The sequence below is a fragment of the Lactuca virosa genome, chromosome 8 (assembly GCF_052849685.1).
Source record: "Lactuca virosa cultivar CGN04683 chromosome 8, Lactuca_virosa_CGN04683_v6, whole genome shotgun sequence".
Lineage (NCBI taxonomy): Eukaryota > Viridiplantae > Streptophyta > Magnoliopsida > Asterales > Asteraceae > Lactuca > Lactuca virosa.
In genome coordinates, this window is record NC_136433.1 from 56306171 (window position 1) to 56378259 (window position 72089).

The 72089-nt window shown below is 38.6% G+C and overlaps 1 long non-coding RNA gene across 2 annotated transcripts; it reads right to left on the reverse strand.

Annotated features, from left to right (window-relative positions):
• Positions 1 to 11964: 11964 nt before the first annotated feature.
• On the reverse strand, positions 11965 to 15357 carry LOC145129225 (uncharacterized). 2 transcript variants are annotated; one of them, XR_013717389.1, is made up of 4 exons: positions 14747 to 15357; positions 14622 to 14672; positions 14246 to 14406; positions 11965 to 13591 (listed from the first exon to the last, which is right to left on the reverse strand). It is a non-coding gene; the product is annotated as an uncharacterized LOC145129225 (long non-coding RNA). The 2 variants fall into 2 exon arrangements; XR_013717388.1 differs by lacking the exon at positions 11965 to 13591 and having other exon boundaries at positions 14113 to 14406.
• Positions 15358 to 72089: the final 56732 nt, after the last annotated feature.

The following is a 72089-nucleotide window of genomic DNA, read 5'->3' on the forward strand; positions in this document are numbered from 1 at the left end:
AACCCTGATTATCTACGGCGATAAACACGGTGCAAACCTCCGTCTCATCTCGTGCATCAAGGCACAAAAGTGCTTGCACAAAAAGAACCATGTCTTCCTAGCCCATGTGGTGTATAAAAAGAAGGAAGAGAAGAGCATCAAATACATCCCGAAGGTGTGCGATTTTCCAGACGTGTTTCCTGAAGACCTCCCGGGAATACCCCCTGAACAACAGGTCGAGTTTCGGATTGACCTGGTACCTGGAGCCACGCCAATTGCCAAATCACTGTACAGATTAGCCCCTACAGAAATGCAAGAGTTATCCAGCAATTGAGCGAGTTGCTAGACAAAGGGTTCGTAAGACCGAGTTTCTCACCCTGGGGAGCTCCAATTTTGTTTGTCAAAAAGAAGGACGGGTCTTTTCGAATGTGCATCGATTATCGGTAATTAAACAAGCTTACCGTCAAGAACCGATACCCTCTTCCCCCGATTGATGATCTATTTGACCAGCTGCAAGGAGCAAGTTACTTCTCGAATCGAGAGACTTTTTGGTAGTGATGAACTTTAGTTGATGTAAGGATGAGATGGTGGTGTGATAGACATCATCAATGTTCTCCCCCCCCCCCCCGGTAATAGACACTCCCCCGTGCGAAGATCCTTCACAATAAAATGAGAGGAAAAAAATTCAACAAAAACCATGTTAGTTTTACACAGTTTAGCAACAGAAATAAGGTTTCTTTTTAAGTTTGGAACACAAAAAATATCAGGTAAAGATAAAGGTGTAAGTGGTGTATTGATGTGTGTTGAGCCAATGTGTGAAATTGGTAGTGTTGTATCGTTTCCTAGTTGAATTTCATCAGGTCCCCCGTATTCTGAGATAGAGTGGAGATTGGAGCGGTCAAAAGTGACATGGTTGGAGGCTCCTGTGTCAAACAACCAGGTAGGTTGCGATGGGGTGGGTCCAGCGGTGGTCACGTTTGCAACAGGGAATGAGGTTGAGTTGGCAGTGATGGAGATGTTGTTTTCACGAAGGAACCTGGATAGCTTGCGACATTCTTTTGTTGGATGGCCCGGAATATTGCAATAATGGCAATAAGTGGAGTTGCGATTTGGGGGTTGGCGATTGTTGTTGGATTAAGAGTTAGCCCATGGAGGACGATTTGGGCCTCGTTGCTGGGTATTGGAGTTAAATTTTTGGTTACGTTGAGGGAGGCCGGTGTGGATTGGCAACTTGGTTGTCGAGAAGTATAGTTGGTGGTGATCAGGGAGGGTATCGGATTTTGTGAGGTTTCTCTAAGTCCTCTTTCAAAATCTATTAACTTCTCAAACAATTCAGAATAGGATAGAGCGGTTTCTCTTACTTTGATGGATGCGAAAATAGTGGCATATTCATCGCCTAATTGGGACATAATATGCACCATGAGATCTTCCTCAGAAATTGGGTTTTGGGCTAGGGCTAGGTCATCAACAATTGACCGCATATCTTGAAGAAAATCAGTGATTAATCGATTTCCTTTGGGGTTCTTCACCAATTTAGATTTTAAGGAAATAATACGTGACCTCGAGGCGCTAGCATAGCTTGAATGTAGTCTTACCCAGGCTTCTCGAACAGTGCTGGCAGAAGAAATGAGTGGTTGAATTGATTCAGAGCAACTTCCAAGGAGTGCACTGATCAGAATTTGGTCTTGTCGAAACCAAGGTATGTATTCTGGATTTGTCTTCTTTCCATCTTTGTCTTCAATTTGTTTCTTTGGTGGTTCTTGACTGTCATCTATGAATGCTTCGAGTTGTAGTCCGATGAGGGTAGATTCCACTTGTTTGCGCCAAACAGGAAAATTAACAAATGTGAGTTTGATAGGAAAGTGGGTGGCGGAAGTCAATTGAATTGTTGTAGCCATTGTTGATTTATGAGTGATTTAGGGTTTAGAAGAGGGAACAAGAGTTGCTCAGGGGAGCTTTAGTTGGCTCCGATACCATATAAAGGTATTGATGATACTGAAGATGCATACATATTATTGATCTTTACAGTGGCTTTTATAGCCAATAATACATACATGGAATGGAGCTAATTGAGGAGCTATTACAGGAAAGTATTAATACTAATATGACAGCATATATACAGTGAGATGACATCTAATGACTATACATATATAAGCTTTATTTTGTGATCTTGGAGACAGCTGATGACTATATGAGTTATAATTCACAAGTCGGTTATACATTGTTATTACAAAAACGCATCAGTAACTTGATGTCATAAAACATAGTGTCATGCATGATTTGGTGAGTAAAAGATACAAGCATATAAGTCGAAGTTTATTCGTTCCTTTTGCCCTAACGGGAAAAGCAATATCTTTAGGCCCATCGATGATTTGTTGTTGACACCTGAAGTGCTTAGCCAAGCCCGGACCAAATTGATGTGTTCAATTAGTAGTCTGAATTTAGTCATCAGAAATCAGGAAATCGAGAAACGGAATCTTAGACTATGAGATTCATTTTGATCCATGTCTTATGTAAACACGATATCATGTAGAAAAAATGAATATTTGATCATTTATCTTAGGGTCAATTTCTGATTAAATAAGAGTTTGACAGTGGCTTTGGAAAGCACTCTTTGCTTTTGGTTATAATTTCAATTGTAGTTATAGACTTATCCAAGTCGGTGACTGTTGGATTAGGTGTCTAAGCTCATAACTAAATCGGTATAAACTTGAGAATAGAAGCAAAGTCCTTTTTTGGTTGCCCTCATAACCAGAAATAGCTAGAAATGATGTTGAGAGAGAGAGAGAGGGAGAGAGAGAGAGAGAGAGAGAGAGAGAAATGATTTGTTAATATATTATGTAATTAATATATTAATTAGAAATAGATAATTGATTTGTTAATTTGTTATGTGATTAATAAATTAACATGAGATCAATGTTAAAAAAATGATTTGTTAATTTATATGGTTAATAAATTAATAAGAAAACAATTAGAATTAACTAATTATTAATTAGAATTAATCAGAATTTAATTTGGGATTAATTGGAATTAATTAAAGGTGGAAGAGGTGAATTGTAATTGTTCAATAGTTGAACAAAAGAAGACAATTCTAGAACCATCCAAGGGTAGACGGTTTTGGAGGCTCTTCAAGGATTTCTAGAAGCCTCCTGGATGCATGCAGATAAGGAAAGAATTTGAAATGGGACTAAATATATTATTTAATCAATTCAAATCTTGCTTTGCCTGCAAGTTACCTAAACTATAAGACCAACAAATTTCGTTCATACCTTTATCATAAGTCTTAGGAACGGAATTTTCTTCTCCTCCCTCCCTCTCCTCATCATTCTAGGGTTTCTATGGTTTTGGGTACAAACCATTAGAGATACTAAGGGTGTGTTTAGTTGCGGAAAAATGTGCCGTTTTCCGGAAATTTTTTCCAAGAAAAATGAGAATTTTGAAAATGTGTTTAGTTCGTCTATTTTTCTAAATTTTTCACCGAAAATGAAAATTTTCTGATTTCTAAAATTACAAAGAAGTTGGAAATTTTGGGAAAACCAATAATCATTGTTTTCCACATTTTTCTAATTCCAAAATTTTTCTAAAATATAACCACACTCACTCCCACCTCTACCAAACCCCACCTTAACACCCCCGACCCACCACAGCCCTACCTACCCACACCCACCCACTCCCAAGCCCACCCCCACAAAAACACACACACCCACCCACCCCCACAAACATACACCTACCCCCACCACCGCCCCACCCCCACCCCCACTCACACACCCACCCATACACACACAACCACAAACATACACCCACACCCAACCCACCCCCTACACACACACACACCCATAAACAGACACCCACACCAACCCCTACCCACACCCCCACACACATCCACACTCACCCCCACACCCACCCCTACAAACACACACATACACACCTACCCACCCAACACCACTACCACAATCACCGACCTACCATCACCATCACCACCACCACTACCCCATCACCAGCATCACCACCTCCGCCACAATTTCCGTCGCTTCCACCGCCGCCGCCACCACCACAACCAACGTCGCCATCATTGACACCACCACTGCCCCCACCCCAGCCTACCACTTTACCGTTTTCTAAAAATGAAAACCGATAGAAATATACGCATCTAAACGCGTTTTCTAATTTTCTAAAACTGAAAACGAAAAATGAATAAGTTTTAACTAAACGCGTTTTCTAAATTTTCCAATGAAAACTGAAAACGAAAAACGAAAACTGAAAAGGGAAAACGAAAAACGAAAAATGAAAATTGTTTTTCTGTAACTAAACGCAACCTAAACTTTTGGTGATTGCTTTCCAAAGTTTTCAAGAAGGAATTTTGTTTTGTTATTTACTATATTAATCAAAAGGTATGTAAACCCTAACTCTATGTTTATTTCGATTATTATAGAGTTCCTTTAGGGTTCTTGATATTCATAGGTTATTGCTATCAATAAAGAAAACATAGATCCAAATAGGTTGCATGTGAACTTAAGAGTTAAGTAATTTTCCGCCTCATGCATAGTTTTATAACCTCTAAAACCCATCACAAAAAATCCAACAAATATGTTTACTAAGGTGGCGACTACATATGATTTGAAGGTGTGTACGGCTTCAATTGGCCTTCCACGTACTTGAAGAGAAGATACAAAAATAGAGAGATAGATGGGGAGTTACAAAGTTCTAGATTGGATACAAAAAGTTTAGTTGATTAGCCTCCAAGTGAGAGACTTTTAAGTTGTGGATTTTGATTCTCCTTATGACCTTAATGTAGTAAGCTATTCATCAGTAATCAATAAAATCTCTCTCTCTCTCTCTCTCTCTATATATATATATATATATATATATATATATATATATATATATATATATATATATATATATATATATATATATATATATATATATATATATATATATATATATATATATATATAGGGAAATGATCAAATGAGAACACCTAAAAGGTTGAGAACGCGAGAACAAGTATATTCATTTGTGATTCCATGTATTCATTTATGGAGAAATGATAAATTTTTACGCACAATCAACATGAATATGCCTTTTCTCTTCAATTGAAATTAAAGGCGTAAAAATTTATCATTTCTCCACAAATGAATAAATGGAATCGCAAATGAATATACTTTGTTCTCGCGTTCTCAACCTTTTTGGTGTTCTCATTTGATCCTGCGAGAACAAGTATATTCATTTGTGATTCCATGTATTCATTTGTGGAGAAATGATAAATTTTTACGCACTATCAACATGAATATGCCTTTTCTCTTCAATTGAAATTAAAGGCGTAAAAATTTATCATTTCTCCACAAATGAATAAATGGAATCGCAAATGAATATACTTTGTTCTCGCGTTCTCAACCTTTTTGGTGTTCTCATTTGATCCTACTCCTATATATATATATATATATATATATATATATATATATATATATATATATATATATATATATATATATATATATATATATATATTACTCTCTGTGAAAACATTGTTGAAGTGCTTAAACCCTAACAAAATTAATGCACAATAAAGTCATGGGAAGACAAAAAAAAAAATGAAATTACAGGAAATTACTCGACTTATATTATACAAACATTCACCACATAAACTTAAATCAATAAATTTTATTATATATCCCTCAAACTGGACTTTGTGGTTGGAGTAGACACAAGGAAATGGAAATGGTAATTATGAACCTAATATAAAATAGGAAAATGACATGTGTAGAGGATGCCATCATAAGATATTGGATATTTAACGGCGTTGCCTCGTAGAGTAGAAAAGGGAACGATGGTTAGAGTTATTGATATAAGAAGCAAGACCAATTCAAAAGAAAGCTATCACAAAAGATATGCTTTTCGATACCATAAACCCATTGGACAAGACATATGCAGAAAACATAGGCTTGATTTGCTCGTATCCTAAAGATAAGGAGGCTATAAGAACTACAACCACCACAATTTCACTACATGTGTTTTTAATCCATTAAGCAACATCGGTAGTTAACTATGTATGGTTCAAGTTAAATATCTCTTTTGGTGTCAGGTTGTCCCCATTCATCTCATCTCCGAGTGAAAGAGGGTGTGTCTCATCAAGTACGTGTGAACACATTATTATATCAGCTACAACAAAAGAAAAATAACATGTAACATGTGTATTAACAATCACATGCAGAAAGGTATAAAAAGAAATAAAGAAGAAGACATACTTGGAATAAACATTTTTCAGCTCGTATCTATAGAACTAGTAGTTGGATAACGGCTAGATGCAAAAATTGTTTCTATCTAAGTCTTGACGATGATGTATTAAATCGTTTTTGTTCAAAATATTGTAGAGTTTGTTATTACGGTGTGATCAAATTGTGAAAAAACGTTTTTTTTTTATGTCATCTCAGCTCAAGTACTAGTATCAACGGTCATTCATTAAGCTTAACCACAAAGGTAGTGTTTCCCATTATTGATTCCATAAACAGGACCTTTGAAGGGTGTTTTTCCATTCATATCAATATGCGCTCTTAGTTTGCAAGCAAGTCTAGCCTTGGGCAATTCTACAATTATTTTCCAGATCTTTCTAAGAAACTTCATGGCTTGATTATCTACATTTTTCATGAAATGATTTAGAAAATACAACAAGAAAAAGGACAAGCTATAAAACAAACAGACCAATTAACAATCTGTTTCCAATTAAATTTATTGAGTATGGAAAAGTGGTAAGATATAACTCAAGATTCAACTTCTATGAAACCTTTGTTGCTGAAATGCACAAGGTTTCCCAGCAAAAACTGAAAGCATACGCTCTTCCATCCGAGTAAGTTTTGGATATTCATTAAGTACTTATAACGCAACATCTACAAAATATTTTGAACTTGGTTACCAAATTGGAACGATGAGGCAAATGCAAAGAAAAACGCAAAAGATGCAAGGAATCTAGTAGATTTTGATATAAGAGAGAAATACTCTTACATAAATAGCTCAACCTTTATAGTTGATGTATTCGAATAGAACGCTAGTTCGGGTCTTGTTTATCCAAAGAGGGTCAGACATCTTTTTAGAATTTTCAAAGCGATAATCTACCATGTGACGCTTGCGGGATACATCTGCCATTTAGAGAAACGTCTTTTAGTGACTGTCTCTTGTGTCCAGCAACGCAATGTACTTTGTAAGGAGAGTCTTATCCATGATAACATGTTCTGCAACGACTACTAGACAAAGATAAGTGTTAGATTAGTTGTTATGAAGCTTCATGTGCTCGTTTTTCATTAGTTATAGAAGATTATCCTCAAACATTGTTGACGTTTCTCCATACACTACAATGTGTAGTGGTGTTTCAAGTGGTGTTTCATTGTTCTTGTTTTGTCTTGAATCTTACTAGTTCTTTGTCTCGATCTAAAATGTCTTTTGTCGCTTCCCAATCTCCATTTATTGTTGCTATCTTCAAATTTGTCGACTTTCAAATTTTATTTTTCCCATTTAAACAGTAAAAAGAAAAGATGATTATCTGCGAAAATGCCTTCTCCTCAAAATAGCAACAACAAATGTCAACTCAAAAGTCGCAAAAACATGTTTAGATCAGGACAGTGAACTAGTAAGTTGCAACATAAACGAGAACAATGAAACATCACTACACGTTGTAGTGTATGGAAGAATTTCAACACTGGTTGTGAAGAATCTGCTAAAACTGATGGAAACCGAGGATGTGGAGCTTCGAAATAACAATTCCAATACTTCTCTGTGTTTAGGATTCGTTTCCGGACATGTTAGCATGGCGAAGACTCTCCTTACAAGGCACAACGCCTTGTTGGACATGAGAGGCAGTCACCAAAAGATGTCGCTCAACATGACAATTGTATCCCGCAAGCGTCACATGGTGGATTATCTCTATGAAAAGTCTGAAAAGATGTTTGACCCTCATTAGACAGACGAGACCCGAACCAGCATTCTCTTCGAATGTATTAACTATCAAGTAAGAAGTATTTGGTAAAAGTATTTCTATACCATAATCTGTTATATTCCTTTCATCTTGTGTTTTTTTCTTTTTCTTTTGTCATACAGTTCCAATTTACTATCCAAGTTCCAAATACTTTGTAGATGTTGTGGTAAAAATAATTAAATGTCTACAACTTTCTCGGATGGAAGACCGTATACTTGGAATGTTAGCCGGGAATCATCGTGCATTTAGGAAAGAAGTGTTTCATACCAGTAATATCTCGATTCTTTCTTACCGTATTTTCACACTCAATAAATTTAATTGGTAACAGATCGTTAGTATGTTAGCTTTAGAGATTGTCCTTTTTCTTGTGTTATCTAAATCATATCATCAAAAAACTAGGAAATCAAGTCATGGAATTGCTTAGAAAGTCCTGGGAAATAATTGTATAATTGCCTAATTCTAGACTTGCTTACATACTAAGAGGGCCTACAAACATGTATGGAAAACATTCGTCAAGGGTCATAGCTGTGGCAACAAGAATGGGCAACATTTCCTTTGTGGTTGAGCTTATTTAACAAATGTCGACACTTTTACTTGAGCTAGATGACCTAAAGCAAATTGTTTTCCATGTTTCTTGACTACTCCATAGTCACAAAATCTACGGTGTGTTAATAATCTTCAAGACTTAGATTGGAACAACATGTGGCATCTAGCCGATGTCCCGAGGAAGACATCGATCGATGATCATTATAAGGAAAATATTATTCAACGACCATAGCTAGAGATGCGGGAGGAACAGTATTAGTTCCATGTACATCTTCTTCTTTATGTAAGTATGAAACATTTTTGCATGTGATTGTTAAAACACATGTTTTTTTGTGACTGTTATAATGATGTGTTCCCAAATACTTGAGGAGACACTTCCTCTGTTACTCGAAGATAAGAAGAATATGGATGGCCTAGAGCCAAAAGAGATATTCAAGTTGAACCATAAGGAGTTAACTATAAAAGGTGCTCACCGTATTAAAAACAATATAGTGATTTGGTGATGGTTGTAGGACTTGTAGCCTCTCTATCATTAGGATACAAGCAAACCAAGCATATGTTCCCTACATACGCATTGCCCAATGGGTTCATGGTATTGAAAATCATGTCTTTTGTATTGTCTTACTTTTGAATAGGTCTTGCTTCTTATCTGAGTAGCTCTAACCATAGTTCCCTCTTTCTAATTTACGAGATCACGCATCAAACATCCCATATCTTATGATGGTGTCTTGTATGGGCTCATTTTCCTATTTTATATTGTGTTCGTAAGTACCATTTATCAGTGTCAACTTCAACCATAAGGTCCCGTTTGAGGGATATATAATAAAATTCAGTGATTTGAGTTTATGTGAATGTTCCTATAATATGAGTCGAGTGATTTCATGTTATTTCATTTTGTCTCTGTCTTCCCATGACTTTTGTGGGTTAATTTTGTCAGGGTTTCAAGATTTCAACAAACGATTTCAAAATTATCGGGCTATATCCACGAGCGAACACGAGAGATAGATTGTATTAATTAGTGTCGAAAGGATTACGACTAGGTGAATCGGTCTCCACCACTTAATAGTCTCCTACTTGGAGGCTGCTCAACCGAAGTGTTGCCATCCAATATAGAACTATGTAACTCCCCATCTCTATCTGGTATGCGCCTTCTCTATAAGTAAAGAACCTGGAAGGCCAAGTTGAAGCCATACATAACTTCAACTTCTATATAGCTTCATTTATAGCTTCCTTATCCTTAACATATATTATCACATTTATAGGTTGATAAAAGCAACAGGGGCAAGCATATGTTCTTTAGATATGCGTTCATCGAGTTTATCTTATCGAAGGCCATACCTTTGCTAATGGCTTTCTTATCGATAGATCTTGCTTATTATGCAATTGGCTATGACTATGTAGAACATGGTTACCACCCCTTATTACACTACAAGATCCTGTTAATTAGCTAAGCCATTTCAAGCACTTTGTGATGTTCATGGTATTATCTTTTATTCTACCATCTTTCTACTCTATGAAGACATGTTGTCAAGGATCTCGTACAAGGATGGCATCCTTTATGCAGTTAGTTTTGCTATTTTTATCGGGTTCATCACTATTATTGCTCAATATAAAATTATGATTCAAGTTTATGTAAATGTTCCTATATAATGATTTGAGTATTTCATATTATTTTCTTTCGACTCTTGAAAGAAAGTAGGATCTAAAAGAAATCAAAATTTGACTAGAAAGTGAGACATGGAGATCCAAATAAAAATCACTTTAAAAAAGACCATGTAATGACCATGCACCATGAGAGATGTGACAAAAGTTAAAAAAAAAAAAAAAAAAAAAAAAAAAAAAAAAAAAGTGAAGTATCTTGTCTTCTCTATACTTTATACTTTAAACCTAGAATTTGGAAAACAATGTGATGATAAGACTAGCCGGTTTGATCAAGTTTATCGATCGCCTAGTTAGTAATTATCTTTTTATTGTTTATTTAGGTTCATACTCCTATTTCATAAATTAGTAGTTATTTTTTATCGTTAATTAAGATTAGTATTTCCTTAGTAATTATCCCTTTATTTTGTTATGTTTTTGTTTATGGTAAGTAGGGTATGACAAAACATTATAAGTAGGATCGTGGGATTGTTTTTATGATTATGAATAACTAATTTGATTCATTTAATCCTTGGACATTTTCCATGTTTCTCGAACTACTTTCCTCGTCATGGCAAACAAAAAGTGTGCTTGTTTGGGAGGAGAGTAATGATATGATTCGCCGATTTGATCAAGTTTATCGGCTAATTAGTATCTATCTTTAGCTCTTTTATTAAGGGTCGTGTTTATTTAAATTAATAGTTATCTTTTATCGTTCCTTAGTAGTTTTCCCTTTATTTTGGTAAATAGGGTTTGACAGAAGATATAAGGAGTACGTTGGAAACAGTTTTTATCATCAACATTTAATATGTTTAAGTGGGTACCAAGTTAAGGAGGTATACAAGGGATTATGATGTTTACATGGGGTTTAGTAATTAACAAAATTACCATGTATAGAAGGTTTTCGTTATCAGTATTTAATATGGTTAAGTAAATGGTGAGAATATATAATGAAGTAGGAGGTTATACTGCTCTAGATTGGATGAGTTGGTGGTTGTTAATGAGAGATGATAATAATTTGTTTTGTTTTGATGAATCATGTTTAAAATAAAGAGAAGGTGAATGATATTTTTGTTTTTTTTAATAAACATAAGAAATGAATCTAAACTTTTTTCTCTTAGCAAAGAATGACAAATTCATTTGACCACGAAATTTAATGGTATTTAAAGAATTCTATTTTCTTTGTCAACCAAACATAATTTTTAGTGGATTTCATATTCAAATTTCATCCAAATTTCTTTGAAATCTACGAACCAAATAAGTTTGTGTCTGAGAGAGAGGGAGAGAGAGAACTTGCTTGGTAATTGGCCCATTGGTTATCCCAAATTTTTTTGTTGCTATAAATAGTATTGGAACCAAAACCTGCGATTTACAAAATTCCAATACTATGTACAAGTTTCAATTGAGGATGTACAACTATAACAACGTTCAAAAGTATTCATTAAAGATTGAAATAAAGGGCCCTTGGTCAGTTGGTCTAAATCTTTTGGTTTTATGGTCCGGATTTTAGCAGAAAATTTTCAGACATTTGATTAGCAGAAATTTCAGAATTGTTTAATAACGTATTTTTAATAACAAAACTATGAATATTTTCTGGTTACAAGTGAAAATTTAAAATTAATAGAACGTTTTCCAATATCCTCAATTCTAATAAAACACCTTAAGTTAGCTTCTCTTAAATTACTATATTAAACTAACGATGAATTAATACAAATAAGTTAATTTATTAAAAGTTTAATATCAAAAAACATCAGGAAAGTACCCAAAAAAATTTGATATAATATCAACTTTATAATAACAAATATAAAAAATTCTTATATGCTATATGTCTACTATTAATAAAAATTGTGAAAATATGCTTTTACTTTTGACCATATGTTTTTTACTTTAATTAACCCATTTAGCTACCTCACCGAAACTTATATTGATGATTCGTGTGGAGTTTTCTAGTGAGAATTATTTGAATTCGAGCTTTAGACCAAAAAAATGATCTAAAATAATTACATGAATAACCAAGAAAAAACAAAAAATTGCTATGTTGATTTTTTTTTTTTTTAAAAAGAATCCAAACTTAGATCTAATGGAAACATCCTACAAACTTAGATTCATATATACTATATTATAGAGAACAACAATACCTTAGAATTCTAACAAAGAACATGCCTCACATAAAGTTCTACCAAAAACGTTGAAAAACTATTTAAAAAAACTTTTAACTCACGGACGTGGGATCTAATACCAATTTGATATAAGTTCCATGAAGAAATCAGCTTTGTTAAAAATGATGTCATTAATTTTTCTTGCATTTCCTTAGTATATTTTTAGCAAATCTGAAAAAAGAAACTAATTGCAAAGACCTCTGAAAACAAACCAAAAATCAAATCTAATAGACTTAATTTGAGAAGTGCATAATTGTCAAATCAAATCAAAACCCAACAGAGAAATATAAAGAAAGCAGGGATAGATAAAGAGATCTGAAAAGAATATGGAAGGAGATATGACCTTAAGAAAACAAAGGTGGAAATGGTAAAAACCCTAAAAGCTACCACTATCATGTGTCGCGGGCACCACCATCAGCCACCCCCTCCGCCATCACCTCATCACCGAGACCACAGTTAATTTAATGTGTATCGTCGTTTCCAAAAAAAAAAAATTTGCTAATCGATCAGGAGGTGCACCGATTCCCGAACTAAGAAATTGGTATTAAAAACCAAACTAGAAATCATACAGGAATTGAGCTCTAGATTTGAAAACCAAATAACAAATTCATGTGTATCATCGACTCCAGAAAATAAAAATTCATATGGTTACCGAACCAGAAAGAGAAAATGGGATTTACCGGGTGATTGGAGAAGGAGACTGCAACCGGATTCCGGTAGGGAGAGAGAAAAAAGAGGCTAGAGGATTTCAAAAAATCAGTAGTTTCCCGACGAGACGCTGGATTCAGATCGAAGATTGTAGTAGGAGGAGGGCAAAGGTCCCAGATAGAGTGGGGTGTGTGGTGGGCGGTAGAGGGGCGAGAGTTTTGGTGGACTCCGAAGAGAGGTTTTGGTGAAGCAACTTCAGCGAGTGTGAAGAAACAAAGAAAGAGCCATAGATAGAGGGACGTCTGACGTCTGACGTCTGACGACACTCCTATAGGATGGACCCTTTTTTATATTTGTTTTTACGATTTATTTTGTTAACCTTAAATTAGTTGGTATTGTTGGTTTAGGGTTTATTTTACTTATCGGACCTTTTGGTCCTAGCAATTTTAAAATCCGAATTAAGCACAAAAAAAAATTTCCCATACGCTGCAAAAAAATTCTCACACGCTGAAAGAAGATATCATATTTAATGCAGGAATCGACTTACCTCACACATACACAATCTAATGTGAAATTCAACAACCCCCTCCATTTCTGATCCCCAAAAGGATTTCATGAAGTGAAAACCCTAGTTAACAGATCGACTTAGAAACTACAAAATCAATACAAACATAAAGGGAAATTTATAAATTGTTAGAAATTCAGGGTAATAAAGACACTTGAATATTCTGAGAATTGTGATTCCACTTTCAAGTCAAATAATTTGGGTGGTACCCCTAATCTTTGATTGGATAAGACTCAGAAAAGAAAAGAACAGAGAATGAAAATGTGTGAAATTCGTGAGTACCAGAAAACTGACCAAAAAATTGGTTAAAAACCTTCTTTGTCTGAAAACTGTCAAAACTGTCATAAAACAGTTTTCTCAACAGTCAAAACGGTCATAAATCCGGGTTTTCTATAAGAATTAATGCAAAGTCAAAAACGGGTCAAATATTCAAAATTTCGATTTTCTGATGCATTTTTAATACAGCAATACAACCCAAATATTCAAAACTTGGACCCCGCCAGGGGCTGCCACCCCTTGGACCCCACTCGCAGGAGCGTTGCCCCCGGACCCCGTTCGTTCAAGGGCTTCGCCCCTAAATGACAGTTTATTTTTAATTTTGAATAAACTTAAACAAGTGTGCACTCCGCATCTTCCTTACTTGATTAATATTTATCAAAATTGATTTTTGTTCAACAAGTCGACCCATTACACTTAAATACAATAAGTGAAACAAATCACCAACATAAATCGAGTGGTTACCTGACCAAGGTCTGTTGAAAACCAACAAATAAAGTAAAGCCAAAAATCAAAATCGATGATTGGTTTGGGGTTTGAGAGTGTCAAATCAATGAATCATGTTCTTGAGAGAAAGATAACTTGGAATGTTGTTATTGTTGCCGATATATGCAAGGACATAATTTCTGTCATAAAAATTAAAATTAAAAAAAAATTATAATTATAATTCTGATCTTTGAAAATGGATTAAAGCAAATTAATAATCAAAAGTACAAACAATCGTAAATCAAAGATTATATGATAAAATTCTAACTTTTTTAGCTTAAAGTATATGATATGGATCACAACTCAAACTTCACTAACACTAAACTGCAATAGACAGGGATAACCAAACACTCACCAAAAGTTAAGCCCTCAAAATTCAGTTTTGTAGTCTGATTCCAAAATTGAGCTGGAAAAAACCATTAAATATTCCCTTAAATATATTGAACTAACGAAATTATGTCTATCATAAAAAAAGTGTACCATTTGAGGAAGTCATTTCAACTAGAATGGGTGTAGTGTAGAACAGAAGTTGATCTGCCCCCTTGCTAAAACCCATCGGGGTGATGATGGTCCCTGGAAACTCATTGGACGCGAAAACAATGTCTTGGTCGGAATCATCGGTACTTTGAACCACCGCCCTGATAGTGCGCTGATAAGATTGCGCATACAACCTCCGATCTGATCTCTCTAGATCAAGACTCGTCTCTCATTTTCTTTCCGAATCTCTCCCGCTTAGGTTTTTATACACATACACACACAAATACACTCTCTCTCGCTGGATGTTTCATAGGAAAAGAAGGGTACAAATCTGCCTTAATTACTGCCGGAAAACAAAAGAGAACACACTCGCCGGTGATGCCACCGGAGAAGATGACCGGTGGTATCAACCTCCCGAAACTTTCACTCATCTCTTTCCATGCGGCGCACCCCCTTATTAAACCCTAATCAAACATGCGTTTAAATATGAGTGGAAAAGTTCTACTTTCGACTGTGGTTAATGCTGTTGGTCCAAATGAGGGAAGAAACAGCTTGCGCCCGCCTGTAGGCTGTAGCTGCTAAGGAAGAAGAAAAGTTGTTTTATGATTTATGAAAATGACGAAACTGGAACTGGTCCTAAAGTTTGGCAAGCTAACGTCATATAAATTCCTCTTTGCAATTATTATTTCCGAAAAAAGCAAATTAGACCCTCGACATTTATATTCAAAATTAAAGCATTTCGTTTATCTTTTTAAAAAATCAACTTTTTAATTAATTTTATCAATAAACCTTTATAAAGTAATCTTCATAAAGACAAAGAAAGGTTATCATTGGTAACAGTCTAGAGCTAGCTAGAAAAGAATGCTTCAATTTTAAGTTTGTGTTATGATTTACAATAAAGAACGGAAAAAGGTAGCAAAGGTGTATCCAACTCTTTTTTTTCACCAATAAAATCTTTGCATGTTGTCATGGCCTAATGCCAATCAGGTACTTATTTCAATGATATTGATGGCATCTGATAGTTTATGATGTGGAACTAATTTAATGGTTATTGAGTAAATGTAAAAAATTATGTATAAATCAGTGTACTTCTATATATTTGTGTTCTAAGAAAAATCATATTTACATGATGTGAAACTAAAATAGCCGGTGGATTACATAGCCACAACAATAAATATCAGCACTCAAAGTGGTAAATAAATCGATGGCAATAGCATCATGGTCATTTTTTTTCTATTAAGCCCTGAAACAAGTAAAAACTATGAATCATTCTTGAGAAATATACGATTAAACGAAATAATTCATTCTTCTAAGCAAAGTTAATACTAGGAATTTGCTTTCATTTCTCTTTGTTTTATGTGAACCTAGTCCATAAAGATCATTGTAAGTGTACATAAGGAAGGAACTTGACACCAAAGGCTATAATAAACAAATAAATAGAATTTTGTGCTATTTATTGCATTTAACTGTTTCGTTTAATATAACTTGTAACTTCATTAATATGTTTATTACAACGTTGTACTTTCGTTTCTCCCTATTACAACAATTTACTTTAAAATCTACCTTATTACACCAATGTCATCCAAATAATTATTAATGTTATAACTAAGTTTTTTCAAAATATAATATGCTAATAAAAAAAACAAAAGTAAGATTCCATAATTAGAGAGATTTTTCGAAGTACGTCTTAATGAGAAATAAAATTAGAAGTATACTCTCGTAATAGATGAAAATGAAAGTAGGATAGTACGTTGCTATTTCAAACATTTAGATATTCTAAAAACGATCTTAAAAATGAGTAACCTTCAGAAATGACATTTAACAATTTATATATATATATATATATATATATATATATATATATATATATATATATATATATATATATATATATATATATATATAAAGAGTTCAAGCATTCTTAGAGCGGAAATGGTATTCACCCACCATCTTGTAACAAAGAAGCCCTCTAGGAGTGGATGATTCTTGAAGTCAGGTGGAGACATAAATGCCATGTTAAGTGTAATAATTCCATCGATTTTCTATGAGTAGTGAAAGACAAATGAGTAGGCAACCATTGCTCCAATATGTATTGTTGTTGTTTTGCTTGTAGCTCCTTTTCATTTCATTTCCAACCAACAATAGATATAAGGGAAGGAGATGGAGATGACCGTCAGTTTGGCCAGTTGGAAATATATTTATTTATTTATGCGAAAAGTGAAAACATACTAGAAATAAACTCGTGACAGTTGGTTTGGGTGCTTGTATGTATATGTTATGAGAAAAAGGTTTTGGGATATACATTTACCTTAGTGGTCATCCTACAGCACGACAAACTTCCTTTGTGAGAAATCTTTGAAGTAGAATAGCACATCTAATGAAAAGAAACATATTAAATATCTCTTAATGATTGCATAAAATCAAAACATGAATTAAAATACATAAGAGTGACATCTACCTTTCAAGAGACAGTCTTCTCCACACATATAAAGATATATTGGTAGAGGTATATTAATGTTAGGGGACATAAAAAGTTACGATGTCCCTTTCCATTATTTTCTACATTTGCATACAAATAAGAGGCATTCAAATCGACCAAGTGATTTAATATATACATGAAAATTATGCGACTTATATCAATGATAAAACCCATAGGAAAAACAGAAGAAAAGTTTGAGATTTTACCTACATTTCCAAGTGTTTTATAATTCATTCAATTAAAATAATCATAAAAAGGAAATTGATTCTAAGTTCAAATCCACCTTTGGTGCTCTTCACGGAGTCAAGATCGGAAGATGGGAACTTTAGGACACTATGGATTGATAGAGTCGTACCGATTACAAATCCACCTTATCACCACCTCTTGCTTACTTTTTGTGGGTCAGATGTTCGCCTCCTTTTCCCTTTATCTCTATCATATGTCCTTCTTAATGAAAATTTCTCCCTAGAAGGTCATCTATATGAAGGCGATTAGCCAATCATCACATCTTAGTTGGAAGCAAACGTCTAAAATTTTAAACACCCAAACGCAATTCAACCTGTGAAACTAAAACAAAACCTTTATTAAATTGAAAAAAGAATGCGAAATTGAAGATGAATGGCTTCCCATATAAACTTAGTATGATTCTTGTGTTCAATATATCAGCGAAATGGCAATTTATTGCATTCAATGTATCAACAAAATTAGCAAAAAGCAAGATATTAGCAAAAAAAGGGAAAAAAAACATATATATGTAGTGTAGACGATCGAAGATGGAGATGGGGACAGTAGCGATGGCCGGAGATGGCGATATGGTGGAGTGTCAACTGTTCTCCGGCTGTACCTAGTGAAGATGGAGAGCATGATAGATCGATGCTTGAAAGATAAAAACTGAATGCGTTTTAGGGCTAGGCATGGGATGTTGATAAAAAGGACCTCAATTGTGTTGTTGCTTCTTTCTACACCTTCAAATGCTTCTTTGACACTCTGTGTATCGGTGTAAAATCAACTCGCATCGGAACAAAATCAATCGACCTATCCTACAAAATTTAAAGAAGACAGTAGTGATGGGTTTTAAGCATATCTACATTCCTATGTGATTATGCAACCCTAATCGCTTTGGATCTAAGTTTTTCTCTAGTTATACAGTAACACCCCGTTTATTAAATAAATAAATAGATAACATTAATATGAATAGTACCCCTAAATGCGGAATAATTTAGCAAGGTGTTGGTTTTGGAGAGCCAAATGTTATAATTTGGATTATTCGGGGGCTAAAGTGTAATTTCGGGATTTATTTTGTAAAGATTTTTAGAAGACAGGGGGTGTTTGGTAAGTATTGGACTTATTATGAAAATATTTTGAGAACTGAGGGTTGTTGAGTAAATTACGGATTGGATTTGAAAGGCATTTCCGAAGTCAGGGTAGAAAGGGTAAATTATGGACTTAGTTTGAAAGAAAAAGAGAAAGGAAGGACTGATCTTGTCATTATGGAAGGAAGTTCTATGGGGCTCGGGGTATATAACCCATCACCCCGGTAACCCTAACCCTAGAAGATGCAGCCGCCAACCTTATGTCTCCCTTCACCTCCGGCGCCGCCACTTTATACCCCCATCCTTCCTCCGCCACCGCTCTATCGCCACCATCAACTGCCATTTCAGTCGACGACGAAGCCGGGAGACACCAAGTTGGAGACCGTCATTGTTGCTCCAATGTTGTTGAGGACGTGGACCGACGACGGGCGTCGTGGTCGCTGTTGTGACGGATACGACCACCTCTTTGCCACCAACAACGTTCTCCCTTCACCGTTTCCATTCAGGTCGCAGCTAGTGGTCGCTGTCGCCAGCAAGCAACCTTTCTGTTGCTTCGGTCATCACCCATCACCGCCTTCTGCTGCAAGGAAGCTGAGTCGTGTATGTGTTCAGCTCGTGTTTATGAGTGTGTGCATGAGTTGGCTCGGTTGGGAATCAAGAGAAACCACCGCCACCACCGAGAGGTGGTGGCTGTCATCGCAAACCGCCGTTGCTGCCCTCCATCTCGTGCCATCGTCGTACGCCACCAGGTGGGTTGCTGGATTCATGTTGTGAATAGGAAGCGTGTGTGTGCTTTGTTTGGCCGGAATTCACGGAAAAGCCACCACCACCACCATGAGGTCGTGGCCACCACCTCCAACCACCGTTGGCCATCACAAGGGTGGCTGTGTGTGTATATCTTATTATGTGTGTGTTTATTTTGGGATATTGTGTGTATAATTGTAATTTGGCCAAAATAATTAAGGAAATCCGTCACCACCACTGTGACAACCCGAAAGATTTGGATTAAGCAAGGTCTAAACTGTAACCATATGCAAATGAATTCATATTTTAACCTTGTTGCAATAAACTCTTGAAAGCTAAAAGGGGGCATTATCTGTATAAGTATATACATATATGTATTGCAAACCATGTACGAAATTAACACATGACAAGTTATAACAAGCCAAAATAGATGGAAACAAATCATAGGCCACATATTGCTTTATAATTTTTGGCCTAGAATCCCACTAAGGCCGACATCTCAAACTAGAACACCCTAGGGCCGAAATCCCCCTTTAATGAGTAAAGCCTAGACCGAAAACACCCTTAGTGAATGATACAAAAACCGAAAACACATCCATGCGCACACTACAAGACCGAAATCTCTAGCTATGGCCCATTAAGGCCGAAAACCCCTCAATATAGGACCGAAATCACTTGCTTATAACATTATAGGACCGAAATTATCATAAAGGAATATGTACCAAGGGATCTTGGTCATGCCTAGACCGAAAACCGTTGTAACCTATTTTGAAGTAATAAAGATCAATTATTTGAGTATTATGTGAATTATGTGAATTTATGTGTTTTATACTTATTTATAAAGGTGTAATAAATAAAGAATAAAAATAAGCGTCAAAATTAAAGTGTTAGATAAACCCAATATCTATACATAAAGTGGTAGTGGTCGTGACAAGGATTCCGGACATATAAAGAACGCCGAAATCCGAGTTATAACAAAGAAGTTATGGTCTGTCGAAGTTTCGCGACAGAAACGGCACGACATTGCGCGACGTAAATAGTGAATTTACGATAGAGCGATTTTTAGCCTTAGTGATTTAAACAAAATTCGTAGTGTTCGTTAAACCGAGAACGTACATAAAAGGAACGCCCAAATCTGACTTCGTATGAGGAAGTTATGATTTTTCAAAGTTTCGGCTTAGCGGTATGCAGCCCGGAGTTCGAATATTAGATCGAGTGATTTTTAGCCGACAACCTAAACGATAATCGAATATCTCGTTAATGGTAGCGTAACGGTAAAAAGACAGACGAAAACGGACGTCAAATGGAGAAGTTATGAATTTTTAACGAACTATTCCTGTCCCGGCCTGTTAAAAATATAACTTTAAAAATAAAGTCAAAATTATCCGATAGTCTAAACGAAAGTTGTAGAATATGGTCCCGCCTACGCGTGGATATAAAGAACGTCGAAAACAGAGCTCGTATGTAAAAGTTATGAATTTTTTAAGTCTGAAAGGAAAATCACGATGCTGGGTGCGAGGCTACGCCCAGCATACGAGTCTTATACGCCCAGCGTAATCCAAAGACTGCCTTGCATCCGAGTACGCCCCGCGTCCGAAGCTCGTACGCCCAGCGGTCTCCCTTACGCGGTCCGAAATCGCCCACAACGCCCCACCGAAGCTCCGACGTGTGTCTTCGTACGAAAGTGCAGCGTAATCCGAAGACCGCCTTGAGCACCTGACTAAGCCGAGTGTACTTCCGAATTACGCCCAGTGTAATCTGAGGTCTCGTCCTATAAAAGAAGGCTGAGGGCTGACATATTTCTTCACCAATTCACATACTCTTTCTCTCTCTAACCCCTAACCCCCCCCCCTAAAGCCTAGGAAAACCCCCTAGCACCCGAAGGAAGCCCTGGAGCTCCTGAAGGCTCCAAGAAATTAGCTTTTTGGCTCGGAAACGTTGCTCCAGCGAAACCCGGTTTTTAATAAAAAACCGTTGTAAATGAGCTACGCCTACACCATTTTAAATATAGCTTTTATTTAATTATAGTAATGTTATTAGGACCATATAATAATTATTTGAGCTTTTATTATGGGTTATATAAGTGTCGTTATAATATTATTTTTAATCACTCGTGGTACGGGGAATCCGGTTTGAAGGGCCGCTTGGGTTGTTGGATTTCAGAAGTGCAATATGCCAAAATGGTCCTACCCTCCAGTGTTTCATGTTTGGCCCTTGTCTCTACATAGTATGTGAAGAGTATTGTTTAACACTTATATAATAGTAATAATAGCTAGACTATTAATTAGTCTCGATGAATATTAGACTAAACTCTAGTGGTAATGATACTAGGTTTTGTCCAAGGAAATTGTTTTAAGTTAACGAAGTGTTGTCCTAGTACAGAGTGAGGATAACGGGAACGGGTAATTGGGTTTGTTGGGTTTGATGAAAATGATAAACTTATTTATTGTGGGTTGAAAACCCTATGTGCTCACCAGGCTCCCAAGTCTGACCCACTTAGTTTCTTGTATTACAGGTAGTGGCGCATGATCCTAGTAGATGATGTTTGGATGAGAGATAAGGAATTATAGGCCTGTAAATATGAATAAATGTTGTAAGGCTTATATTGTACTGTTTATGCATTTGATCTATATCGAACATGACATCCCGAGGTTTTTAATGAAATACATTTCTTCGGAAATGCTTTGATAAATCTCTATCATATTTTATTTTGGGAACAAATTCTGCAACACTTCTTTTTAAAATGTTACTCTGATTTTCAAACAAAGCATAAACAAAATCGGTATTTTCTGGCCATGAAAATGGGGATGTCACAATTGGTATCAAAGCATTAGTTTAAGCAAACTAGGAATTTGTAGGATTTATAGACTTAAACTTAGAATGCTAAGCGATGATTGTGAGGTGAGTGTCTACTATATTTTAGACACAAGCACTAGTTTATTTTAGAAATTATGCCTACAATGCTTCTATGTGCTAAATGTTTTATGCCTGATATGCTGTTATTTGTTCTGATCTATGGTATGTTGCCGACCGGATATGGAAACCTTATGTGTTTAGGATTCTAAACGTACGACTACGATATTAGAACTAACATGTAAACATTTTGGAGTGATAAGGACAATTTAAACGTCTATCCTAAATAAAGATCTAAATTCACCTTATTCGGTGTATAGATCAAAATGGCAAGAACCCGAAGTGGAGTCGGGAACGCAAATGGAAACAGGAATCAACCGCCTCAACCACCAGTAATTGAGCAAATACCTGTCGTGGTATCCGCTACTGAGCCAATCACGATGGCCGAAGTGCAAGCGATGATCCAGATGATGTTGGATCGTCAAATGGAGGAAACAAGGCGTTTACTTCAACGCAATCAAGATGAACTTACGGTGCCGATTAAACACTCCGAGCTGAATGATGGGCAGTCAGAAGGAGGGAACTACAGTGGGACCGTTAGTCAAGTCTGTTGGATTAGTGTCTAAGCCCGTAACTATATTTGGTAAGTACTTGACCCGGTTATGCATGGTCCTTTTGGGTTGCCTTCACCATAGTAACTTGACAGGGTGATTTATGAAGAGAGAAGAGATATTATTGTATTAATATATTATGAGAATAATATATTAAAAGAATAATAATATTATTTAATTAATATTAGTCATAGATTAATTAGGAATTAATTTGGTGACTAAAAGAGGTTAATTAAATGAAGGGGACTGTAACTGTCAATTGTGTGATAGTTGGTTTTTGGGTTATGGATCCTTATGAGTTGTAGGGTGGCTGAAATTAAGGAGTATGGGCTCCTTGAATTCGTCCAAGCCTTACTCTAGAAGGATCCTTGGATTGCTTAGGGATTAAGTTATTCAATTAGGGTTAAGGATGTAACCCTAGAAGCTCACAGTATAAATAAACCCTATGGGTTGGAGAAATCGACCACCTTGCTTCCTTAGGAACCCTAGAGCCGATTTCTACTTCTCTCTCCTCTCTCCAAATCATCCTCTTGCTAGTTGGTGTTTGTAAGCCACTAGAGGAGTGACAATTGTGACTCTAAGCTCCAAGAACAAAAAGATTCAAGCAAGCAACTAAAGGTAATCATCTAGATCTGAATTATTGTATCAATTTGAATTGTTTACACTAGATCTAAGGTTTGCAAGTCTTGGATACATTGCATGTTCAATTAGAGAAACCTAGATCCAAGCATTAGGGTTTGCATGTGCACATAGGAAAATTCTTATGGCTCAAACCCATCAGTGGTATCAGAGCTTTGATTGATTTCTATTGAATTGATGCATTGTTTGATTGTTCTAGCTTTGAAAAAAATCATTTTTCTGCCTTCTGACTGACAGACTCGGCGAGTCCCATTGTGGACTCGACGAGTAGGATGAACTCGACGAGTCCATATGGGGACTAGGCGAGTCGGAGCGTCTGTCAGAGTGATTTTCGGGATTTCTTGCTGTTTTGCTTGAGGATACTTACCTAAATCGTTTTGGTTCATTAAAATCCGAATTTTATCATCCTTTTGTCAATATCCTCATCAAAACAAAAGATAATTACCAATTGTTTAAATAATAATTTCCTTATTTGATAATAGTTGATTATTTGAATTAATTGTTGAATTGTCTTGCAAGTAATATTGACTAGGTCAAATTTAGATAATCATTAAATTAATTGTTTAATTTATAGTATTTGCTATTTGATCCTTCATGCTTTGAAAAGTTCAAAACTTGTCCTCAAGTTTTGAAATTTAGGTTTTGTGATTAAAAGTTTTAATTTAAACCATTTAAATTTCAAACCTTAGAATTTTACAAGTTTTAAAATTCAACCTTATACTTATAATATTATAAGATTAATATATATATATATATATGTGTGTGTGTGTGTGTGTATAACTTAAATGCTAGTCTTACCGTTAGTATGCCTCATTCACGAAGCCGGTCTATAAGGGGGGTATAAGGTTATGGCCTATAAAATGACTGTTTAATGGGTGTCCATTCTCACCCACCGCTTCCTTTGTTGGTGGAGGGTCGTTAGCCGAACGGGTAGGATAGGGCAAACCTTTCCTCATTAAAGGTATAATGAATCTATATAAAGTTACTAAATGTTTTTACAAAATTCTCAATCTTAGTTACTTTAGGCAAAAGTGAATTTGATGCAATTCCATGAAATTACACTTCGTACCCTTGCTAAGACGTTAATGGAGCGTGTGTGGTTAACCGGCACAATAATTGGGTTCTAAGCATAGGTGGCAAAGGGTGACTCATTGTTTGTCATAGTTCGATGGAGCGTGTGTGGTTAACCGACACATCGAATAGGTGACTGTAACAATAAGGGCACCATGTACATTTGCATGGTTATTCACACCCACTTTGTGATCCTCGGCGTCCCAGTCACAAACTAGAGGGGCATATCGAGATTTAAACATTCCATTGAAAAGTTCAATGAATCTCAAAGTATCTAGGAGTTTTCAATACATTTAAAACCTAATTTCCTTTTCGTTTTTCATGGTGGAGAATTAGTGAATCGACATTCACTTGCCTTCAAATTATTTACTTGTTAGATTACGGCATCCCTTTTCTAATTTGTGAATAATGTTGTTGGTTCCTAGCCCTAATTTCTCATTTGAGTGATTAATTGGGGAAATTCATTTCTAATCAACTTTGTTCTTTTTCCTTTTCAGATGTCGAACACAAACAACAACGCTTCTGGGTCAAACTCCTCTAGTTCATTCTCACTCATGAACTTGTGTGGGAAAGTGATCTTTGATGGGACCAATTTCAGTAATTGGATCCGCAACATTCGCATGGTCACTCGCTACGAGGACAAAGAATATGTCCTCGATGAGAAGCTAAAGGAGATTGACATCGACACTGCTACCGCCGAAGAGATCGTGGCCTATGAGGCCCACGAGCGTGATGCCACGAAAGTCCATTGCATCATGCTAGCGACTATGACTGCTGAACTCCAGAAGTCCTATGAGCACAAGTACCCCTATGAGATGCATCAGGATCTGCTGGAACACTACCACCAGAGCGCTAGGCAAGAGAGGTACGAGATCATCACTTCGATGATCACTACCAAAATGGGTAATGGAGAGTCCCTTACCGCTCATCTGCAAAAGATGCAGAGATATGTCGATCGCCTGTTGAAGTTGAATGTGAACTTCGATGAAGAGCTGGCAATTGACATCATCCTTCACTCATTGCCTTCCTGCTATAGCCAGTTCCGCATGACCTACCACATGAATAAGGAAGAGGTCTCCTTGAGCAAGCTTCAGGGCTTGTTAAGGACTGCTGAGAGCAACCTCGAGGATAAATCTGTTGCATCACCTCCAACTCCAGCTGTTGCCCCTGTCTTGGCAATAGGGCAAGGGAAGGGTAAGAAGAGGAAGGCTCCCTCAAAGGGCCACCACAAGGGAAAGTCCCATGATGGCACCTCTTCTAATGGAACCAAAGTTGGTTCTGCTAAGCCCAACTCAAACCCTAAAGAGGCAGAGTGCCACTACTGCCACAAGATAGGGCATTGGAAGAGAAGCTGCCCAGAATATTTGCAGGCCATCAAGGATGGAAAGATCAAGCCATCTTTCGCAGGTATTTACACAATTAAATCTAATGATTTATCACATGCTACTTCTTGGGTTCTTGATACAGGATGTGGTTTTCACATATGTTCTGATTTGCAGGGACTAAAAAGAAATAGGGATGTGGAGCGTGGAAGGATGAATCTGATCATGGGAAACAGAAGTTCATCGCCTGTGACCAAGATTGGAGTTTATTCCTTAGTGCTTAGTAATGGTTTAGATTTAAATTTGAATAATTGTTGCTATTCGCCAGATATGGCTAGAAACATCATTTCATTTCATGGTTTATATAGACAAGGTTTTAGATATTCATTTGATAATGAAAAGGGTTCTATTTATGCTTATTTTAATAATGTTTTATATTTTGAAGCATTGCCTTGTAATGGAATATATGAAACTGTGATGGTTGTAGATAACTTAGGAAATGATGTGTTGTGTGTGGATTCTTCCAATAGTATGGATAAAGCATGCTTGTGGCATTGTCGTCTTGGACATGTCAACAAGAAACGCATAGCCCAACTCCAAAAGGATGGAGTGTTGGAGTCATTCGACCTTAGGGACGATGACGTATGCGAGTCTTGTTTACTTGGAAAGATAACCAAGTCACCCTTCACTGGCACTTGTGCGAGGGGTGAGGGTTTATTGGATCTCATACATACAGATATGTATGGACCCTTTAGATCCACCACAAGGGATGCGAATCGCTTCTATGTGACTTTCACAGACGATTATAGCAGATATGGGTATATCTACTTAATCAAGCACAAGTCAGAAACCTTTGAAAAGTTCAAAGAGTTTAAACAAGAAGTGGAGAATCAGTTGGGCAGGAAAATCAAGATGCTTCGATCTGATCGAGGTGGAGAGTACCTAAGTCTTGAATTCCACGACTACCTCAAGGAATGCGGAATAGTTTCGCAATTGATGCCACCTAGGACACCACAATTAAATGGTGTGGCTAAGAGGCGTAATCGAACCTTGCTAGACATGGTTCGTTCCATGATGAGTCGTGCTTCACTACCTATCTCATTCTGGGGGTATGCCTTAGAGACTGCCGCCCATATCCTTAGCTTAGTACCTACAAAGAAGGTTGCCAAAACACCTCACGAGATGTGGACAGGGAAGGCTCCCTCGTTGGCACATATCAAGGTTTGGGGTTGCGAGGCTTTCGTAAGACGAGAGACTCACGACAAGCTCGAACCTCGTAGTGAGCGATGTATTTTCATCGGCTACCCACAGAGATCCTTTGGATATCTCTTCTACAGACCGAGTGACAATATTGTCTTCATTGCGAGGAGAGGGGTTTTCCAAGAGCGAGAACTCATAAGCCAAGGAGACAGTGGGAGGCAAATCGATCTTGAAGAGCTTCAAGAGTCGAGCGATGAAGGAACCTCTAATACTGGCGCTCAACCCGAGGAGGAAACTCCGGTTGAACCGATTGACGAGTCCTTACCTCTTAGACGTTCCGAAAGGGTTAGTGTTCCACCCCAGTTTTATGGTTTTCATATTACTATGGAAGGGGATACATTCATTAGTGATAGTACACTAGTGAATCTGGACGAACCTAACAGCTATAAGGAAGCCATGGCAGGCCCGGAGTCTGCGAAATGGAAAGAGGCTATGGACAGCGAGATTCAGTCCATGTATGACAACCAAGTTTGGAATTTGGTTGACAATGTACCAGGTCGTAAGACGGTCGGGTGCAAGTGGATCTTCAAGAAGAAGACTGACGTGGATGGAAATGTGCACACTTACAAGGCGCGATTGGTTGCGAAGGGTTTCACTCAAACTCCTGGAGTTGACTACGACGAAACCTTCTCACCAGTTGCGAAGATAAAGTCTATCAGGGTGATGCTGGCCATTGCTGCATTTCATGACTATGAAATATGGCAGATGGATGTCAAAACCGCTTTGCTTAATGGGAAGTTGGCTGAGGATGTTTACATGGCTCAGCCAGAGGGTTTTGTCAATGCGAAGCACCCCAATATAGTGTGTAAGCTTGAGAAGTCTATTTATGGACTTAAGCAGGCGTCTCGTAGATGGAATCTTTGTTTTGATGAGAAGGTCAAAGAGTTTGGTTTTCTACGAAGCGAAGATGAATCATGTGTATATGTCAAGGCCAGTGGGAGTGTAGTGAGCTTTCTCTTATTGTATGTCGACGACATACTACTCATAGGAAACGACATCCCGACACTACAGGAGGTTAAGTCCTGGCTCGGGAAGTGCTTCGCTATGAAGGACCTCGGAGAGGCTTCCCATATTTTAGGAATAAGGATAGTGAGAAACAGAAGTAAGAGACTAATAGGACTTAGTCAGAATACTTACTTGGACAAGGTACTAAAACGTTTTAGTATGGAGAATTCAAAGAAAGGGGAGTTACCAATCCAAAGTAATGCCAAGTTGAGTAAGACTCAAAGTCCGAGTACTAAAGTCGAGATAGCAGAGATAAGCCGAGTACCTTACGCTTCCGCAGTTGGCTCAATCATGTATGCTATGACTTGTACTCTGATGGGTTTTGAGCATTCTAACACTCCTATGGTGTATATGCAACCCTAGAAACCTTGGATCTATGTTTGACTAAGATACATGCAAATAATTATTTTTCCAAGGTTCTTATCCTAACTAGCATGGCATGGGATACTTGAATCAAATAAAACTAGTAGAATTACTTACCTTGTAGTAGTAGTTGATTGCTTGGAGTTTGAGAGCCTAGCACCAATAATGTGGATGCCTCAAATGGAAGTCACAAATCACCACAAACTTGGAAACTTGAGAGAATAGTCACAAACTTCTTGAAATCGGCCCTCTTGGTTTACACACATCAACTAGTGCAATTTCAAGAACCAAAGCCTCCTTTATATAGTGTGGTGGATTAGGGTTACATCCATGTAAACCCTAATACCCATGTCTTTTCATTTCCATGAGATCCATGGGTTAAAGCTCCATGGAGTATCCATGGACTTTCCATGCAAGCCTAGCCCATTCCAAATAAGCATTAGCCCACACTATATAAATACAAGAGCCCATATTTAATTAGTCATATTTTTTATCTCTAAACTAATTATAGATCAATATTAATTAAATAATATGATTTTATATTAATATATTAGGACTAATATATTAATAAATCATAACTTATACTATTCTCAAACGATTATCCATAAAGTGTTCGGGTGAAGTGCAACCCAAATGGACCATGCCGGGTCGGGTCAAGTACATACCAAATATAGTTATGGACTTAGACACTATATCCAACAGTCTCCCACTTGGATAAGTCTAATAACTATAGTGGCAAGTATGACTTCAGGAACCGATCAGCAATCGTAGCTCTTTAAACTCTGTTGAACTATGAAGCGCCATTTTAGATAAGTGATCATATAATCCTCTGTTCTAGATATCAACCGGACAAATACATGGAACATGGTCTTGCTTATTGTCCAACATTTGTTTCCCGATTTCCGATTTGTTTGACATAGAACTTAACTGAACACATCAATTTAGTTCTGACCGGGCCCGGTACATAGGTCAAAACAAAATCATCGAGGGGCCCAGATATCGCTTCTAATCCTAGAAGGAACAGATAAACTTCGACTCATATGTTTGCTCTACTACTTGTTGAACTACACACAAAGGCACGGTTTATAACATCGAGTTACCAATGCGTTTTCATGTAATCAATGCATAACCAACTCATAGGCAACAAATCATATCTCTAGGTTTGAAGACTTATATGATATTACCGTCTCACGATCACTCGAGATAAATTCCATGAAGTGATACAAGTGAGCGCGGGTTGAATCCAATACTCAGAACTTATGAGCACTCATGAGTGCTGTAGCCCCGCTTTGTCTAACATCTTAGACCTCTACAAGCCAACCCATGACAGTCTTGATTTATATTTACTTCCAACATATGACCGACTGTGGAGAGTTTGAATAATATGATATAAACCATAACATAATTATTCTGGAAGTCAAAACATGCAAAAAGAAATAATAGTAAACGATTGACAAGAGATAGCAACACTTTACTCATAAATAACAGCTTTTATTTATCATCAAATGTCAATTACATTTTACAAATTTCAAGATTATCTAACTACTAAAACTAATATCATCCTTCAGCCCTATGCTCCGAGCATGCTGGAGATGCTTAGCCCGAGTCAGTCCCTTCGTGAGGGGATCTGCTGGGTTCTCATCCGATGATACCCTCTTTGCCACGAGGATTCCTTCTTCTATTCGATGTCTGATGAAGTGATATTTTCTGTCAATGTGTCTGGATCTCCCATGATCTCTTGGTTCCTTGGCTAAGGCAACCGCACTATTGCTGTCACAGAAAATCTCCATTGGCTCCTTTATAGCTGGTACAATTCCAAGGTCTTCGATGAAGTTCTTTAGCCATATAGCCTCCTTTGCTGCCTCGCTTGCTGCTATATACTCTGATTCACAAGTGGAATCAGCCACTGTCTCCTGCTTGGAACTTTTCCAAGTAATTTCCCCTCCGTTTAGAGTAAAGACCCAGCCCGACTGAGAGCGGAAATTATCCCTGTCAGTCTGAAAGCTAGCATCACTGTACCCTACAACTCTCAAGTCCTCACTGCCACCGAGGGTAAGGACCCAGTCCTTAGTCCTCCGTAAGTACTTGAGGATATTCTTTACTGCAGTCCAGTGTGCCTTGCCAGGGTTCCCCTGATACCTGCTAACCATGCTCAAAGCAAAGGCTACATCAGGTCGAGTACACGTCATAGCATACATGATCGATCCTACAGCTGAAGCATAAGGTATTCGACTCATTTCTGCTATCTCAGCCTCAGTACTAGGGCTTTGTGTCTTACTCAATCTGGCGTTACTCTGGATGGGTAACTCTCCTTTCTTGGATTTATGCATGTTGAACCTTTTCAACACTTTGTCCACATAGGTGCTTTGACTAAGTCCAATTAGTCTTTTACTCCTGTTTCTCAAAATCCTTATCCCTAGGATATAGGCAGCTTCTCCAAGGTCCTTCATAGCGAAACACTTCCCAAGCCAGGACTTTACTTCCTGCAGGGGTGGGATGTCATTTCCTATGAGTTAGTATGTCATCCACATACAGTACCAAAAAGCTGACTATACTCCCACTAGCCTTGATATAGACACAAGATTCATCTTCACTCCTTGAAAAGCCAAATTCTTTGATCTTCTCATGAAAGCAAAGATTCCATCTGCGAGGTGCCTGTTTTAATCCATAAATGGATTTCTCGAGCTTACACACTCTACTTGGGTACTCTGTACTGACAAAACCCTCTGGCTGAACCATGTAAACATCTTCAGCCAACTTTCCATTAAGGAAAGCGGTTTTGACATCCATTTGCCATATTTCATAATCATGAAATGCAGCAATGGCTAACAGAACCCTAATATACTTAATCTTGGCCACTGGTGAAAAGGTCTCATCATAATCAACTCCCGGAGTTTGAGAATAACCCTTTGCAACCAGTCGTGCCTTATAAGTGTGTACATTACCATCCATGTCGGTCTTCTTCTTGAAGATCCATTTGCACCCAACTATCTTACGATCAGGTACATTGTCAACCAAGTTCCAAACTTGATTGTCATACATGGACTGTATCTCGCTATCCATAGCCTCTTTCCATTTAGCAACCTCAGGGCCTGCCATGGCTTCCGTGTAGCTGTTAGGCTCATCCAGATTTACCAGTGTGTTATCACTGATAAGTGTCTCACCTTCTGCAGTAATATGAAAACCATAATAATGCTCAGGTGCATTCCTAACTCTGGTGGAACGCCTCAGAGGTATAGATTCTTCAGTCGGCTCAACAGGAGTTTCCTCCTCAGGTTGAGGGCTAGGGTTTGAGGTTCCTTCACCACTTGACTCTTGAATTTCCTCAAGGTCAATTTGCCTCCCACTGTCTCCTTGGCTCATGAATTCTCTCTCTCGAAAGAATCCTCTTCTTGCTACAAAGACCACATTATCACTGGGTCTGTAGAAGATGTAACCAAAGGATTTCTGTGGGTAGCCGATGAAAATACACCTTTCGCTTCGGGGTTCGAGCTTATCCTGAGTCTCGCGTCTGACGAAAGCCTCGCAACCCCAAATATTGATGTGGTCTAGATTGGGAACTTTTCCAGTCCACACCTCGTGAGGTGTTTTGGCAACCTTCTTTGTAGGGACTAGATTAAGGATATAGGCGGCAGTCTCTAAGGCATACCCCCAAAATGAGATTGGTAGCGAAGCTCGACTCATCATGGAACGAACCATGTCCAACAACGTCTGATTGCGCCTCTCAGCTACACCATTCAACTGTGGTGTCCTAGGAGGTGTCAATTGTGAGACAATCTCACATTCCTTAAGATAGTCAAGGAACTCAGTACTAAGATACTCACCACCACGATCGGATCGAAGCATCTTAATGTTCCTGCCCAACTGATTCTCCACTTCTTGCTTAAACTGTTTGAATTTATCAAAGGTTTCTGACTTATGCTTGATTAGGTAGACATATCCATATCTACTAAAATCATCAGTAAAAGTCACATAGAACCGATTAGCATCTCTTGTGGCAGTTCTGAAGGGTCCACACACATCCGTGTGTATGAGGTCCAGCAAACCTTCACCCCTAGCACAAGTTGTTGGATTAATGTCTAAGTCCATAACTATAATTGGTAAGACTTGACCCAACCCGGCATGGTCCATTTGGGTTGCATGGCATCATGCATTTGGATAGACTATAATGAGAGAAATAACACTTAAGGTTGGTTAATATATTATAAGTTCTAATATATTAATAAGGTTATTTAATTAGTATTGATCAAGAATTAATTTGGAATTAATTAAGTGATCGAAAGGAGACTAATTAAATATATGGGTTGATTGTGTAAATCATTCATTCTTATATATGTGGGCTTGTGATCCAAGATTCCTTATGTTGGACTAAGTCCATGGGGTGACCCATGGATACTCCATGGAGGTTAAAATCCATGGAGCATAAGGAATGGGTAAAGTTATGAGTTACATGGTGTAACCCTAATAGCCACCATATAAAAGAATCCCATGGCTCAAGAAATCGTGCACTAATGTGTGAGTGTGAGGGCTAGACGATTTCAAGGAGTGTTCAAGTTTCTCTCAAGTTATTCCAAGTGTATTTGGTGTTGTGTGAACCATTTGAGGTGTCACACTTGGGGCACTAGGCACTCAAGCTTCATGAAGACATTCTACATCAAAGAGGTATGTATTATATCTTGTTATATTTATTATTTTGTATGCTAGATTAGGATAATACCTTGGATGTTCATAATTGTATGTATAATAGAGAAAACATAGATCCAAGGTATTTAGGGTTGCATGTACACTTAGGAGTGTTAGAATGCTCATAACCCAACACAAGTGCCACTAAAAGGTGACTTTGTCATTTTACCAAGCAAACAAGATTCACAACTATCATCTGACTTTAGGTCAAATGACTCCAAGACTCCATCCTTTTGGAGTTGGCCTATGCGTTTCTTGCTTACATGTCCAAGACGACAATGCCATAAAGATGTTTTATCTAAGCTAGTGGAAGAGTTAATACACAATACATTATTTCCTAGATTATCTGCAACAGATACAGTTTCATACACGCCATCACAAGGTAATGCTTTAAAATAAAGAACATTATTAAAGAAAGCATCAATACTACCATTATTATTATCAAAATAAAAGGTAAAACCTTGTTTATACAATGCATGAAAGGAAATAACATTTCTTGCCATTTCTGGCGAATAATAACATTTATTCAAATCTAATGTAAACCCACTATTTAGCACTAAGGAATAAACTCCTATCTTGGTGACAGGTGAAGCTTTCCTGTTTCCCATGATCAAGTTTATCTTTCCCTGCTCCACATTCTCACTTCTATTTAGTCCCTGCAAATCACAACATATGTGAATACCACAACCTGTATCAAGGACCCAAGACTTAGAATGAGGTGAGTTATTAGACAATATAGTGTATATACCTGCATGGTTGGGTTTTACTTTCCCATCCTTCAAATCTTGCTAGTACTTTGGGCAGTTTCGCTTCCAGTGCGACTTTTCATGGCAATAGAAGCATTCAGCCTCATTAGGGTTAGCAGAAGGAGTGACAAAACCTTTCTTGGTTTTGCTTGAAGAGGAGCCTTCAAGGGTCTTACCCTTAGTACCCTTAGAAGGGTTCTTTCTCTTCTTCCCTTTGCCATGCCCGATTGCCAAGACATTGGCCGTAGTTAGAGTAGGAGTAGGAGTAGTAACAACCGACTTACCCTTTAGACCACTTTCGGCGGTCTTCAAGAGTCCTTGAAGTTTGCTGAGGGTGACTTCTTCCTTGTTCATGTGATATGTCATGCAGAATTGATCATAACACGATGGCAAGGAGTGCAAAATGATGTCTATTGCTAACTCCTCAGGTAAGTTCGCATTCAGCTTCAGTAAACGGTCCACATACCTTTGCATTTTCTGCATGTGGCCCGTGATGGGTTCACCATCCTTCATTCGGGTTGTTATCATGGAGGAGATTATTTCATATCGCTCTTGACGAGCACTTTGATGGTAGCGGTCCATCAAGTCCTGGTGCATCTCAAAAGGATAATAGTCCTCATAGGACTTTTGGAGCTCGGCTGTCATGGTGGCCATCATGATGCATGCCACTTTTGTAGCATCTCTTTCATGTACCTCATATTCAGCAAGCTCTTCAGGAGTAGCAGTTGGCTCGGGTACCTTCAGCTCCTTGTCGAGAACATATTCTTTGTTCTCATACCGAGTGACCATCCTGATGTTTCTGATCCAATCTGTAAAGTTGGACCCATCAAAGATGACTCTCCCACAAAGATTCATGAGAGAGAAGGAGCTAGCAGGGTTTGAGCCAGAAGCATTGTTATTGGAAGACATCTGAAAAGAAGAGGGAATAGATTAGATTAGATATAGAGATAGTCCTTAACAAAACACCCAAATGTAATATTAAGGCTAGGACCCAACACAATATTTTATAACTTAGAAGAGGGATGTCGTAATCTAAGCTATAAGATATTTGAAGGTAGGTGAATGGCAATTCACCAATTTCCACCATGAAAAACGAAATATTTAATTAGGTTTTAATTGGTTTAGAAACTCCTAGATTCTTTGAGATTCATTGAACTTTCTTCAATGGCATGTTTCAATCTCGAGTGTGCCCTTCAAGTTTTGTGACTGGGATGCCGAGGATCACAAAACAAGGTGTGAAGTAACCATGCAAATTACTTGGTACCCTTAATGTATTACCCCTCAGTCGATGTGCCGGTTAACCACACACGCTCCATCGATACTATGATAAACATTAAGTCACCCTTTACCTACCTTGTTAAGTTCAAGTTAGTGTGCCGGTTAACCACACACGCTCCACTAACGACTTAAACAAAGTGTAAAGTGTAATTTCATGGATTAGCACCTTATTCACATTTTCCTAAAATAACTAAGATTGGGAATTCAATAAAGTTTAGTTACCTTAGTATTATCATTATACTTTTAATGAGAATTTATAAGTCCTTGTCCTACCCGTTCGGCTAACGACCCTCCACCGATCAAGGAAGCGGTGGGTGAGAGTGGACACCCATTAAGTTGCCATTTTATAGGCAACAACCTTATACCCCCCTTATAGACCGGCTTCGTGAATGAGGCGTACTAGCGGTAAGACGACTTGATCTTATACATATATAAATATTATTAAACTTATAATATTATAAAGTATAAGGGTTTAATTTTAACTTTTAAAATTCTAGGGGTTGGAACTAAAGTTTTTAATATGACTTTACATGTTCCAAAACTTGAGGGCAAGTTTTGTAAACTTTCAAAACTTTTCATTTCTCATAACTTATGAGTTAATGGTTATTAAAAATGAAGACTCTTCATTTTTTGTAACCTATGTGTTCTTTTAATGGTTATTTATAAATGTGACTTTTGGTTATCCATAACTTAAGAACTAGTTATGGACTCCATTAAAACACATAAAGATCAAGAATTAATCTAATCAATTATTAGCACATAATTTCTATTATCTTCTAAACTCATATGTTTATGAGTGTTCATATCAAAAATTTCAAGAATCGTAAGTAAATATACAAAACTTGAAATTTTGATACGAGCTTTTGAACAAAACTTCGATTTTCAAGTTTTTTTTTTTTTTTTTTTTTTTTTGCATCAAGTATCAAATAAACAAACCAGGCGCTGATACCACTGATGGGTTTTGAGCATTCTAACACTCTTATGGTGTACATGCAACCCTAGAAACCTTGGATCTATGTTTGACTAAGATACATGCAAATAATTATTTTTCCAAGGTTCTTATCCTAACTAGCATGGCATGGGATACTTGAATCAAATAAAACTAGTAGAATTACTTACCTTGTAGTAGTAGTTGATTGCTTGGAGTTTGAGAGCCTAGCACCAATAATGTGGATGCCTCAAATGGAAGTCACAAATCACCACAAACTTGGAAACTTGAGAGAATAGTCACAAACTTCTTGAAATCGGCCCTCTTGGTTTACACACATCAACTAGTGCAATTTCAAGAACCAAAGCCTCCTTTATATAGTGTGGTGGATTAGGGTTACATCCATGTAAACCCTAATACCCATGTCTTTTCATTTCCATGAGATCCATGGGTTAAAGCTCCATGGAGTATCCATGGACTTTCCATGCAAGCCTAGCCCATTCCAAATAAGCATTAGCCCACACTATATAAATACAAGAGCCCATATTTAATTAGTCATACTTTTGATCTCTAAATTAATTATAGATCAATACTAATTAAATAATATGATTTTATATTAATATATTAGGACTAATATATTAATAAATCATAACTTATACTATTCTCAAACGATTATCCATAAAGTGTTCGGGTGAAGTGCAACCCAAATGGACCATGCCGGGTCGGGTCAAGTACATACCAAATATAGTTATGGACTTAGACACTATATCCAACATACTCGCCCTGATGTGGCCTTCGCTTTGAGCATGGTCAGCAGATATCAAGGGAACCCTGGCAGATCGCATTGGATTGCAGTCAAGAATATTCTTAAGTACCTTCGGAAGACCAAGGAATGGTTTCTAGTCCTCGGTGGGAGTGATGACTTAAAGGTGCAAGGGTACAGTGACGCCAGTTTTCAGACCGACAGGGGCAACTATCGTTCGCAGTTGGGCTGGGTCTTCACCCTCAATGGAGGAGCAGTGACTTGGAAGAGTTCCAAACAGGAAATCGTAGCTGATTCAACGTGCGAATCAGAGTACATTGGAGCGAGCGAAGCGTCAAAGGAGGCAATATGGTTGAAGAACTTCATTGGAGACCTTGGAGTTGTGCCATCCATAAAGGAGCCCATGGAGATTTTCTGTGATAATGAAGGAGCGGTTGCCTTGACCAAGGAACCAAGAGATCACGGTAGATCTCGACATATCGACAGAAAATATCACTTTATTCGACATCGGGTGGAAGAAGGACTCCTCGTAGTGAAGAGGGTATCGTCGGAGGATAACCCAGCAGATCCGATTATGAAGGGACTGAGTAGGGTTAAGCATTTGGAGCACGCTAGGAGCATCGGGCTGAAGGACGATATTAGTTTAGATTAGATAGTTTGGAAACGTGTAATAGATAAGTTGTAATTAACATTCGATGATTAAATAAAAGAATATTATTTATTAGTAATGTTAGTGTCTTATGTTAATCATTTACCTATTGTTTCATTTTTTGCATGTTTTGACTTCCTGAATAATTGAATTATTTGATAATGATCGAATTATTCGAACGGTCCACAGTCGTTCATATGTTGGAAGTAGGTATGAATGAAGACTGTCATGAATTGGTGTGTAGATTGTATAAAGTGAATTATACATATCAAAGGTTTGCTGCAACGTTCATGAGTGCTTATGAACTTGATTTGAGCATTGGAATAAACCCACACTTGCTGGAATCACTTCATGGAATTTATCACGAGTGATCGCAAGATGGTAATATCATATGGTCTTAAAACCTAGATATAAGGTTTATTGTTTGCTAATTGGTTGTGCATTGATAATGCGTAAACGCATCAGTAACTTGATGTTATAAAACGCATTGTTGTGTATGATTTGATTTGTAGCACCTGGTTCTTGGTACGTATTCTTTTATTAATTCTTTAAGTATTTTGCATTTTTGGCCTTGGACTCGGCGAGTCGAAGGACCAACTCGCCGAGTAGAAGCGGGACGGGGCGCGAGATTTAAGTGGTGGACTCGACGAGCTCGGGTCCCGGACTCGGCGAGTAGACGTTGTCTGGACAAAAACCCTAATCCAAGGGTTTGCACCCTATTTAAACGACCTTATGCAGCCTCCATCGCCCCTTTATGCTCCCAAACACCTCTCATTGAAACCCTAGCCGTTATTGAAGCAATCTAAGGCATTTGGAGTGATTTTGGTGCTTTTGTGACCCAAGGAAGGAAGGAAAAGCTTGAAGGATCAAGAGGAGGCTAGAAGGATCCGATTTTGAGCATCATTGGCAGTCTGCAGAAGGTATAAAGTCTATACCTTGTTTGTTCTTTTGATAGATCCCATTTTGTGGAGTTCTAGGGCTTTTCTAAGACATTTTGGTCACTAACCATGATTGCAAGCATGGTTTGGGGTTGATGTTTCGGATCTAGGTCCTTAGAGGGGTTACAAGGCAGAAAGGAGTGGCTTTTGCACTCAAAGAAGGCCCCATGCATTGTAAGAGCTTGTTTTAGGACCTTTTGAGCTCAAAGTCCCATGCAAGCACGTAAAGGTTGTAACTTTACGTGCTAGATCGATTGTAGAAGCATAGATCTATATTTTGATCAAGGGTTGTACATCAGAAATCGAAGATTTAGTGAGAGGATGTGACCAACTCGACGAGTCCATTCTTGAACTCGGCGAGTCCTAGGGTTCTGTCCCATATCAGTTGAGGGTCAAAAGGACCCAGTTGAGTGTGGAAAGGTTTTAGGGAGTCCCGGGGAGTGACCCAACGTTCTAGGCTAAACCATTGTTCTAGAAGTTCATGGGACTCGGCGAGTTCATGAGCGGACTCGACGAGTCCTTGGCAATCTTCTAAGGATGAAGATGAACTCGACGAGTTGTTCATACAACTCGGCGAGTCAAGGACAGGACCTGTGTATCAGTTGAAGATGAACTCGACGAGTTGTTCATACAACTCGGCGAGTCGGATGAAGATTCAGTCGATGTTCAATTAGAAGGAAAACTCGTCGAGTCGTCGCCTAACTCAACGAGTAGATACGGGTATAAGGACAAATGGAAGGATAGGGACTCGGCGAGTTGGCGAGCCAACTCGGCGAGTCAGGTCAACTGGAAGTTGACTTTGACTTTGACTTTGACTTGGTCAGGGGTAAAATGGTCATTTTACCCTAAGAACAGTTAGCAGTGTATGACTAAGTGTTTTGTGGGAATTATAGCCGGAGGATTTCCGGAGCAGCAGCGGCAGCAGTCAGAGGATTCCCGCACAGATCAGCAGCTACTACGAGGTGAGTTACCTTCCAGTAGCGGTGGGTCTACGACCACAATGCCGGCCCACCAGTAGGGATCGTATGATAGATGTTTGTCTTTGTGATATTCATCTGTTTTACTACTACCTGATATGTTATATGCTAGCGTGGTATGATATGTGATAGTAATAGAGTTCGGTTGTTAGGACCGAAGGGTAGGTTAGGCACCCCAGATATGCCTAACAGTATGTTATGATATGTTTAGCTGCTAGCATGATATGTTACATGAGATAGAGGTAGTAGGAGGGGGAATAGTCCCCGAGATTCGGTTGTTAGGACCGAAGGGTAGGTCGGACACCCCAGATATGTCTGACAGTAGATTATGCTATGATATATGCGATAGTAGTGGTAGGGGGTGAAATAGTCCCCGAGGTTCGGTTGTTAGGACCGAAGGGTAGTCAGCACCCCAGAATGGCTCGACATGGGTAGGTCAGCACCCCAGAATGGCTCGACATGGGTAGATCAGCACCCCAGAATGGCTTGACATGGGTAGGTCAGCACCCCAGAATGGCTTGACATGGGTAGGTCAGCACCCCAAAATGGCTTGACACGGGTAGGTCGGGCACCCCAGAAATGTCTGGCAGTATGTATGCTATATGATTGTATGGTATGTGGACGATGGGGGAACTCACTAAGCTTCGTGCTTACAGTTTACAGTTTTGTTTCAGGTACCTCTTCAGCGAAGGGGAAGGAGCTGGCGCGGTAGCGGCACATCATACACACACACATTGGTTTTTCCGCATTATGAGATGTTCTGGGATTGTACTCTGACATTATTATTATTTTTATGATTTGGTTTTCAGACACGAGATATATTTTTATGAAATGATATGATCGGATGATGTTTTATTACGAATGTTTTACAAATCAATTAATTAAAAAGGAAATTTTTGGACGTGAAAATTGGGTCGTTACAAGTTGGTATCAGAGCCCTGGTTTGAGGGATTCGGACACACCTTCAGGGGTGTCTGGACTCAAATCGAGGGATTAAAAGATTTTTATAAAGAAATGATTTTCTAAAGGCTAAGTAAAAGAGTTTTGAGAAAGAACAAGGTGTGTGATGTGCGCGACCGGCCGAGCTCAAGTAAGTTTTCCCCAGAGTACCCATACAAGTTTATGTTATGTTTTACCAGTTTCAGTAGAACAACATGCTAGAATAGGACTAAGGATCTAGGAATGATGCCTTATGTGCCTGCTTTATGTGTTTCAGCCTTATGAGAATTGCATGCTAGTATTGAGTAGACAGTAGTAGGATAGCCTGTTTAGGTTATGCCTGATAGTATGAGCTTAGCATTGTATGCTAGCACAGTTTCTTGTTATGAGAATAGATTTGCTTGAGTAGTTTCCTTTGTCTGAATGATGCTTGCTTTGTGCTTTTAGGAGTTCTAGTTGTCTTTCACTAACTAGTAAACGAATATGTTAAGTTACATATTGCAAGGACTAAATAATTTCAGAAGGTTGGGTCTAGCTCTATTTCGCAGCTCTCGTTTGAGTCCAACCGTTGTAGGGTAGGATCTCTCATTCGAAGAATTATTTAGTCTGAGTAATATGTAATAGTATTCGCGAGCTAGTTAGGGGAAGAAAGCAGGGACTTCTTATGCAGCTGATGGCGGATAGTGGGTTGGTGGTTACCTAGGGCAAGCCAAGGATGAGATTAGCATGAGATCAGCAGTAGTAGTAGTAGTGACTTGGTAGAGTCAAGGCGGTTCTCGAGGAAAGTACGGATAGATGTGGAAGGTAGTATGGGCCCGTACTACTGAAAGCAGAGGATCCGTACTCGAATCGAGAGAGGCTAAGGCAAGACCAAGGAGCTCGTGATGGATGTGATCCCTCTAGATGTATCAGTATCACTAATGGTTGCCTGTATGTATTGCAGAATGGTGGTACTACGTCTGAGGCCAGCAGTTGGCAGTTCAGGAGAGGGATAAGGTTCGGGATCAGGTTCTGAGCCAGTAGATGAGAGACTACGCGAGTTCATCGCGTCAGAGATCACCAGAGGCATCCTTGAGTCGACCCCCATCATTTTCGGGTCGATCAAGGAAGGGATAGTTGAGCTGATGGAGGACCGCCTCAGGGCGTTCAAGAGTGACATGGCATCTGGCCAGTCAGGATCCCACACGCTGTCCTTTAAGGACTTCAGGGGCAGTGGTGCGCCAGATTTCCACGGGGCAAAGGACCCCATTGCTGCCAGACGATGGATTGCAGACATTGAGTCTGCACAGTTGACTAGCTTCTGCCCTGAGGGGTCCAAGGTGAGGTATGCAGCAGGATGCTTGAGAGACAGGGCCAGAGATTGGTGGGAGTCGATTGGTGACTCTCTGGGAGCCTCGGCTGTTGAGGCTATGACGTGGCCGGACTTTGTGACCCGGTTCAGAGCGGAGTTCGCACCTGCCGTGGAGCTCCAACAGTTAGCCAGGGAGTTTTTGGATTTGAGGCAGACTACGGAGACAGTGGCGGAGATCACCGCCAAGTTCCGGGAGAGGGCGTTGTTGGTGCCCCAGTACGCGGGTGATGAGGACATGAGGAGGACCCGCTATCATGACATGCTACGAGCTGATATTCGGGAGCATGTCAGTTTTTCAGCTTGCCCTACCCTGGATTCTATGATTCCCAGGGCGAAGGAGAGGGAGATAGATCTGGAGCACATCCGGAAGAGGAAGACAGAGGAGGGACAGACGATAGGGGCTTCGGGGAAGAAGTCCAAGGGGTCAGATGGTAGGCCGAAAGGCCAGTCAGGACCGGGCCGCTGCAGGAAATGCGGCAGGCCACATGAGGGGGCGTGTAGGTTGGGATCGTCGGGCTGCTATAAGTGCGGCAAGACGGGACACTTCAGCAGGGATTGTACCGCTCCTGCACCTTTTAGTCAGACGTCTGAGTTGCTGTGTTTCCACTGCAACCAGAGGGGCCACAAGAAGGCCAACTGCCCCCAGTTGACAGCAGGAGCGCCAGTGAAGGCGCCAGCCCCAGCGACCCTGCGGATTACTGATGGCCGCCGGGGCAAGTCAGAGGCTCCAGTGGTGAGGAGCCGGGCCTTCCAGTTGACTACCGAGGAGGCACGCGCCGCACCCGATGTGGTGACGGGTATGATTCTTTCCCTCTGACTTATTTATATGATGTTTATAATATTGATATGTGCTTTATTTAGGATCGTTCCATGTGAACGGCATCCCAGTTCATGTATTGTTTGATTCGGGTGCTACCCGATCATTCGTCTCTCTTGCGCTTAGCAAGAAGTTTCCTGAGTATTCGGGCATGTTGGATTGCCCTCTAGAGGTCGAGATTGCGGACGACCGGTCAGTGCGAGCATCTGAGGTCTTCCGAGATTGTGTTTTGAGATTGTTCGAGGAGCGTTATCTGGTAGACCTGGTTCCTATTCCTTTGAGGGGGAACAAGGTGATTATAGGCATGGATTGGCTAAGCCCCAATGGGGCAGTGATTGACTGTGCGCAGCAGTTGGTGCGGATCAGGACCCCAAGTGGGGGAGAGCTGGTGATTCAGGGCGAGAGGTCACGGCGAGGACCAGCTTTATGTTCAGCAGCGAGAGCTAGGCGTTACCTCCAGCAGGGTTGCGCAGGTTATGTCGCCTATGTTATGGATACCCGGGAGGCGGGTAGGGCGACGGTGGGCGATGTGCCCGTGGTGTGAGAGTTCGCAGACGTATTCCCCGAGGAGCTGCCTGGGATACCTCCGGAGCGATAGGTAGAGTTCAGGATCGACCTAGTTCCTGGTACGGCTCCGATAGCCAAGGCACCGTATCGGTTGGCTCCTCCTGAGATGCAGGAGTTGTCTACACAGCTGGAGGAGCTGTTAGACAAAGGATTCATTAGACCGAGCAGTTCACCCTGGGGATCCCCGATTCTGTTTGTGAAGAAAAAGGACGGGTCGCATCGGATGTGTATAGAGTATAGGGAGCTAAATAAGGTAACGGTAAAGAACCGTTACCCACTTCCGAGGATTGACGACCTCTTTGACCAGCTACAGGGAGCATCTTGGTTCTCCAAGATTGATTTGCATTCAGGGTATCTTCAGATGAGGGTCAGAGAGGAGGATGTGCAGAAGACGGCGTTTCGGACGCGTTATGGCCACTATGAGTTCGTGGTGATGCCTTTCGGGATCACCAATGCTCCTGCCGCATTCATGGACCTCATGAACCGCGTGTGTAGACCGATGTTAGACCGGTCTGTGATAGTGTTTATCGACGACATCTTGGTTTACTCCAAGACGCGAGAGCAGCATGAGGAGCATCTGCGAGAGGTTCTGGAGACGTTGAGGAGGGAGAGCTTGTATGCCAAGTTCTCCAAGTGTGAATTCTGGTTGCGCGAGGTGCAGTTTCTTGGGCACCTTGTCAACCAGAACGGGATTTCAGTGGATCCGGCCAAAGTGGAGGCCGTGATGAGATGGGAGGTTCCGAGGTCTCCATCTGAGATACGGAGTTTCCTGGGATTAGCTGGCTACTATCGGAGGTTCATCCAGGATTTCTCCAAGATAGCCTTACCCCTGACCAGGCTAACGAGGAAGGTCGTGGTCTTTCGTTGGGGGCCTGAGCAGCAGGCTGGATTCGAGACACTGAGGCAGAGATTGTGCGAGGCGCCAATCTTAGCCCTGCCAGAGGGCATGGAGGATCTTGGCGTGTATTGTGATGCGTCCATCTCAGGCTTGGGCGTAGTATTGATGCAGAGAGGGCATGTTATTGCTTACGCTTCGAGGCAGTTGAAGCCTCATGAGGCGAACTACCCGACGCATGATTTGGAGCTGGGGGTTGTTGTGTTCGCCCTCAAGATTTGGCGTTATTACCTCTATGGGGCAGCCGAATCTAAACATGAGGCAGCGTTGTACGATTTTCACGGACCATAAGAGCTTGAGGTACCTCATGGATCAGCCGAATCTAAACATGAGGCAGCGTCGGTGGTTGGATGTGGTGAAGGATTACGATTGCGAGATCCTTTACCACCCGGGGAAGGCCAATGCCGTGGCCGATGCGCTTAGCCACAAGGCAGCGCCGATCAGGGATATCTGTCTGAGGATGACAGTGGTGACTCCGCTTTTGGAGCGGATCCGGGAGGCTCAGCAGGAGGCTATGAAGGAGGAACATCGGAAAAGCGAGCGGAGTGTGGGACAGGTTTCCTCCTTCGACTATGATAGCCGAGGGTTATTGACTCTTCACCATAGGGTGTGGGTCCCTTATCATGGAGGTGTGCGCCAGATCCTGATGGAGGAGGCATACAAATCCAGATTTTCTATCCATCCCGGAGCGACGAAGATGTATAGGGATCTTCGTCCCGATTATTGGTGGCCCTGCATGAAGTGGGACGTAGCATGGTATGTGGAGCGGTGCTTGACCTGCAGGAAGTTCAAGGCCAAGCACCAGAGACCGTACGTCAAGATGCAGTCGTTGGATATTCCGCTGTGGAAATGGGAGGACATTACGATGGATTTCATCACAAAGCTTCCCAGGACCGCGCAGGGGGTGGATTCGATTTGGGTCATCGTCGATCGATTGACCAAGAGCGCTCATTTTATTCCGATTCAGGAGAGCATCTCGGCCGAGAAGCTGGCTGACATCTATATTCGGGAGGTGGTGGCGCGGCACGGGGTGCCAGTTTCGGTGATTTCAGACAGGGATGTGCGGTTCACTTCCAGGTTTTGGAAGAAGTTTCATGACGAGCTGGGTACTCGTCTGCATTTTAGTACCGCCTTTCACCCGCAGACGGATGGTCAGAGCGAGCGGATCATCCAGACATTAGAGGATATGTTACGGGCATGTGTTTTAGACTTCGGAGGTAGTTGGGATACCTACCTTCCATTGGCAGAGTTCTCCTACAACAATAGCTACCACGCGAGCATCGACCGTCCTCCCTTCGAGATGTTGTATGGGAGGAGGTGCAGGACCACGATATGTTGGGGCGAGGTTAGCCAGAGAGTAATGGGGAGCACCGAAGTAGTGCTCAAGACGACAGAGAAGATTCAGCAAGTCCGGAGCAGGCTTCAGACTGCTCAGAGTCGGCAGAAAAGTTATGCCGATAAACGTCGATCAGACCTGGAGTTCCAGGTCGGGGATATGGTTCTCCTGAAAGTGTCGCCTTGGAAAGGCGTCATTCGATTCAGGAAGCGGGGCAAGTTAGGCCCAAGGTACATTGGACCGTTCAGGGTTGTAGCCCGGGTGGGCAAGGTGGCGTACAGGCTGGACCTGCCAGCCGAACTCAGAGACATCCACAGCACTTTCCACGTCTCTCAGCTGCGGAAGTGCCTGGTGGACGACTCAGCAGTGGTATCCTTGGAGGACATTCTGGTCGATGACAGCCTGAATTACATCGAGCCACCTGTGGCAATCCTCGACCGGAAGTCGAAGGATTTGAGGAACAAGAGGGTGGAACTTGTGAAGGTGCAATGGCAGCACCGGAAGGGGTCGGAGTGGACTTGGGAGCCGGTGGACGAGATGATGGAGCATTACCCCGAGCTGTTTCAGGAACGAGCAGCAGACTTCGAGGACGAAGTCTAAAATAAGTGGGGGAGATTTGTAGCACCTGGTTCTTGGTACATATTCTTTTATTAATTCTTTAAGTATTTTGCATTTTTGGCCTTGAACTCGGCGATTCGAAGCACCAACTCGCCGAGTAGAAGCGGGACGAGGCGTGAGATTTAAGTGGTGGACTCGACGAGTCGGGTCCCGAACTCGGCGAGTAGACGCTGTCTGGACAAAAACTATAATCCAAGGGTTTGCACCCTATTTAAACGACCTTATGCAGCCTCCATCGCCCCTTTATGCTCCCAAACACCTCTCATTGAAACCCTAGCCGTTATTGAAGCAATCTAAGGCATTTGGAGTGATTTTGGTGCTTTTGTGACCCAAGGAAGGAAGGAAAAGCTTGAAGGATCAAGAGGAGGCTAGAAGGATCCGATTTTGAGCATCATTGGCAGTCTGCAGAAGGTATAAAGTCTATACCTTGTTTGTTCTTTTGATAGATCCCATTTTGTGGAGTTCTAGGGCTTTTCTAAGCCATTTTGGTCACCAACCATGATTGCAAGCATGGTTTGGGGTTGATGTTTCGGATCTAGGTCCTTAGAGGGGTTACAAGGCAGAAAGGAGTGGCTTTTGCACTCAAAGAAGGCCCCATGCATTGTAAGAGCTTGTTTTAGGACCTTTTGAGCTCAAAGTCCCATGCAAGCACGTAAAGGTTGTAACTTTACGTGCTAGATCGATTGTAGAAGCATAGATCTATCTTTTGATCAAGGGTTGTACATCAGAAATCGAAGATTTAGTGAGAGGATGTGACCAACTCGACGAGTCCATTCTTGAACTCGACGAGTCCTAGGGTTCTGTCCCATATCAGTTGATGGTCAAAAGGACCCAGTTGAGTGTGGAAAGGTTTTAGGGAGTCCCGGGGAGTGACCCAACGTTCTGGGCTAAGCCATTGTTCTAGAAGTTCATGGGACAAATGGAAGGATAGGGACTTGGCGAGTTGGCGAGCCAACTCGGCGAGTCAGGTCAACTGGAAGTTGACTTTGACTTTGACTTTGACTTGGTCATGGGTAAAATGGTCATTTTACCCTAAGAACAGTTAGCAGTGTATGACTAAGTGTTTTGTGGGAATTATAGCCGGAGGATTTCCGGAGCAGCAGCGGCAGCAGTCAGAGGATTCCCGCACAGATCAGCAGCTACTACGAGGTGAGTTACCTTCCAGTAGCGGTGGGTCTACGACCACAATGCCGGCCCACCAGTAGGGATCGTATGATAGATGTTTGTCTTTGTGATATTCATCTGTTTTACTACTACCTGATATGTTATATGCTAGCGTGGTATGATATGTGATAGTAATAGAGTTCGGTTGTTAGGACCGAAGGGTAGGTTAGGCACCCCAGATATGCCTAACAGTATGTTATGATATGTTTAGCTGCTAGCATGATATGTTACATGAGATAGAGGTAGTAGGAGGGGGAATAGTCCCCGAGATTCGGTTGTTAGGACCGAAGGGTAGGTCGGACACCCCAGATATGTCTGACAGTAGATTATGCTATGATATATGCGATAGTAGTGGTAGGGGGTGAAATAGTCCCCGAGGTTCGGTTGTTAGGACCGAAGGGTAGTCAGCACCCCAGAATGGCTTGACATGGGTAGGTCAGCACCCCAGAATGGCTCGACATGGGTAGATCAGCACCCCAGAATGGCTTGACATGGGTAGGTCAGCACCCCAGAATGGCTTGACATAGGTAGGTCAGCACCCCAGAATGGCTTGACACGGGTAGGTCGGGCACCCCAGAAATGTCTGGCAGTATGTATGCTATATGATTGTATGGTATGTGGACGATGGGGGAACTCACTAAGCTTCATGCTTACAGTTTACAGTTTTGTTTCAGGTACCTCTTCAGCGAAGGGGAAGGAGCTGGCGCGGTAGCCGCACATCATACACACACGCATTGGTTTTTCCGCATTATGAGATGTTCTGGGATTGTACTCTGACATTATTATTATTTTTATGATTTGGTTTTCAGGCACGAGATATATTTTCATGAAATGATATGATCGGATGATGTTTTATTAAGAATGTTTTACAAATCAATTAATTAAAAAGGAAATTTTTGGACGTGAAAATTGGGTCGTTACATGATTAATGGATAATAAATGCATATAAGTCGAAGTTTATCTGTTCCTTTTATCCTGAGAGGGTAAAAGCGATATCAGGGCCCCTCGATGATTTGATTTGACTTATGTGCCGGGCCCGGTCAGGACTGAATTGATGTGTTCAATTAAGTTCTATGTCAAATGAATCTGAGATCGAGAAACCAATTGCTGGACAATGAGTATGACAATGTTCCATGTAATTGTCTGCACGATATCTAGAACAGAGGATTATACGATCCCTTATCTGAAGGACAGGTTACTGATAAGATCAGAGTTTGACAGCGTCTTTGAGAGCTACGATTGCTAATCGGATTGTGCTTGTATTTGTAGTTACTAGACTTATCCAAGTGGGAGACTGTTGGATTAGTGTCTAAGCCCGTAACTATATTTGGTAAGTACTTGAGCCGGTTATGCATGGTCCTTTTGGGTTGCCTTCACCATAGTAACTTGACATGGTGATTTATGAAGAGATAAGAGATATTATTGTATTAATATATTATGAGAATAATATATTAAAAGAATAATAATATTATTTAATTAATATTAGTCATAGATTAATTAGGAATTAATTTGGTGACTAAAAGAGGTTAATTAAATGAAGGGGACTGGAACTGTCAATTGTGTGATAGTTGGTTTTTGGGTTATGGATCCTTATGAGTTGTAGGGTGGCTGAAATTAAGGAGTATGGGCTCCTTGAATTCATCCAAGCCTTACTCTAGAAGGATCCTTGGATTGTTTAGGGATTAAGTTATTCAATTAGGGTTAAAGATGTAACCCTAGAAGCTCACAGTATAAATAAACCCCATGGGTTGGAGAAATCGACCACCTTGCTTCCTTGGGAACCCTAGAGCCGATTTCTACTTCTCTCTCCTCTCTCCAAATCATCCTCTTGCTAGTTGGTGTTTGTAAGCCATTAGAGGAGTGACAATTGTGACTCTAAGCTCCAAGAACAAGAAGATTCAAGCAAGCAACTAAATGTAATCATCTAGATCTGAATTATTGTATCAATTTGAATTGTTTACACTAGATCTAAGGTTTGCAAGTCTTGGATACATTGCATGTTCAATTAAAGAAACCTAGATCCAAGCATTAGGGTTTGCATGTTCACATAGGAAAATTCTTATGGCTCAAACCCATCAAAGTCAACCCACCAATAGTTCGACGAAACAACCAAGATGACGGAGATGAGAGGAATGGATGCAAGTACAAGAATTTTCTAACTTGAAAGCCATCAACTTTCACTGGAAAGGAAGATCCGATCGGAGTCATGGATTGGATCTCGGAGATGGAGTTGGCTTTCATGACGTGTGGTTGCAGAGGCAAGCAACAAACCACATTTGTTGTGCGTCAGTTCAGAGGAGGCATTGTTCGCTGGTGGAACACCCTGCGGAAGAATTTAAGCCCCAATGAGCCCCTGCAACTGACATGGGCAGAGTTTTTGGTGCAATTTAAGCGCAAGTACTGCTCACCCAAAACCTGCTCGAGCTAGAGAACCAATTCCTGACCTTGAAGAAAGGAAGCATGCCAATTGATGAATACACCAACAACTTCACAGAGAAGATGGAGTTTGCCTTGCGTCTTGTCCCGGATGAGCTGACAAAAATCGACAAGTATGCAAAGGGACTTCCATGGGAGTACGCGGTGCCGGTATGTCAGGTACCTACTCTGGAGGCAGCTATCTGGGCTGCCAAGTCTGTTGAGGAGATGATCAAGGGAAGAGCCGCCAGCAAGATTGAGGTTTGCAAAAAGTGGAAGTTTGAGGGGTCTGCAAGGCCCAATAAGAAGAGCAAGTCTGGTTCAAGGAAGTTTGGAGGAGGAGGAAACGAAGCCAAGTGGTGCGAGAAGTGCAAGAAGAAGCACTTAGGGAAATGTAGCGAGGAAGTGACCTGCTACAAGTGTGGGAAGACGGGGCATTACGAGTGCACCGCCAGCAAAAGGGTGTGCTACGAGTGTCGTGATGAAGGGCACATTGCTAAGGATTGCCCGAAGAAAAAAGAGGCGGCAAGGCCCAAAATTCCACTGAAGCCGAAGGCAAGATCCTTCCAGATGACGCTTGGAGCTGTGAAGGAGGCAGCAGATGTCGAATCATGTACCTTTCTTGTAAATGGATTGCTTGCCAATATACTATTTGATTCGGGAGCAAACTACTCCTTTGTGTCACATAAATTTGGTGGGAAATTTGCATTACTTGTAGAAAAACTTGGTAATGCCCTAATTATGGAAGTTGCTAGTGGCAAATTCGTACCTGTTAGTGATCGTATTAAGAACATTTGTCATCGACTTAAACAGAAACGAATTCCACGAAGAGCTGTTACCCATAGAGTTGAACGGTTTCGACATCGTTTTGGGAATGGATTGGCTTAGCGCCAACGATGCTGATATATTATGCCGAAAGAAGATAGTAAGAGTAAACCCACCCGGAAGAGAGTCATTTATGGTGTACGGGGACAAACGCAGAGTAAAGTCTGGAATCATCTCCCTGATGAAAGCCAGAAAATGTTTGTCCAAGGGATGCACATCATATTTGGCATTCGTGATTGATGCATAGAAGGAGAAAAAGGAGGTGCAGAGTATACCAGTGGTGTGTGATTATTCAGAAGTCTTTCCCGAAGATCTTCTTGGATTACCCCTAACAGACAAGTGGAGTTTTGGATAGACTTGTTGCCAGGAACGACACCAATAGCAAAAGCACCATACCGATTAGCACAACGGAGATGAAGGAGCTCATGACGCAACTTCAGGAGTTGTTGGACAACTGTTTCATTAGACCAGGTTCATCACCCTGGTGAGCTCCGGTGTTATTCGTGAAAAAGAAGGACGGAAGAATTAGAATGTGTATAGATTACAAAGAGCTGAACAAGGCAACGGTAAAGAACAAGTACCCATTGCCGAGGATTGATGACCTATTCGATCAGCTGCAAGGTTCGAGCTATTTCTCAAAGATCGATCTTAGGTCAGGATATCATCAGCTGAAGGTGAGAGAGCAGGATATCGAGAAGACTGCATTCAGAACTAGATATGGACACTATGAGTTCTTGGTTATGTCGTTTGGACTAAGCAATGCTCTAGAAGCATTCATGGATTTGATGAAATTGGTTTGTAAACCATTCCTCAATTAATCTGTGATAGTGTTCATAGATGACATTCTGATTTACTCAAAGAGCCAGGAGGAGCATGACAAGCATCTATGAGAAGTGTTAGAAGTACTGAAGAAGGAGAAGTTGTATGCAAAGTTCTCCAAATGTGATTTTTGGATCCGAGAAGTCCAATTCTTGGGTCATGTGGTTAACCAAGAAGGGATAATGGTTGACCCAGCAAAGATCGAAGCTGTGATTAAGTGGGAACGACCGAAAAGTCCCACAGAGATTCGAAGCTTTCTGGGATTAGATGGATATTATCGAAGGTTTATCCAAGGCTTTTCTTCGATATCTGTTCCATTAACGGCTTTAACCCACAAAGGAGCTAAATATCATGGAGTGAGAAGCACGAAGAAGCATTCGAGAAGCTAAAGAAGAAGTTATGTGAAGCACTGATTCTTTTTCTACCCGATGGAGTTGAAGACTTCGCAATATATAGTGATACGTCGGGAGTCGGGTTAGGATGTGTTCTAACTCAAAGAGAAAAGGTGATAGCATACGCATCTCAACAATTGAAGGAGCATGAAAAGAACTACCCCACTCATGATTTGGAGTTGGCAGCGGTACTTTTTGCCTTAAAGATATGGAGGCATTACCTCTATGGCACAAAGTGCAAACTTTTCACTGATCATAAGAGTCTCCAATATCTCTTTAATTAGAAGGAATTGAATATGAGGCAACGACATTGGCTGAAATTACTCAAGGACTACGACCGTGAGATACTTTACCACCCCGGTAAAGCAAATGTTGTAGTTGATGCTCTCAGTCGGAAAGTAAACCTTGAAAAGAAAAGGCCAAGAGCTTTGAGAATAGAAATTGTCTCGACGATTGTGGAAAGCATCAAGAAAGCTCAAGAAGACGTTTCGGAGAAGAATGACCGAAAAGAAGAATGTATGGGCAAAACATTAGTGTTCGGTACAAACAGTCAAGGACTGAAGGAATTCCAAGACCAGTGATTTGGGTACCTAAGACGGGAGGAATAAGAGATCTTCTGATGGAAGAAGCTCAGAAGACCATGTACTCGATTCATCCTGGTAGCACTAAAATGTATAGGGATCTAAAACTCTACTACTGGTGGTCGACGATGAAGCTCAATATTGCAAAGTATGTGGCCGAGTGTGTAACTTGTGCAAGAGTTAAGGCACAACATCAGAAACCGTATGGGAGTTTAGAACCTTTACATGTACCCATGGGTAAATGGGAAGACATCACCATGGATTTTGTGACTAAACTGCCCAGGACGAAGAACGGTCACGACATGATTTGGGTGGTCGTGGATCGTTTCACTAAGAGTGCACACTTCATAGCAGCCAATGAGAGGTGGTCTATGGATAAGCTTGCAAATGCTTACGTGAAGGAAGTTGTAAGACTTCACGGTGTTCCTCTAACGATTGTATCAGATCGTGATAGTGGTTTCACGTCAAGGTTTTGGAGAAGTCTACAAGAGAAATTGGGTACGAAGTTGTGTTTGAACTTTGAATACAGCTTACCATCCGCAGATTGATGGTCAGAGCGAAAGAACGATTCAAACACTGGAAGATATGCTGAGAGCATGTACACTGGAATTCCAAGGAAATTGGGATGAGCACTTACCTCTGGTAGAGTTTTCCTACAATAACAGTTTCCACTCGAGCATCAAGACGGCACCCTATCAAGCTTTGTACGGACAGAAGTGTCGTACGCCGTCTTGTTGGCTATATAATTGTATGCATCCAAACATTCATATCTAGTTAATTACTATTGATTATACCATTAAGAGAAACATTTCCTTTGTTTGAACCCCTTCAAACACAACATCTACCATAAATTCCAATAAACCTAAAATGTAAAAATGTAAATTGTAAAAATAATAAAAAATAATAAAAAATAAAAAATAAAAACAGAAAATCACTCCTTTGGGGGCCATATATGCCTGTCTAAATTAGAATCGGCATGGTAATAATACCAACAAAATGCGAGATCAATATCCTACCACTAAAACACCTTTAACCAAATCAAATTGAATTTGATGTAAGACATACGCATAAATATGCTCAATCATTTCTAAGGCTAAGTGGTATAGTCACACCCAACCTACTCAAAAAGTGACGCCACATCAGCGCCACATCACCTCCACTATAAACCCACTACCAACCCACTAACCCTTGGAAATGGTTACCACTCCACATCATTTTTTTTAATTTTTTATTTTTTTCAATATTAGAGTAAATTAAATAAAGTAATTCAAATAAAACACAAATTAAAAACACTAAATTAAAACACATTTCATTAATTTTAAAACACACAAGATCAAATCCTAAAATATTTAAAACAAAAAAAAAAATCCTAAATTACTTATTTATCCTAAATTACTTAAAAAAACACACAACATAACAACTAAAACATAAATATTAGAACCTACTTATACTTAGCACGGACACGTTGTTGGATTTTGAGAAATGTCGCGAGATTTTCGGGGTCGAGATCTGGTAGGGGCTTCGAGTTTATGATTTGAAGATCGGTAAGAGCGATTTTTTGGCGACGAGATTCCTCCGTGGATTCGTATTTTCTTTTTAGAAAACTTAAAGTTTTATCTATGGATTCCACAAGCCCGTCGTCGCTAGTTGCGGTTGCTTTCCCGCTTGAAGACGCCGCCCGTTTTGCTTTGTCCCTTCCCGATGGTCGACGGAGTTGGACTTCAGGTAGACCCTCTCCCTCGGCAACATCGACGTCATCATTGAGGTCTAACCCAAAACCCGTGTCTGATTCAGAAGTTCTTGCTTTTTTGTTGGAGCCGGTGGTCGAGTCCGAATGCGATGTCTCCGGATTAAGGACCCATTTTGGACCTTGACGGCAAACTTCCCATGCTTTTTGGTGACCAAATGGTTTACCGTTGTTGGTCACTTTGAATTGGTAGCACGCGGTTGATAAAATGTTGAAATCGTTCGAACCACTTTTATGCATATTTTTTAGATTTTCAAATATGCCATTAAACTTTGTGCAAATCGCGCGAAGATCACGCCATTTTCCGTTGACCGCGTCGTACGACCGATCCGTTTTCCTTCCAAGTAGCGCGTGAAAGTGATCCAAAACACGATTCCAAAAACTTTTTCCAGATTGCGCGTTGCCTCTTCTCGAATCAGTGGATATGAAAATCCAAGATTTTGCTAAAGCTTCTTCCTCTTCTTCGTTCCAAGCCGTTGCTTTCTTTTTCCCTTTTCCTTTTGGTTTCCTTCTTCGAGATGATTGTGGTGTTTCTTGGACAAGTACATCGTCGTTGTCGAGGTTCACGGTTTGGGATTGAGATAATGAGACTTAAGATGATTGAGTTTGGAATTGTGGAGAAGCTTGTTGTTGGAAACCTTGGAATTGGGGAGTGAATTGAGGTTGAGTGAATTGTTGTTGTGGTCGTTTTTGTTGGAAGAATTGTGGGTTGTAGGGAAGGTTAGTGAATAAAGGTTGTTGTTGGATTGGAGAATTCAACAATTGCATATAAGCTTGATAATCACTAGGAGTGTTTGGGGTGTTTGGTGTGTTTGGAGTGGGTGGAGTATTTTGGTTGGGATCCATTTTTTTGAAGAAAAGTGAAAGAAAGTAGGAGTAATTTTTGGATTTAGAAGTGTAAAATGAAGAGTGAAAGTGTAATATATATATATATATATATATATATATATATATATATATATAGAGAGAGAGAGAGAGAGAGAGAAAAGGTGGTGTTTTTTAAATTTAAAATTTAATTTTTTTTTGTAAACTCAAACGGTCAAAAAGCAAAAAATAGCCGTTTACACCCTCTCTCTCTTTTTAATTGGCTGTCTTCGTCCGTGATGCCCACTACGCCACAAGGCACCTACGCGCGCCTGGGGCGGTGTTCACGCGTAGGTGGCCTTGCCACGTAAGCCCCACGCGTAGCCTTCGTAACTCGATACCGTATAGCCTAATAGTGAATGACATATGGAGTACAATATATATGGAATCAGGATTGTCTTTTTTGCAATATCGTCAACTTGAGTCTAGAAAATTTCCCTTTGTAGTACAATTTTAAATTTTCAAAAGAAAATAATAATAAAATTAAAATAATAACATAAATGGTTAAATAAAAAGGAAAAATAATAAAATATTTTATTGATTAGTTTAAAAGAAAAAATCCATAATTTATTAAGTTGATATAGTTAAATAGGTAAAATATGAAAAAACTATGATTAAACTGATAAAATAGAAAAAATTTATTATTTAACCAATGCATAACATAATTAACCCCTTATGGACCAAAATTTAGTAGAAACTTTGTTGGAAAGGGTTATATTTATAAAATAAAATTAAGAATAGTTATTTAAGTTCATTGGTGTGTGAAAAATGTGTTTTGTGTATAAAAGGCTTTATTTTTCTATTTTATTAGTGGTAATTGATTTTAAATGTCCTAAGTAACATCTTTGAGCTGAAAGAGCATTTTGTCGTTCATCCTCTCCACCGTTGCCATGCCTTCCATTACTCCCAGAATAACAACAACCCCCATCTAATCAACCTAATTTCACATTTTAATCACCGCTTTTCTTATATTTATCACTCCTCATCAACACATAAAGATGTATGTATGTATGTATGTATTTGTGGACTTAGTGACTTACAATTCTAGAAGAAACCTGCAATTGCTCCAAGAATTAAGGATTTCGTCATTGAGATGTAACTGAGATCAAGAATATGTAGAAGTTCAACAGAATGATTCAAGTTCTTTGGTCTTTCTCCCTCTTCAATTATTACTATTTAAAAGGAATATAAATATCCATACACAATTTTTTTTTAGTGTCTTAATCAAAACTCTCAAGCGGAAATATCGTGACCTCTAAAATTATGGTCTCACATTGTGGCACTTTATTTTTGTTTTGGGCTATTTTTGGTGGTGTTTGGAATATATTATTTGCTTGAATCCTCAAAGGTTCATTTCATTTGAGAAATGTTTTTTGAACGAAGGCTAGTTTCAAGTTTATAGTTTACAGTTTACTTATGCATTTTGTATTCATATTTCCATAGGAGAAAACACTTGTGGACACAACTAATTTATGTTTATAATAGTAAATATGATTATTAGAATTATCCGCATGGGAGACACTGACAATATGTTTTACAACAAGTTGGTGTGCCAATCCGGCAATATATATCACAACTACCATCGTTAACACACCTTTTCGGAAGCTCTAACTGATCCACTAACGGAGCTTTGTCGGCCACAATAGATGGGATAAACAATCCTACAAAGAATAATTCATCAAAATATAAATAAGGAACATCCTAATAATTTTAGATTATAGATACAAAAACGAACCGGAGGTAGAAAACAATAATGTGACAAAAAACACCATCTTCCAAGTTTGCTCCATATTTTATAGGATATAATAGAGAAAAAACAACAAAGTAATACTTAATTTGTAGCAAAGGCATTTCACTTGCCCCGTATATAAAGATCAATATGATAACGAATTGTAGTAAAATCCAAAGAGACCAACTAAATAGTCATAAATGGTCATAAATGAATTCAAATGATAATAAATGCAAATTTATGGTGAAATAATATATATATATATATATATATATATATATATATATATATATATATATATATATATATATATATATAGAGCTACGTTATTTTGTTTTTTTACATTTATTGTGTGCTAAAATGCATTAATAGAAATTTAGTAAATTAAATAATTATTAATTAAATAAATATAGATATTAAATGATTTCCATAATTATATGTATATTAAATGATATTCATAATTATAATTCTCTTTTTATGGAAACTAATTAAATCCGTCATTAATGTCAGATATAGGTTTTTATATATGAGTTCGTATTTTGTTTCAGGACTCACTCACTTAAAATATAATAAAATTGCATGGAATATGAAGAACGAGAGTGTATTCTACTAGAATACACTCTCATTCTGCTGGAATACACTCTCATTCTTCTAGATATGAATTTATTCTGAAATAATATTATCATTGACATTAATGACGAATTTAATTGATTTCCATAAAATGAATTATAAGTATGGATAGCATTTAATATACATATAATTAATACTAAATTCTTATTGGTGCATTCTAGCACACAATAGATGTGAGAAACTTTTAAACCTATCTCTCTCTCTCTCTCTCTATATATATATATATATATATATATATATATATATATATATATATATATATATATATATATATATATATATACTAGGTTATAACCCGTGTACTCACGAGATAATATTAAATAACATAGACATTATAAAAAAACAGTTTAGAGGGTGTTTGGCTTCCCTTTTAAAACAACTTTTGGACTTTTACCTTTTCCAAAAAGTTAAAAAAGTTCAAAAGATGTTTGGGAAAATAGAAAAATTCTTTTAAATCAACTTTTTATCATTAACAAAAAAGAGTCTTTTAAAAATCATAAAATCTAATCTTTTTGTGACTTTTGGTTTTTATCTCTTAAAAGCCTTAAAAGTCAAACCAAATACATTTTAAAGACATCCTTTTAGAAAAAGTTCTTTTAAAAAAAAATCTTTTTTACAAAAGGACTTTTAAGTTAAAAAAATAATCTGAAACACACCCTTAACCATAAATACCCATAATTTAGTTAATAACATTGTACTTCAATTTTAGTTTGAAAATTTCTATTAATTTAAAAGAAGAAAACAATATTGCAATTTCATTTCTTATGCATTTTGACATTTTATTTTTGGTATTTAAAACAAAAAAAGTCAAAATCATATAAAAACCTTTTTTTTAAAAGATCTTAGTTCTTATGCATAATAAAAAAATATCTAGAACATGTAAAACATGACTTTATATACAATAATTATGTTTTACATTTTATATTTTATGTTAATAATTTTGATTATTAAAATATTATAAAAAAACTTATTAGAATAAGGTAATATCTCTTACGTCTCAACTTTGACTTTAATTGATTAAGTATTTAATCTTGATAAATATTACATCTCATTTTGACTTTATTATAAAACATGCCATTGACCACATTTTTATATAAAATATGATATTGAACACATTTTTAGCATCTATAATGCAATATATTTTACAAATGTATTCACTGTTACTGAAGGCAAAATCAAATGTATTCACATAGGCTTCCACTATTTTTATCATGTTTTCTATGTCAAACATTATTTTTTCAAAGACTGCAACAAAATTCAAAGTCAATCATTAAACTTAAAATCAAATATGAATAGCTCCAACACAAATCAAAAAGACACACCAAAACCTGATCAATGATTGTTTTTACAGAAAACATGAACAAAAACAATAAGGATAAAAGGTTTTTCTTGAATAGGTTTGGTAAATACTTTATCTTGCTCACCAAGAACTCCAGGATGTCTACGTCTATCTACAGACCAGTTTAACCGTATAACAAAACAAATTTGTGACATGAATTTAGTTAATTTGGCTCAAAGTCACAGCTTCATTTGTAAAAAACTAAAATTAAATATACGTAGCTTTTACAAGGAATAATGTTAGAACAAAATTATTCAACATATTTGAAGTTTTTAATTATTATGGATTTAAATAGTGATTCATTTTTTGTATTTGCAGATGGGCAGAAATTGTTGAGTTTCTACGTGGATAATCCGTAATTCAATAGAAAACTTCCGGAACAAACACTGTAAGAAGAAATTGATAAAGAAAAACAAAAATCCAACATCTCCGTCAATTAATTTTTATTCTCAACCGATTTTTACAAGTCCTGAAAATAATTGGTAGATCAAAGTAGTGGCAGTATTCTTATTAAGACAATGTACTTTGAAAATTTTATCGAAATTATAACATTCTACTTTCTTTTTGATCAACATTGTGGATGAAAAATAAACACATTTAAAGAAGTTTCATCCAATTTACAATGCGTTTTCACTGCTTTAAGTGAGTATATTTAGAAAGTAGGATGTTATAATACACTATATGAGAAGTTATTCCACTGCTACATGTCAACCAAACATCCAAACAGATAAAAAAAACGCTCAAAACTTATACATAAAGTGAAAAGGTGACAAAGAAGTTTATATTATTACTTGGAAAAGAGCGTTTGGGGATATAAAATCCGAAGATTATTTATGAATTCTTGAATCCTAGCTTCCGAAACATTCTCAGAATCCTCCATTAATCTAAAACAATTTCAGAATCCTCCATAAATCCACTTTAACCCTTGGTAATGCACAGGATGCACAACTGAGTATTAGTTGGTGCTATATTTGACATTCCTTGATGATCCTGCATATATTCATAGCAAAAAAACAAATCATACAAAAAAGAATATTAATTAATATATATTTTAATAAAATGAATAGAATAATGTAACAGACCTGAACCAACACATGAAAGTTGAGATACAGTAACATTAAAATAGATATGGTAAAATCTAACACCAAATTTTCTGATTTTGATACCTGTTTGAGCAATGTTGATTTTGGAATATATGTTTCAGTGTTAAATGCAACGAGTACAAAGATACTTTCGTCTAAATGCAACGAATATCAACATATTTTTAGTTAATAACAGAAATAGACTGTTATAAATAACAAAATCAGAGGAAAGTTTGTTACTACTTCAGCAAACCTTGTTGCTTGCTCATTCCACGACCCCAAAATAAGTCGTCTGGTACCAATGAATATTTATGAGGTCATTTCACAAAATAATTGGGAAGTTTCCAATACCAGCAGCCACCCTGCATTTGTAAATCAGACCGCGACTTAGTCACACATGTGTCCCCAAATTTCTAACCATCAGTACCACCCTCATTAGTTGAGGCTTGATACCAATTGCTGTGAATTCATTTAAAAAGCTAGGATTTTTACCGGACATACTTTAAGTTGTATTTGTTCGTTGAGACATTTTATCAAACAGTTAATGTACATAGTATATGAAAAAGTAAATTCGAAAGATAAAAAGAAATAAATATATAGAAAAAAATATATTAAGAAGGCTACCTGTTGGTTTATAAGGAACAAATCAAATATCTTCAAGAAACCATTGAGCACCAGCAGCAACGACATAGTTTGTGGCTTCATCCTGTTTCTCGTCATCTATTGTCAGTATCTCCCTCTCAAAGCAATCTCCTTTACTTCACTATTTTATTCTACAATCGAAAAAGCACAAATACTATTTTTTATATAAAAATTCTAACAGCAAAACCCCAAGAAACATCATTTTTGCACCGTTTCACAAAAGTTGGATCTATTAGCCTTTTTCCCTTTACAATTTATGAAAACAAAACCTCAAAGACATACATATCTGATTTCACAGTGGCTCATAAGCTTCATGGTTACTGTGTTTCACGTAAGTTTTGAATCGGTTTTAGATATATGTATCATTTTTCTGAAAGCGTTAAAAAATCAAAGGAAGAAAATACAGAGATGAAGTAGTCGATTAAACAAAATCAAGGAAGAAGACATAAGAGAAATAATGTACCGCTGATTTTCAATTTTCTGTCGAGATTGTGTATAAATGATCAATTAGGGATTAGGAGTTAGAGAGTAATCGCAGTAAAAAAAACCTAGATCACACATCGTCTATGAAGACAACATCAGATCTCAATCAAAATTTTGCTCATGATTTCTTGCTATTAGCTTGATTTGTGGAATATTTGTTGCTGATTTTATGAGATGTTTTGTAATCAAAAACAAAAAATCGGATATAACTTTACATAGAAAAGTTTGAGCGGGAAACCAAAATTGGAGTGAACAAAAAATTGACACGTGGCAGAAGGCTTGTGTAAAAGATAGATATGTGGCATTTAAAAGAGGTTTTTATTAGGCATGAAGATGAAGATATATATATCCGGTAAGAAGTTTTTTTTGGTAGGAAGTTAAGAAGTTTTTTTTATACATATTTTTTTGACAAACAAAACAAATAAATCATTAGATGAATAAAAAATAACATGATTCACAAAAAAAAATCTCAAAAAAAAAATCTCGATGATTCATTTATATTATTGTTATTCACTAAAATTGTCATAAAAGTTAATTTTTTCTTAATTTACTTAAAAATGAATCATGAAGATTTTTTTTTTGGGAATTTTTTTTTTGTGCATCATCTTACTTTTGAATCATCTAATGATTCATTTTGTTTGTTCGCTAAAAAAATATGTAGAAAAAAAAACTTCTTACATTCCTACCAAAATTTTCCTTCTTATTTGATCTTGACTCTCTCTCTCTCTCTATCTCTGTGTGTGTGTGTGTATATATATATATATATATATATATATATATATAGGGAACGATTCACTTGAGATTAAAAAAAGTAGAGATCTTGAGATTCAACCTCAATTTGCCACTCCAACGCTCCAGCGTAACTGCAGCAGCAGAGTATGCCTAATCATAAATGATTATATGGCAGAGAGGTATAACTATATATGATTATACATGTTTATATGTATATGCCTAATCATAAATGATTATACATATATGTTTGTTCATAGATTGAGTAATCATATATGATTATGACAGTTGGTGGCAGAAGAGGTGGTGGTGACAGAGGTGGCGGTGGTATAAGTGACGGAGCTGACAGTGGTAGAGTCAGCTGGTGTCAGAGGTGGTGGTAGTGGTGGTGGCGGTTATGGTGGTGGGGATGGTGGCGGAGGATAAAGGAACGGGCGAAACTATGTAATAATTTATGATTATAATAGACCTGCCGTGCCTATATGCCGGAGGGTTAGAGCGGCAGATGTGAAACACGTGACTGAGGTTGAATCTCAAGATCTCTATTTTATTTTTAATCTTAACGGAACCTACATCTTTCTCTCTCTCTCTCTCTCTCTCTCTCTCTATATATATATATATATATATATATATATATATATATATATATATATATATATATAGGCTTAGGTTATAGTATTCTAACTAATTATTGTGTGGATGTAGGAATCATTGTGAATCAATCATTTAATTATTTTAAGAAAGTTATTAATACATATTTTTAAATTGAATATAATTGAAAAATATCATCTAATTTCATTTTAAGGGTATTTTAGTCAATTAACATAAATTTAAAAAAGGAAAATTGCATATATTAGGGAATAATTAATTCTCTAAAATTTAAAAATATGATTTTTTTGGATAATAAGTATATTAATTCGGACATTCTAAAATAATGTGTTTATCATTATCTTGAAAAAAAAATTCTGACAGAAAACTATAAACATATATTATCAAGATTAATAATTTTTAATGAATACAAATTTTAAATGAAAAGAATTTTAATATCTTAAAATCAGTAATTACATTCATTCTTAACAAATACAACTATGAACATACATAAATGACATTCATTCTCAAAGAATACAAGTAATAATGGTTAATAATTATATTTATTCTTAAAGAATACAACTGAGAATGGTTAAAAATCAAATAAAAACATTGAAGTCTAAGTAAAGCACTAATACATTCTGATAGAATATTGTTGTTAATCCATTCGGACATAAAAACATGCAACAATATTCTAAACGAATATTGTTTCCTTACTTTTCATTCTTCGCCAGGCTTCAAATCAATCTCTACGGCATACACATATGTACCTGTTCATGACTCTATTCATGACAAATAAAAATAATAAGAAGCATTTTGTGAGAAACATTTATGATAAATAAGAAGAATAATGATGTATTCCATAAGAAACATCTATTATAACAGAATAAAAATATTGTCAAATCAATGGAAGTAGTTGTTATTTCTTGATTTGAGCCCTTATTTCTTTTATAGAGATGATATGTCTTGATATATAAGACCTCACAAAATCAAGATTCAAGAATATAGTATAAAAAGGGTAAATAAAATTGGTGAAAGACAAACACTTACATATAATGTTAGAACACCTGCATTGACAACGACCAGGAATGCAGCTGACACATAAGAAGATAGGATCAGAAAGACCCCAATACAGAGAGAAAGAAGGAGTATCGATCTCCATCTGGTGTATACAAAACAAAATTATATGTATATTTTATAAAAAGAAATTGATTATAGAGAAACAAATACAGAAGGCAAAAAAGAAAATGAAGGCAGCCATTCAACAATTACAAGCAAGCAGGTATCACTATGGACTTGATCATACTCAATATCAAAACTCTCCAAGAAAAAAAATAAGAAGCGTTCTTTGAGAAACATCTATGATAAAAAAAATAACAATATATTCCATGAGAAACGTCTATGACATTAATCCAAAGGAAAATCTATGATAATAGAGTAAAAAGTTGTCAAATACATTCTTAAAAGAATAAAACTATATATTCTTAATGAACACTCTGAATTCAATGCATTCTAAACGAATATATTCTCATTGGAATATTGTTGTTCCCTATGAATTCAATGCATTCTAAACGAATATATTCTCATTGGAATATTGTTGTTCCCTATATCTACAAGACTTTTGTCGAAAATAAAAATTTATATATTGAGGGATAGTAAATTTGTGTTTCGATCTTGATGTAATTACAAAGTTTAACAAGTTGTATAAATCTTAAAGCTGAAGGGTTTTGTTTTCCAAGCTCTTTGAAGCATGGAGCGTAACAAATGCAAACTCATTTTGAAAATATAACAAAAAAAGTATAGATTATGTAAAATACAAAAAATAATAGAAAGTGTACATGTAGTATTTGTGGGTTTTATTGTACCATAGTTTGCAATGCTTTGAACTGAAATGCATATTATAATTTAAATGATTAATAATTTAACAAAATTCAAGGCTACCTAAAAATTAAAATCATCTCCAAAACAACGAATCTGCATCCAAAAGTTATTGATTCACTCACCAAAGTGATGTATCAAATTTTTACCCAATTAATTATTTTAATAACTAAACAAACAAAATCAAATAAATGTGAATTGTTCTATAATTCAAAAAAATGGATATGAATTTAGGGTTCCATGATTCTTTGAACTTTATTCTCTTACTTTTCATCACGTAAGAATCAAACTCAAGTCCTAAATCTACACAAAAAATCACGGCACAACATAATTGATAAATTAGAAATCATTACCTATTTTATTTGATGATATCGGCACAACAAAATTGATAAATAAGTCTCATAACATTGTCATATGATTATAATAAAAAGAAATTACAAGGGTTCTTACTGAAAAGCATAAATATTAGAAAGAATAAAGCGGATATAAATACTAGCTAGACAAAACCCTAATTGGCTAAATATTAAAGGGCCCATAAACAAGTGGGCTAATAATATATAGGCTAACATCCCACCTCAAACTCACAATGCCGCAGCAATAAGCATTGAGAGTTTGTCACATAAGAACCGAAACCGAGAAGCCGATAGAGCTTCATAAAAATATCCGCAAGCTGCAAGGTTGATAAAACAAACGGAAGCGATATGGTCCCGAACTGTAGGTGATGATGGTTAAAATGTCAATCAATCTCAATATGTTTCGTATGCTCATGAAAAACAGAATTCTTTGCAATTTGTATCGCACTTTTGTTATCACAATGCAAAAGAGTAGATGAAGAAATATGAACTCCCATATCCGCAAGCAGCCACCGTAACCAGATAATCTCACATGTAGTTACAACCATAGTGTAACATCCCCCTCTGGCACGTATCACAATATTGTCCGCTTTGGGCAACTTGACACGAGGACTTCCTAGGGGGTCACCCACCCGGTACCACTTCCGCCCGAGCACGCTTAACTGCAGAGTTCTTATGGGATCTGTTTCCCTCACGATTTTAAAACGCGTTGTGACAGGAAAGGTATCCACACCCCTTATAAGAAATGCTTAGTTCTCTTTATAAGTGTGTTGTACCTGATCCCACATCGGCCGGGAAGGAGAACTAAGCATTCCTTATAAGAGGTGTTGATACCTTTCCTATCACAACGTATTTTAAAGTCGTGAGGGCAGCAGATCCCATAAGAACTCTGCAGTTAAGCATGCTCGGACGGGAGTAGTACCGGGATGGGTGACCCAATGAGAAGTCCTCGTGCCGAGTGGCCCAAAGCGGACAATATTGTGATATGTGCTAGAGGGGGATGTTACAAATGGTATTAGAGCTGGGGAACGGGTCGATGTGTTCCACGGGGACGTCAAACCCTATAATGGGGGGTGAAAGTGGGTTGTACCTAATCCCACATCGGCTGGGAAGGAGAACTAAGCATTCCTTATAAGGGGTGTGGATACCTTTACTGTCACAACACGTTTTATAGTCGTGAGGGCAGCAGATCCCATAAGAACTCTACAGTTAAGCGTGCTCGGGTGGGAGTAGTACCGAGATGGGTGACCCCTTGGGAAGTTTTTTTGCCGGGAGCCCAAAGCGGACAATATTGTGATACGTGCCAGAGGGGGATGTTACACATAACACGATATTCAGCCTCCGTGGAAGATCTAGATACAACGTCCTGTTTCTTGCTATTCCATGAAATGAGAGACTCTCCAAGAAATACGCAAAATCCAGTGGTAGACTTATGATCATGGCGATCACCATCCCAATCAGCATCACTATAGGCACGTAATGAAATGAGAGACTCTCCAAGAAATACGCAAAATCCAGTGGTAGACTTATCATCATGGCGATCACCATCCCAATCAGCATCACTATAGGCACGTAACTCAAGAGAAGACATCGAGGGAAAAAAGAGGGTCTAAAACTGAGTGCCACGAAGATATCTCAGAATACGGAGAATAGGCACGTAACTCAAGAGAAGACGTCGAGGGAAACAAGAGGGTCTGAAACTGAGTGCCACGAAGATATCTCAGAATACGGAGAACAACTCCCCAATGAACAGAGGTAGGGACAGTAACAAACTGACTGACAACATGAACAACATGTGCAATATCTGGACGAGTAACTGTGAGATAGACCAAACTTCCCACAACAATGCGATAAAGGTTTGGATCGGACAAAGGAACACCATCAGTGGGAGAGTATCGTGCATTGGTTTCAAGATGAGTATCAACAATCCGATTGTCAGAAGAATCTGTCATGCACTCGAGCATCTAACAAACAAATCAGAATCATGATTACTCTGGACAAATCCAAGAAAGGTAATCACTGTGGAGAATTTCTCAAACCAAGCACGAGGGGCTTGCTTGAGACCATACAAATATTTGCGAAGCCGACAAACCTCACCCGACCGGTGCTGAATTCCTGGGGGAGGAGTCATATAAACCTCTTCATGGAGGTCACCATTCAAAAAAGCATTCTTGACATCCATTTGAAAGATATTCCACCGTCGAACGGATGCAACTGCAATCATAATACGGACTGTCGTCATCTTTGCAACTGGGGCAAATGTCTCCTCGTAGTCAAAACCATAATGTTGGGAGTACCCTTTTGCTACAAGTCTGGCCTTGTACCGCTCAACAGACCCATTGGCTTTTGTTTTTATCTTGCACACCCAACGACAACCTATCGTATGTTTCCCAGGAGGAAGGGAAACCAAATCCCATGTATGAGTCTGATGAAGAGCAGTGAGTTCCTCAGCCATAACATTATGCCAAAGAGGATCTAAAACAACTTCTCTATATGATTCAGGTTCAGACAAATGATGGATACTCGCTATAAGTGAAGCAAATGTTCCTGAATATGTAGAGTAAGTAAAATATGGAAGCTTGGTGGACTTGACAGGACGAGTAGATCTCCTGAGGGGTGGTGGTGGAGGTGGATCCTTAATTTCAACAATCGGAGGACCAGGCTTACGAACAGGGGGGGTCGAGGAACTCTCTGAAGAAGTGGGTGTGTCATGAGCTGAAGGATCAGGTGGCATAGATGGATCTTGAGCCTCTATCTCTTCATTAAAAGGATCAATATGCAAAAGATCGGACCTCGTTACATTGTGGGTTTTAGCAGGAATCGAGTAGAAAGGAATATGTTCCAAAAACGTAGCATGCCGGGAAACATATAACTTCTGACTCACAGGATCATAGCAACTAGGGGTGAGCAGGTAGCAGTTATTAGCCAAAACCTCACCACTAACCGCAAATGCGGTTAATCTATTTTCAATACCGCTTGGTGCGATTATTTTTGCGGTGCGGTTAGGCGGTTATTTTTGCGGTGCGGTTTTTTTTTTTTTTGTGTTGCGGTTATTAACCGCATAGATTTGGTGTGGTTATTTTGTGTGGTTTTTAACCATAGTTTAGAGCTCAAACGGTTTTAAGAGTTCAAACATATTACTTGTATCTTAGTAACAACTAATATCTTAAAAAACGTCAAATCACAAACAACTAATATCTTAAAAAACGTCAAATCACAAACAACTAATATCTTAAAAACGTCAAATCAATAGTAATTAACAATAAATATATTAAAATTGTCTAATTTCATTATTTTTCAAAGTTAAACATAACAAAAACCAACACTTTTGTCTTCGAGTATTTTATCCATCTTTGATCCATGAAACTTGTCTTATTTTTAATATTTAATATATTAATAATTAATAAAAAAAATTATATATATGCGGTGCGGTGCGGTATTTTTTCGGTTTTTGAAAACTAATAACCGCACCACACCGCAAATTTGCGGATTTTGAAAAACAGAAAACCTCACCATCGGTTTTATTGCGGGTGTGGTTTATCGGTTGCAGTTTATGCGGATTTTGCGGTTAATTTTAGTTGCGGTGCGGTTTTTGCTCACCCCTAATAGCAACGATATCCTTTCTGTCCAATACCATACCCGAAAAATACACAAATAGTAGATTTTAGCCCCAACTTTTTCCTCTCAACACGAGGATGAAGAACAAAACAAGTACATCCAAAAACTCGTAAGGAAGAGTAGTCTGGTAGATGACCATATAACTTCTCAAAAGGATACATTCCTGAATTCAATGAATTAGGGATACGATTAATCACATACACAACAGTTAGGACTGCTTCTCCCCAAAAGGCACTAGGGACCTGCGCAGACAAGAGCAATGAGTGAGCAGTCTCAACAATATAACAGTGTTTTCATTCTGCCACACTGTTTTGCTGAGGTGTGTCAGTACATGAGGACTGGTGTATGGTACCATCAGAAGCAAGTAACGGAGTAAAATAATTAGAGGTATATTCACCCCCTAAGTCACTCCTGAAGCACTTAATCACAGTCGAATGTTGAGTTTTAACAAGAGCTCTAAAATTATTGTAAATATCAAAGAAACAAGATCTATGTTTCATAAGATAAACCCATGTATATCGAGTATAATCATCTATAAAAGATACATAATAGGTTGACCAACCCTTTGTGGATACTGGTGCAGGACCCCACACATCACAATGAATAATGGAAAAAGGAGCAGTAGAACAAAACATATTTTTATTGAAAGGTAAAACAGAGAATTTCGCCAGTTTACAACCACTACAATTAGAAATATCACAAGTGTCTAAATGACCCAAAACACCACTAGATGCTAAAAAACTCAAACGTGATATAGACACATGTGCTAAACGAGAATGCCAAAGATAAAGCTCAGACGAAAAAGGACTCAAACAAAAAGAAGATAAATCAATGCTGGAGGCAACAACAACAGATACTTTGAGAACCTCCAAGACATACAATTCCCCCACCCTACGGCCGATCCCAATCATCTTTTGGGTGTGTTGATCCTGTATAACACAGATGTAACAACGTAAATTTCCAAAACAATTTTTCATTTTTAAAACATACTTTTATTCATCAAACAATATCAAGCAAACTGTATCCACTGTCATAATAACAAACTAAACCCAGAATCTCAAAACATAATCTCTATGAGTGTGTACAGATCATGCCGGCGCCTTCCCACTATCCTCGCTAGTACCTGAAACACATAACACAACAACTGTAAGCATAAATGCTTAGTGAGTTCCCAAAATACCACATACAACACATATGCCTTTCCAGGCCATAACTCTGTAGGATCTTCCGATCCATGTGTCTCAGGGGACTTCCGTCCCGAATCCCGGTAGACCTTCCGGTCCTACCTGTATCGACCTTCCGGTTCGTAACCTCTTGACCTTCCGGTCCATGTCATCTTGACCTTCCGGTCCATATCATCTTGACCTTTCGGTCCATACCATACATAACATACATAGCACATACATATCACATAACCGCATATAGCACATACATCTCATAGCATACAAGACCTTCCGGTCACACATAGGTACCCTTCCAGGTACAGTATAGTGAGAAGACTCACCTCAATGAAGTCGGATAAACTCTCGTGCTCGACGTCCCGACCTAGCCTCCTCCTATTATTCAAGTAACATTCCCAATCAATATTCTCTCATAGCCTCATCTCTACAGATTGGGTAGAACGCCATTCTACCCCTCTCTGAACTCTCTTGAATCAGTCTTGACCAGAACCCTAAAGTCAACGAAAGTCAACGAAAGTCAACGGTCAAACTTCGACCCGACTCGTCGAGTGCACAAGGGCGACTCGGCGAGTCCATGCGGGTTCTCTGAATCCTTCTAGCCTCTCTTGGCTCGTCGAGTCATTGTCCCACTCGACGGGTTACACCTGTCACGAATCGCGGGGCAACCCCGAATCGACTCGTCGAGTCCCATTATGGACTCGGCGAGTTGCATCCATGGCAACACTGAAATGACCTTCTGAGGTCAGATCTACTTCTCTAACCTATAGATCTGGCCTTCCCAACCACTATAATCACGTAAAGGTCCGACCTTTACACTCATGCAATGCCCAATAAGCTCCTTTGGGTGAAATAACCTCTAGAATGGCAACCTAGGTTCATATCTCTAATGGAGTAGCAAAAATCAAGGTAGATAGGACTCTCTGGACCTCTTAAGGTCCAGATCTAACAAGAACTCCACCTTGGGACCTCACATACTTCGAATCCAAGCCAAAGAAGGCATAAGACACCCCTAGATTCAAGTAGATCACCAAATACACGAGATTGAGCACAGATTAGTACCTCTAGCAGCCTCTTCTGATCAAATGGGTGATAGATCTGAGCTCTTCAATCTTCCTTGTTTGTCCTCCTTCCTTCTTTCTTGCAAAATCACACTTAGAATGATGAATTAGCCCTCCTCTTGCACTACAAGCTTTCTCTCTGCTCTCTAGGGTTTCTCAGGGGTGCATTGGCCGCAAATGGAGGCTATAAAGGCCTTTAAATAGGGCACATGCCCCGAGAATTAGGGTTTCACTTTACAGCGTGGACTCGTCGAGTCCCCCCTTTCCGACTCGTCGAGTCCGCTCATTAATCCAGTCAGCAAACGCGCTCCTACTCGACGAGTCCAAGCGTCGACTCGTCGAGTCCCTCTCTTTTACAAAAAGAAAACATGATCAAACATAATACCTGGAAATCCGGATGTTACAATTCTCCCCCACTTACATTAGATTTCGCCCTCGAAATCGCTCCTCAACCACATAGATAGAACCAAACACTCGAAAAGCACCACTGAGAGGTCCTCACACCAAATCGATATCTTTCTTCATGAATACCTGGATCCGACCAGGAACTCCAAATTTGGAACAAAACCGGCCCCTCTGTCGCTAAAATACCCCTTTCTGACCTTCCCAGAATCGGGAAATTCTAGTGGTCTGGCCTGCCGCTAGACCCTCCACTCACGCTATCATCATGATATTCGCTCTTCGAACATCAAACCATGATAACTCACTGTTCCTCTGATTCTCACAAAACAAAATCCATCAATCGGCTAGCGATCGCTCTTACCAACGTACCAAAACAGTCCGAATCACGCCCCAAGGAACGAAAGGGTTTACATCCCACCAGGGCTCATCCACTGAACTGCTAACAGAATCCATCCGAACAATAAACTTTCAACATCCTGTTGTCTGACATAAGAGAATCATGCTCGCTCAGAAGTCCTCAGACACCTAAAATCATAAGCCTCGGCTGCATCCCTTGTTTCCCTTTTTAACACTGAGTACCAGATCTGATCTCGACCCAACAGTTGAACCTCCAGGGTCATCCGTTGCATTATCCCAACCGTCTCCATGGTTTCCTTCTTACTACAACCACATCGGCCCAAGGTGACACACGAATAACGAAGTTCGCTTAACCCTAAGCGAATGCCACCTCCCCAACTAGAGATCGACTCAACCCCGACCTCTGTCATCTGTTACTCATCGATCCATGCAACTTGCGGTACCTCCCGTACCCGAGTACTGACCCACACAGGTCTAAGACATCAGATGACAAACAATACTCCTCAACATGGAACCCACCTCAGAGTCCAGAATCTCATCTCACCTATTCAACGCACCACCAGAGCCAAACTCAACTCGAGGGTTTGGTCCGACCCGGAGTTGGAACCACTCGTCCCAACGAAGTGATGGGTTTTGCGCATTCTAACACTCCTAAGTGTACATGCAACCCTAAATACCTTGGATCTATGTTTTCTCTATTATACATGCAATTATGAACTTTCCAAGGTATTACCCTATCTAGCATACAATACTTGATACTTGGGTAATCAAATGGATAGAATACATACCTTTGTTTGATGTAGCTTGTCTCCATGAAGCTTGAGTGCCTAGTGCCCCAAGTGTGACACCTCAAATGGTTCACACAACACCAAATGTACATGGAATGACTTGAGAGAAATGGAACACTCCTTGAAATCGTCTAGCCCTCATATTCACACATTAGTGCACGATTTCTTGAGCCATGAGATTCTTTTATATGGTGGCTATTAGGGTTACACCATGTAACTCATAACTTTACCCATTCCTTATGCTCCATGGATTTTAACCTCCATGGAGTATCCATGGGTCACCCCATGGACTTAGTCCAACATAAGGAATCTTGGATCACAAGCCCACATATATAAGAATGAATGATTTACACAATCAACCCATATATTTAATTAGTCTCCTTTTGATCACTTAATTAATTCCAAATTAATTCTTGATCAATACTAATTAAATAACCTTATTAATATATTAGAACTTATAATATATTAACCAACCTTAAGTGTTATTTCTCTCATTATAGTCTATCCAAATGCATGATGCCATGCAACCCAAATGGA